The 72,089-nt window shown below is 41.9% G+C and overlaps 2 protein-coding genes across 2 annotated transcripts in view; both read left to right on the top strand.

Moving 5' to 3' along the window:
* The first annotated feature begins 31,364 nt into the window (after positions 1-31,364).
* Positions 31,365-61,337, top strand: dnai4 (dynein axonemal intermediate chain 4). The gene is made up of 17 exons (XM_061717899.1): positions 31,365-31,501; positions 35,730-35,859; positions 37,015-37,163; positions 37,807-37,913; positions 39,396-39,540; positions 41,219-41,355; positions 41,479-41,610; positions 46,677-46,850; positions 47,896-48,020; positions 50,352-50,432; positions 50,530-50,687; positions 50,766-50,926; positions 51,905-52,062; positions 54,594-54,692; positions 58,924-59,150; positions 60,402-60,549; positions 61,098-61,337. Exons 1-17 carry the CDS (start codon positions 31,365-31,367, stop codon positions 61,335-61,337), a joined length of 2,508 nt encoding a protein of 835 aa, XP_061573883.1.
* A 5,238-nt stretch (positions 61,338-66,575) lies between these two features.
* Positions 66,576-72,089, top strand: part of fam210ab (family with sequence similarity 210 member Ab) — a 9,141-nt gene continuing 3,627 nt past the window's right edge. The window contains exons 1-2 of the mRNA XM_061715995.1: positions 66,576-66,693; positions 69,822-70,288. Of these exons, the coding sequence (XP_061571979.1) occupies positions 69,876-70,288 (413 nt within the window). The 5' untranslated portion in view covers positions 66,576-66,693; positions 69,822-69,875. The remainder of the gene's footprint in view (positions 66,694-69,821; positions 70,289-72,089) is intronic.

Raw genomic sequence — 72,089 nt, 5'->3', positions numbered from 1 at the left:
AAAAGTATTCTAGGGGGCGCTGTTGAGCCGTGAGGACACGCCCATTAATGCAAACCATGAAAAAAAAAATCTGATCACTCAAATGAACGACGATCATACAGTACAGCTGTATCTCATGGTCCAGAATGTATGATATTATATTAATCTATTATACCATATTATATTACATGTTGTTATTTCATATTAGCGTACCCAGTAATATAGCATATTGTATTATTGCATTGTATGTTGCTTCATTTCATATATTTTTGACTGTATTATGTTGTAAAATTATATATCATAGCGATTGCATTATTATATAATTTCATTTATAACACTAATATACAATTCCTCACACACACACTCCTTCCAAATGTTTCTTTTTTTTCTCCATTAAGACAATTGTATGCTGTCATCCGTTATGTTTTTTGTTTTTAAGCTTGTTATGTCTGTTATTCAAATATATTAATACATTCATTAATATGCTATACTGTATTTTGTATTGTGTATATTGTGTGTGTGTGTGTGTGTGTGTGTGTGTGTATATATATATATATATATATATATATATATATATATATATATATATATATATATATATATATATATATATATATATATGTGTGTGTGTGTGTGTGTGTGTATACCTGAAGTGTGACTACCTGCAGAACGTATTTTAGCATGAAAGCTTGCATATTAAACGTACATCAAGCATCCTGTATCATAGCTACATGTCTGCCGTTTGTAACAAAGCAAACCGCGTGAAAATCGGTTGAAAATCAAGTGAGTTATAGTTATTTTACTTATGCAGACACCTCCTTCCACAATAGAAGTGAACGCTCTAGAGTTAAAGCGATACCGATCCAAGATGGCGGCCACGCCCGACGTTCTCAGGCAGTCAATGCGGCGCCTCGACCAAGATGGCGGCCGCGCTGAACATCAGCCCCTCCCCCCGCGGGAGCTGCGCGCGCAAACTCCACTCAAATTCAAAAGTTATGGCAGAAAATCGGGACAACCAATCAGAAGAAGGAGAAAGAGAAAAGTAATGTGCGTCGTCACAGGACAGAGACGAACATTTTGATGTAAAAAAACCACAAAAATTGCTGATAAAAATTTTGGCATATCAAGCCAGGCTTGAACTCTCGACCTCTGGTAGCAAAGACCGCAATAATCTGGCTGAGCTAAGTCTCAGCTATTCTTTTTATTTGACCTACTGGCTTAGGACAGACCAACATAGCGATAAAATGTCTGGAACTTTTTTTTTCCTAATTTTTTAAATATTTGTAAGTTATAAATATTAGTAAAACCCTACTATTTAAATTATTACTTTTTCTGTAACCATTCTGCCAAGGTTGTAACCGGGCTGAGCCGGGAATATTTCTGAAGTCACCACATTACAGGGAGCTGATTGGTCGGGGGGCGGGGCCGTCATCACCCTACTCGCCACTGATTGGTCGGGGGGCGGCGCCGTCATCACCCTACTCGCCACTAATTGGTCGGGGGGCGGGGCCGCCATCACCCTACTCGCCACTGATTGGTCAGGGGGCGGGGCCGGCAGACGTTTGAATCAGGAAGCGGGAGTCAGCGCGAGAGCGACTGGCGGCTCGCGGCAATTTTATTATAAAAAAAGGACAACCAATCAGAAGAAGGGGCGGGGCTAATTCAGGCCAATGAAGGTCAAGGACTCCATAAAGAATCTGATGACACCACCCACGACTTTCTATGTCAAACCATTCAAAAGTTATAGCAGAAAATCGGGACAACCAATCAGAAGAAGGGGCGGGGCTAATTAAGGCCAACGAAGCTTAAGGACTCATTACAGAGTCCCATGACACCACCCACAACTCTCTATGTGAAACCATTCAAAAGTTATGGCAGAGAAAAGTATTCTAGGGGGCGCTGTTGAGCCGTTAGGCCACGCCCATTAATGGAAACCATGAAATATCACATTTATCGCCAGGCCTGGCTTGCATGCAAATTTTGGTGACTTTTGGAGAACTATCAAATATGGACCAATCAGATGAAGGGTGGGTGCGCTTTTTCGCGTCTAGCGTCGCCACGGTAACACTTTTGAAAGAGAAAAGTAATGCGTGGTGTCGCACGATGGAGACGCACATTTTGGTGTATAACACACCTGGGTGCACGTTACGGTTCGGGCTGAATTAACTGCCGAAGGAATGGCATAAATTGCGCCAAAATTACACAATTAATTCAAAATGGCTGACTTCCTGTTCGGTTTCGGCCATGGCTCCAAGAGACTTTTCTTTAAGTTGCGACATGATACAGGTGTGTATCGATTTTCGTGCATGTACGTCAAACCGTATTGTGGGGCTTGAGGCACAAAGTTTTCCGGGGGGCGCTGTTGAGCCATTTTGCCACGCCCATTAATGCAAACCATGAAATATCAAATTTATCGCCAGGCCTGGCTTGCATGCCAAATTTGGTACTTTTTGGGGAACTATCAAATATGGACCAATCAGATGAAGGGGGGGTGCGCTTGTTGGCGTCTAGCGTCACTACGGTAACACTTTCGAAAGAGAAAAGTAATGCGTGTAGTCGCAGGATGGAGACGCACATTTTGATGTATAACACATCTGGGTTCACGATACGGTTCGGGCTGAATTAACTCTCGAAGGAATGGCATATATTGCTCCAAAATTACGCAATTAATTCAGAATGTTCAAAATGGCCGACTTCCTGTTCGGTTTCGGCCATGGCGCCAAGAGACTTTTCTTTTAGTTGCGACATGATACAGGAGTGTACCGATTTTCGTTCATGTACGTCAAACCGTATTATGGGGCTTGAGGCACAAAGTTTTTTCTGTTGAACCAATCAGATGAAGGGTGGGCGCGCTTTTTGGCGTCTAGCGCCGCCACGGTAACGCTTTTGAAAGAGAAAAGTAATGCGTGTTGTCGCAGGATGGAGACGCACATTTTGATGTATAACACACTTGGGGGCACGTTACGGTTCGGGCTGAATTAACTTTCGAAGGAATGGCATAAATTTCGCCAAAATGACACGACTAATTCAAAATGGCCGACATCCTGTTCGGTTTCGGGCATGACCCCAAGAGACTTTTGTTTAAGTTGTCCCATGATACAGGTGTGTACTGATTTTCGTGCATGTACGTCAAATCGTATCGTGGGGCTTGAGGCACAAAGTTTTCTGGGGGGCGCTGTTGAGCCATTTTGCCACGCCCATTAATGCAAACCTTTAAATATCAAATTTTTCGCCAGGCCTGACTAGGGTGCAAAATTTGGTGACTTTTTGGGGATGTTAAGGGGGGCAAAAAGGCCTTCACTTTGTCAGGAAAATAATAATAATAATAATAATAATTAAAGCTGCAAGCAGCGATGAACGGGCCCTCGCACTCATGGTCACCGCCCCCCATAAGCATCAGAAATGACACCACCCACGACTCTCTATGTGAAACCATTCAAAAGTTATAGCAGAAAATAGGGACAACCAATCAGAAGAAGGGGCGGGGCTAATTAAGGCCAAATAAGCTCAAGGACTCATTACAGAGTCCCATGACACCACCCACAAATCTCTATGTCAAACCATTCAAAAGTTATGGCAGAGAAAAGGGACAACCAATCAGAAGAAGGGGCGGGGCTAATTTTCACCAATTATGGTCAAGGACTCAATACCGAGTCCCATGACACCCCCCACGACTCTTTATGTAAAACCTTTCCAAAGTTATGGCAGAGAAAAGTATTCTAGGGGGCGCTGTTGAGCCATTTTGCCACGCCCATTAATGCAAACCATGAAATATCAAATGTATCGCCAGGCCTGGCTTGGGTGCAAAATTTGGTGACTTTTGGGGAACTATCAAATATGGACCAATCAGATGAAGGGGGGCGCGCTTTTTGGCGTCTAGCGTCGCCACGGTAACACTTTTGAAAGAGAAAAGTAATGCGCGTAGTCGCAGGATGGATACGCACATTTTGATGTATAACACATCTGGGTTCACGATACGGTTCGGGCCGTATTAATTCTCGAAGGAATGGCATATATTGCTCCAAAATTACGCGATTAATTAGGAATGTTCAAAATGGCCAACTTCCTGTTCGGTTTCGGCCATGGCGCCAAGAGACTTTTCTTTAAGTTGCGACATGATACAGGTGTGTACCGATTTTCGTTCATGTACGTCAAACCGTATTATGGGGCTTGAGGCGCAAAGTTTTTTCTGTCTGAACCAATCAGATGAAGGGTGGGCGATCTTTTTGGCGTCTAGCGTCGCCACGGTAACGCTTTTGAAAGAGAAAAGTAATGCGTGGTGTCGGAGGATGGAGACGCACATTTTGATGTATAACACACTTGGGGGCACGTTACGGTTCGGGCCGTATTAACTGCCGAAGGAATGGCATAAATTTCGCCAAAATGACAAGACTAATTCAAAATGGCCGACATCCTGTTCGGTTTCGGGCATGACGCCAAGAGACTTTTCTTTAAGTTGCGCCATGATACAGATGTGTACCGATTTTCGTGCATGTACGTCAAATCGTATCGTGGGGCTTGAGGCACAAAGTTTTCAAGGGGGCGCTGTTGAGCCATTTTGCCACGCCCATTAATATAAACCATGAAATATCAAATTTTTCGCCAGGCCTGACTTGCATGCAAAATTTGGTGACTTTTTGGGCACGTTTAGGGGGGCAAAAAGGCCCTCCTTTCGTCAGAAGAAAAAAGAAAGAAAGAAAGAAAGAAAAAAAATTCCTACAGATACAATAGGGCCTTCGCACTGAAGGTGCTCGGGCCCTAATAATAATAAAAATTCCTGCAAATACAATAGGGCCTTCGCACTGCAAGTGCTCGGGCCCTAATAATAATAAAAATTCCTGCAAATACAATAGGGCCTTCGCACTGCAAGTGCTCGGGCCCTAATAAAAATTCCTGCAAATACAATAGGGCCTTCGCACTGCAAGTGCTCGGGCCCTAATTAAAGCTGCAAGCAGCGATGAACGGGCCCTCGCACTCACGTTCACCGCCCCCATAAGCATATCAGAAATGACACCACCCACGACTCTCTATGTCAAACCATTCAAAAGTTATAGCAGAAAAAAGGAACAACCAATCAGAAGAAGGGGCGGGGCTAATTCAGGCCAATGAAGGTCAAGGACTCCATACAGAGTCTGATGACACCTCCCACGACTCTCTATGTGAAACCATTCAAAAGTTATGGCAGAAAATCGGGACAACCAATCAGAAGAAGGGGCGGGGCTAATTCAGGCCAATTATGGTCAAGGACTCAATACCGAGTCCCATGACACCACCCACGACTCTTTATGTCAAACCATTCAAAAGTTATGGCAGAGAAAAGTATTCTAGGGGGCGCTGTTGAGCCATTTTGCCACGCCCATTAATGCAAACCATGAAATATCAAATTTATCACCAAGCCTGGCTTGTATGCAAAATTTGGTGACTTTTGGAGAACTATCAAAAATGGACCAATCAGATGAAGGGGACGCGCGCTTTTTCGCGTCTAGCGTCGCCACGGTAACACTTTTGAAAGAGAAAAGTAATGTGCGTCGTCGCAGGACAGAGGACATTTTGATGTAAAAAAAACACAAAAATTGCTGACAAAAAATTTCATCATGTTGCCAGGCTCGGACTCTCAAACTCTGGCACCAAAGACCGCAATAATGTGGCTGAGCTATGTCTCAGCTATACCTTTTTCTTTGACTTACTGGTATAGGACAGACCAACATAGCTATAAAATGTCTGGGACTTTTTTTTCCTAATTTTTTTAATATTTGTAAGGTATAAATATTAGTAAAACCCTACTATTTTAATTATTACTTTTTCTGTTACCATTCTACCGAGGTTCTAACCGGGCTGAGCACGGGTCTATTTCTGACGTCACCATATTACAGGCAGCTGATTGGTCGGGGAGCGGGGCCGTCATCACCCTACTCGCCACTGATTGGTCGGGGGGCGGCGCCGTCATCACCCTACTCGCCACTGATTGGTCGGGGGGCGGGGCCGTCATCACCCTACTCGCCACTGATTGGTCGGGGGGCGGGCCGTCATCACCCTACTCGCCACTGATTGGTCGGGGGGCGGGGCCAGCAGACGTTTGAATCAGGAAGCGGGACTCTCTATGTCAAACCATTCCAAAGTTATAGCAGAAAATCGGGACAACCAATCAGAAGAAGGGGCGGGGCTAATTAAGGCCAACGAAGCTTAAGGACTCAATACAGAATCCCATGACACCATCCACGACTTCCTATGTCAAACCATTCAAAAGTTATGGCAGATAAAAGTATTCTAGGGGGGGCTGTTGAGCCGTTAGGCCACGCCCATTAATGCAAACCAAGAAATATCAAATTTATCGCCAAGTCTGTCTTGCATGCAAAATTTGGTGACTTTTGGAGAACTATCAAATATGGACCAATCACATGAAGGGGGGGGCGCGCCTTTTGGCGTCTAGCGTCGCCACGGTAACACTTTTGAAAGAGAAAAGTAATGCGTGGTGTCGCAGGATGTAGACGCACATTTTGATGTATAACACACCTGGGTGCACGTTACGGTTCGGGCTGAATTAACTGCCGAAGGAATGGCATAAATTTCGCCAAAATTACACAATTTATTCAAAATGGCCGACATCCTGTTCGGTTTCGGCCATGGCTCCAAGAGACTTTTCTTTAAGTTGTGCCATGATACAGGTGTGTAACGATTCTCGTGCATGTACGTCAAACCGTATTGTGGGGCTTGAAGCACAAAGTTTTCCGGGGGGCGCTGTTGAGCCATTTTGCCACGCCCATTAATGCAAACCATGAAATATCAAATTTATCTCCAGGCCTGGCTTGCGTGCCAAATTTGGTGCCTTTTGGGGATCTATCAAATATGGACCAATCAGATGAAGGGGGGGTGCGCTTGTTGGTGTCTAGCGTCGCCACGGTAACACTTTTCAAAGAGAAAAGTAATGCGTGTAGTCGCAGGATGGAGACGCACATTTTGATGTATAACACATCTGGATTCACGATACGGTTCGGGCTGAATTAACCCTCGAAGGAATGGCATATATTGCTCCAAAATTACGCAATTAATTCAGAATGTTCAAAATGGCCGACTTCCTGTTCGGTTTCGGCCATGGCGCCAAGAGACTTTTCTTTTAGTTGCGACATAATACAGGAGTGTACCGATTTTCGTTCATGTACGTCAAACCGTATTATGGGGCTTGAGGCACAAAGTTTTTTCTGTCTGAACCAATCAGATGAAGGGTGGGCGCGCTTTTTGGCGTCTAGCGCCGCCACGGTAACGCTTTTGAAAGAGAAAAGTAATGCGTGTTGTCGCAGCATGGAGACGCACATTTTGATGTATAACACACTTGGGGGCACGTTACGGTTCGGGCTGAATTAACTTTCGAAGGAATGGCATAAATTTCGCCAAAATGACACGACTAATTCAAAATGGCCGACTTCCTGTTCGGTTTCGGGCATGACGCCAAGAGACTTTTCTTTCAGTTGCGCCATGATACAGGTGTGTACCGATTTTCGTGCATGTACGTCAAACCGTATCGTGGGGCTTGAGGCACAAAGTTTTCAAGGGGGCGCTGTTGAGCCATTTTGCCACGCCCATTAATGCAAACCATTAAATATAAAATTTTTCGCCAGGCCTGACTAGGGTGCAAAATTTGGTGACTTTTTGGGCATGTTAAGGGGGGCAAAAAGGCCTTCACTTTGTCAGGAAAATAATAATAATAATAATAATTAAAGCTGCAAGCAGCGATGAACGGGCCCTCGCACTCAGGGCCACCGCCCCCCATTAGCATATCAGAAATGACACCACCCACGACTTCCTATGTCAAACCATTCAAAAGTTATAGCAGAAAAAAGGGACAACCAATCAGAAGAAGGGGCGGGGCTAATTCAGGCCAATGAAGGTCAAGGACTCTCTATGTCAAACCATTCCAAAGTTATAGCAGAAAATCGGGACAACCAATCAGAAGAAGGGGCGGGGCTAATTAAGGCCAACGAAGCTTAAGAGCTCATTACAGAGTCCCATGACATCACCCACAACTTCCTATGTCAAACCATTCAAAAGTTATAGGAGAAAAAAGGGACAACCAATCAGAAGAAGGGGCGGGGCAAATTAAGGCCAACGAAGCTTAAGAACTCATTACAGAGTCCCATGCCACCACCCACGACTTCCTATGTCAAACCATTCAAAAGTTATAGCAGAAAAAAGGGACAACCAATCAGAAGAAGGGGCGGGGCTAATTCAGCCCAATGAAGGTCAAGGACTCCATAAAGAATTTGATGACACCACCCACGACTCTCTATGTCAAACCATTCCAAAGTTATAGCAGAAAATCGGGACAACCAATCAGAAGAAGGGGCGGGGCTAATTAAGGCCAACGAAGCTTAAGAACTCATTACAGAGTCCCATGACACCACCCACGACTTCCTATGTCAAACCATTCAAAAGTTATAGCAGAAAAAAGGGACAACCAATCAGAAGAAGGGGTGGGGCTAATTCAGGCCAACGAAGCTTAAGAACTCATTACAGAGTCCCATGACACCACCCACAACTTCCTATGTCAAACCATTCAAAAGTTATGGCAGAGAAAAGTATTCTAGGGGGCGCTGTTGAGCCGTTAGGCCATGCCCATTAATGCAAACCGTGAAATATCAAATTTATCACCAAGTCTGTCTTGCATGCAAAATTTGGTGACTTTTGGAGAACTATCAAATATGGACCAATCAGATTTCAAAATGGCCGACTTCCTGTTCGGTTTCGGCCATGGCTCCAAGAGACTTTTCTTTAAGCTGTGCCATGATACAGGTGTATAGCGATTTTGGTGCATGTACGTCAAACCGTATTGTGGGGCTTGAGGCACAAAGTTTTCCGGGGGGCGCTGTTGAGCCATTTTGCCACGCCCATTAATGCAAACCATGAAATATCACATTTATCGCCAGTCCTGGCTTGCGTGCCAAATTTGGTGCCTTTTGGGGAACTATCAAATATGGACCAATCAGATGAAGGGGGGGTGCGCTTGTTGGCGTCTAGCGTCGCCACGGTAACACTTTTGAAAGAGAAAAGTAATGCGTGTAGTCGCAGGATGGAGACGCACATTTTGATGTATAACACATCTGGGTTCACGATACGGTTCGGGCCGTATTAATTCTCGAAGGAATGGCATATATTGCTCCAAAATTACGCGATTAATTCAGAATGTTCAAAATGGCCGACTTCCTGTTCGGTTTTGGCCGTGGCGCCAAGAGACTTTTCTTTAAGTTGCGACATGATACAGGTGTGTAGCGATTTTCGTTCATGTACGTCAAACCGTATTGAGGGGCTTGAGGCGCAAAGTTTTTTCTGTCTAAACCAATCAGATGAAGGGTGGGCGGGCTTTTCGGCGTCTAGCGTCGCCACGGTAACGCTTTTGAAAGAGAAAAGTAATGCGTGGTGTCGGAGGATGGAGACGCACATTTTGATGTATAACACACCTGGGTGCACGTTACGGTTCGGGCCGTATTAACTGCCGAAGGAAGGCATAAATTTCGCCAAAATGACACGATTAATTCAAAATGGCCGACTTCCTGTTCGGTTTCTCGACATGACGCCCAGAGACTTTTCTTTAAGTTGGGCCATGATACAGGTGTGTACCGATTTTCGTGCATGTACGACAAACCGCATTGTGGGGCTTGAGGCACAAAGTTTTCCGGGGGGCGCTGTTGAGCCATTTTGCCACGCCCATTAATGTAAACCATTAAATATCAAATTTTTCGCCAGGCCTGACTTGCATGCAAAATTTGGTGACTTTTTGGGCACGTTTAGGGGGGCAAAAAGGCCTTCCTTTTGTCAGAAAAATAATACAAAGAATTCCTACAGATACAATAGGGCCTTCGCACTGAAGGTGCTCGGGCCCTAATAATAATAATAATAAAAATTCCTGCAAATACAATAGGGCCTTCGCACTGCAAGTGCTCGGGCCCTAATAATAATAAAAATTCCTGCAAATACAATAGGGCCTTCGCACTGAAGGTGCTCGGGCCCTAATAATGCTGTGGTTTTCTTTAGCTTCCTTCAAGGCACCCAGAGCTTTACAGAGATCATTATTAATTCATACACATCCTCCCCGGTGGTGGTAAACTATGTTTGTAGCCACAGCTCAGCTGCCCTGCAGACTGACGGAAGCGTGGCTGCCATATCGTGCCAAACGGCCCCTCCGACCACCACCAACATTCATACACACTCAAACACATTCAAACGATGTTATAATCTCCTACATCATCCAATATTGTCCTGTAAACGTTTTTCTAATCTGCTACCGCTGCTGCTGCTACTACTTCTGATACTTAATATAAGTAGCTTTTCCAACTGTTGCTCTGCTTACTGCCCCCTATTGGTCACCATCGGTATGACGCGTTCTCGTCGTGTGGTACGCGAGGGTACGGTGGGAGCCGAACAGACACGTACGCAGGGTACGCAGGCACCAACGTAGAGTATATTCCCGCCTTTAGGGTGGAAGGATGGGATTTCGTACGCAGCTTACAAGAAATATTTTTTTATTGTTGAACAATATAAGCAAACGTCTTGCTATACTAAATGAGCTTTCATAATGAAGAAAGAAAAAACTCTTTAAATGGCAAAAATGCAAATGTCTTGGATCCTTTGCAGGGTCACGGGGGTCTGTTGGAGCCTATACCAGTCTATTACAGGCGAGAGGCAGGTTCACCCTGGACAGGTCAACAGTCTATTGCAGGGACACATACAGGACTGTCTCAGAAAATTAGAATATTGTGATTTTCTGTTTAAGAAAACTCAAATATCCAATCTCAAAAAATTTGAATATTCTGGGAATCTTAATCTTAAACTGTAAGCCATAATCAGCAATATTAAAATAGTAAAAGGCTTGCAATATTTCAGTTGATTTGTAATGAATCCAGAATGTATGACATTTTTGTTTTTTAATTGCATTACAGAAAATAAAGAACTTTATCACAATATTCTAATTTTCTGAGACAGTCCTGTACATGTATACTCACACCTACGGGCAATTTACCATTATCAATTTACCTAGTATGCCTGTTGTTGGACTGTGGGAGGAAGCCGGAGTAACCGGAGAGAACCCACGCAGGCACAGGGAGAACATGCAAACTCCACACTGAAAGACTCCCGTGTCTTAGATCAGTCATGTGTAATAATCTACCTAGCCAAATTCTTAAAGTGCTTCAGGCACTATTTTAGTTTCGACATATATGTCAAGTTTCACATCTCACAAAGAGGAAAGACACTGCAAAATAGAAACAGCTCAGTGATCTTAAATACATTTGTTTTGTTTTCTTTCTGTCTTGGAGGAAGGTGAGTACAGCTATCCTATAAACAAAATATGAAGCTATAGTTCAGATGGCTCTAAATACAGGTAAAACTAAGTCTATGTTCTTTTCAAATAAAAAGAAGGTGCCTGCTGTTTAACCTTGTATTATGTCTGCTCAGGGTACCCATATTGAGTGTGGCCACTTATAAATACCTTGGCATAATATTGGACGATAGCCTTTCTTTTAGATGCCATATTGACCAATTACTGAAGAAACTTAAATTAAAGCTGGGGTTTTTCTTTAGAAATAGAGCCTGTTTTTCTTTTAAAGCAAGAAAACATTGTTGCAGCCACTTTCTTGCCACTCGTGGATTATGGCGATGTTGTTTATATGAATGCCTCTGCTCACTCCCTACATCTACTCGATGCTGCATATCACGGATCTTTGAGATTCATAACAGGTTGTAAACCCCTTACACATCACTGCACATTGTACTCTCTCTCTGACTGGTCTTCACTTTCCATGTGCAGACTTTCACACATTCGATGTGTTGAACTCTAAGTATTGGGTTTCTGTTCATGTTATCTAGTGAGATTTCACCTGTGTTCCTTTGGAAACAGTATTTCCTTCAATCACTTTCTGCCAATGCTCTGACTTAGGGTGCTTTCAGATCTGTGGTCCGTTTGTTTTGTTCCGATTCAGGGGCTAAATCGATACAGTTGTTTCGTTTTTGGTTTGTGGCGTTTGTGTTCACAAGGCAACCGTCTGTAGCGGCTCAAAGCTGTTAACAAATGCCATGCATTGGTCAGAAATGAACGCGGAAGGAGTTTTTCCATAATATGGAGTCATCTTTGAAAGTACTCAACAGGTGTGTCCTTATAAATTGCTAAAAAATACAGTTTTATCTGGTTTTTTCACCAGAAAATTAAAATTTTTGATTTTGACCCACCAGTTTAAAGCCAATGCTATTAAGTCAATATTGCTGTTTTTTCTGTCTTTGTGTATGATGTAGCTGTTCACAGGGTTGTACAAAAGTTAATGGAGGCAGACTGTTTATTGTATTGTCCTTTTTATTCTTTGGATTATAACAATTAAAATATTCCAATGTTGATAAAAAAAACCAAAGCACTTTAGGTTCTGAACACAGGTCAGTTGTTTGCTTCAAGTAAAGTGCAATATATTAAAAACAACAACGAACAAAACGACCGAATAATAGCATTGTTAAAAAAATTAAATTGTATTTGAAAAGACAATGTTTGTACAGTTCACATTTTTCTTTGAAATCCAAAATAAAGTGCAAATTGCAAAACGTGTGAAGTACCGGTACACGTATCTCTTTGTCTTACAATCTAACAATTGTATAGCTGGCTTGAACATAGCCAGTTCTAACGAGGAATGTACTAGAGTAGGTTCTCTACACAGCTCAGTACTTACTCACTCTGTCAGTAAAACATTGCATAACAACAATACTGAATATATTTGTGAAGAATAACTATTGAAAAAGAAATTCTACAAGTTGAAGAACTGCTCTGCTGTGTTAACACTATGCAAAACAGAGTAGACATCAACGGAATGATGTGGTCTTTCAGCAAGTTGGCTGGGCTGCTGGTGGCTGTGGAGCACAGGGTTAGGGTTAGGGTTAGGGTTAGGGTTAACCCTAACCCTAACCCTAAGGGTGGTGGATAGGGCAGGCGCTGCTGTGGAGGCACTGGCATCATCGCTGGTCCAGGTGGAATGGGTGTAGGATTGTTGAATGTAGGAGGAATGAGACTTGGGATTGTAGGATGAATGTGGCTGTTGGTGTAAAGCACTAACAAGTGTTCCCATCAACTGCAGAAACATTTGTTGGTTTGCCTGTTGTTGAGCCTGAATGGTGTTAAATCTTCGTTCCTCAGCCTCCTGCTGCAGCCTCAGTATGTTCTCCAGGGCAGTGCTCTCTCGGGCTTGTTGGTTTTGATCAGCTTCATGTATTTGCTCCAGGTACCTTTTCTGTTCAGCCTGGTAGAGATGGAGCTGATCACACAGAGAAGATCTGGCTCTCCTCTTCCTCGATTGGGACCCAGGAATGGGCAGATGGGGTTGTGGGGTTTGGCTTCTGCTTCCTTCGGCTGTTTCCTCTGTGTCAGTGGAGTTCAATGTGTTGTCCAGTGGTTCAGCATCTGCCACTGTCAATTAAATCAGGTCATTACTTACTGCAATATCTGAACTGCAAAACAAATATGGCAGCAAATATTAGCCTTAGCAAGTTCAGAAGACAGTTAAAAATGGATTTGATTGGAACTGATCAGCACAAGAAAAGGCGTTAGGTTACTCACCATTTCCATCAGCCGATTCAGCACTGTTGGATTCAGTATCAGCAGAAGTGCTAGTGATAGGTGTAGCAGCATCAGAATAGCCAGTTCTAGATAATGTAGCATCACTGGAGTCAATGACATCCACAGGTTCAACAACTGGTTTAGTCCCTAAAATTTTATCCAGCTTGTCAAACCAGGAAAATTTGTCCTTTTCATCCCCGGAGCTTCCACTTCTGGCAAGCTGGTCTCGCACTTTGACATACTGTTGTCGCAGTTTTTTGGCTTTAGCGCAACGCTGTTCCACAGAGCGCCGGAAGCCGCTCTCATTCATTCGCTGACTCACAAGTTTGTAGACTTCTGTATTCTTGTGAGTACAAATCCGCTCATCTGCCCAGATTTCGATAAGGCATCTGACCTCCTCGTTGCTCCATGTCAGCTCACGACTCATTTTGGATTTGGTCAAACTATTACTTCTTTGCCTTCTCCTTCTTCTTCTTCATCAGTTTTGGTTGACGCTTGGCAACCGGGTGCATTACTGCCCCCTCTCTTGGAGGTTGAACCACAGTTGTGAGTGAGTTGTGTCGGTTGCTGTGTGGATTATGTTCTCACTGCAAACAAACCACTCCAGGTCTGGAATGGAAGCGAGCCGAGACCACCTCTCCTAGGTGATCTCGGCTCTCTTGTTTTGTCCCGCATCCAAGCGCGATTGCTGTCTTCACATATACCAAACGAACCTATCTTTAGGGGGAAACGCTCCCTGTTTCGGAACAACTGCTCCAAACGGGACACGTGTGAAAGCACCCTTAATTAACTTAGTTGTCATCAAAGACAACATCCCAATGCGTTTAAATGTCCTGAGATTTTAACAATCTCTTGTCAATTTAGTTCCATCAGTTACTAATGAATGAATGCTCTTGATTCAGTGCCGTAAATAATTTGTTTACAAAGTGAAGGCCCTCTCCCCATTTTTGCACCTTAGAAGCTCAGCTTGAGTGCTTTTGTACGGAATCATAATGACCGTCATCTGTCTCAACCTGTTATTGACCTGTCACATCCATCTAGCACTAATTGTTGTCTTAGTGCCAACTTTTCAGAGCTTTGCACGGCATTTTCAAACTCACCAGCCACTTAATTAGGGACACCTAATTAGTAAGGAGTGTTGGTAATGTGGGCAGTTAGGTAGTGTGTTTATTTATTATGATTTGGACTTGACATAGTGTTTTAACTGGGATATTTCTAACTAAGGAAGTTGGGAGAAAATGGAGAACTGACTGGATATAGTCTGCAGGTGGATCCAGCAACTCATACACCAGGACTGCATATAACCTTTTAGCTAGAACTAAAAGGCCACAGTTCTTTACTTAGTTAGCATTCCAGTGGTTTCACGTCTCACCCACTCACCTTTCTGTCAATGTGTAGCTCTTGAATTACTTACTGCCTCCAGGAGTAGCTAGGCATTTATTTATTTATTTTTTTTTTAAAGTCTGTTTATTAAATTTTTCAAAAATTTTTGCAATTGAAAAAGTGGAAAATACAAGTCATATGTCAACAATAAAAGAGAAACGTTCAGGAGTGGTTACAGTAGTGGTATTCAAACAGATTAAAATAAAAGAAAGCAAAAGAAAGAAACACACCTAACATACATACACGTAAGACCACGATCAGACCAGGACAGAGACAAAGACAAAGACACGCTCACTAAGACAAAGACAGAGACAAAGACGAAGATATTGACAAAGACGAAGACAAGGACAAAGCCGAAGACAGAGACAAAAACATAGACAACTGGCTGGAGGGAGCATGTACCCGCCTAGGTCAGACGGACGGCACCAGGAGCGGACGCAGCCCCCAACTGTACAAGTCAAATCATATAACAACCGAGCCAGCGGAGAAAAGTAGCGAGACAGACTATTTCAACCCTGCGATCGTAGAAAGTAAAGGGGCCCATATTTTCTCAAACTGTGGCACCCTGTCGGAGAGAACAAATCTGATACTTTCTAGATGAATAACATTCCCTAGCTCCCTTATCCACATTTCAACAGTGGGAGGGCTCTCCGATTTCCAGAATTGGAGTATTAACTTCCTGGCCACTAGAGTAGCAAGCTTAACTGCCTGGCGTTCAAACTTGTTCCGTGCCCAGCCCCGCTCCACAACGCCAAACAGCGCTGTCAGCGGTTCAGGGGGGAAATCTCTCCGAAATGCTTTAGACATGAAATCAAAAATGCCGCTCCAGAAGGCCTGCAGTTTACGACAGTGAATAAATAAGTGAGCCAAAGTGCCTTCCTCAGTGATACACTTGCAGCACATAGGAGAACCATTGTGAATTTTGTGCAATTTAACCGGAGAGAAGTGTAGCCTGTGGATTATTTTAAATTGGATTAAAGAATGCCTAATGTTAATGGAGCTCCTATGAACATTGTCAATGCATTCTTCCCAAATATCTTCCGGAATGTCTACACCTAAGTCTGCTTGCCACAGCTGCTGGAGGTGAGATGATGATGGGCTAGAGATATTCTGCAGGGTATCATAAACTCGGGAGACCGCACCCTCACTAAAGGGTAGGATATCCATAAGGCAGTTTAAAACAGGATGACGTGTTTTCTGTTCAAAATTATCAAGATGAGATCTAAAAAAGTCTCTGATCTGAAAGAACCTGAAATGATGCGTGATCGGCAGCTGGTACATTTCACTAAGCTGTTGAAAGGAAACAAACTGATCCTTGACATAAAGATTATTTAACGAGTCGATGCCCTTGTCTCTCCATGTTCTGAACACAGAGTCAGTCAAACCCGGTTTAAAGGCGTGGTTGCCGCATATGGGCGTGTGTAAATACATTTTAGGGGCTTTCATAAATGAAAGTAATTGAGACCAAACCTTTAGGGAGTTTTGAATGATCGGGTTACAATTAAATACGGTTTTGTTAAATTTGACGGGGGCATTTAACAATGCAGGAAGACTAGTGTTTACGCATGATAGGTGTTCCAGACGCAGCCAAGAAGGCATATTCTCTATGCTATTGCCGACATAACAGTCATACCAGTGAGCCAGAAAGTTCCAGTGAGCCGCAAAGTAATATTGTCTAAAATGAGGGAGGCCAAAGCCCCCTTCATCCTTACGCTTGATAAGATGCGACAACTTTATTCTTGGAGCTTTATCGAACCAGATGAAGGCAGAGATCACAGAGTCCAAATTCTTAAAGTAGTATTGCGGAATACTGACTGGGAGTGACTGAAAAATATACAGGAATCTTGGTAATGTAACCATTTTGATTGCGTTTATGCGCCCTGCCATGGAAATGGGCAAAGTTTTCCAAAATTCAATATTGCTTTTCAGTTGCTTCATCTTGTCCGCCCAGTTTAACTTCAGCAGCTGATCTAGTTTAGACGTCACTATAATACCCAAACTTTTAAATTTGTGCAAAACTATTTTGAAGGGAGTGGACTCCAAGTGAGACATGTCTACGACCTCAGATAAAGGCATCAATTCGCTCTTGGACCAGTTGATACGGTAACCGGAGAAGGCACCAAACTCATTAATGAGGTTCAGTAAGGGTGGAATGGAGGTTTTTGGGTCGGAAATATATAGAACCACGTCGTCAGCGTACGCTGATATTTTGTGTACAGTGCCATTTTGCACTATTGGATGTATAGCCTCGCTAGAACGTATGCGGGAGGCCAGGGGTTCCAGCGCAAGAGCGAAAATGTATGGAGATATCGGGTCCCCCTGCCTAGTCCCCCGAAATAGTCTGAAGGGGGCCGATTCGGTTCGATTGGTGACTACTGTAGCCGCTGGTTCCCGATATATAATACGCATCCAGTTAATGAACGCTTCGCCGAAACCAAACCTGGACAAAACAGACAACATATACGGGTGCAACTGAATATGTCTGTCCGGCATGAAACCAGTCTGGGCCGGATGAATGATTTTGGTAATATGTTCTTTTAGGCGCGACGCCAGTATTTTACTCAAGATCTTAGATTCAACTGGCAGAAGGGAGATAGGTCTGTATGAGGAGGCTAGCGAAGGATCTCGATCCTTCTTAAGTATAAGTGAAATCCTCCCGAGGTACGCCCCTCTAGGCATAGATCCCTGCTCTCTGGAGTTATTGAACATACGAAGCATTAAAGGCGCTAAGGAGCTCTTAAAAGCCTTATAGTATTCGGCTCCAAAGCCGTCCGGGCCAGGAGCCTTATTGTTGGGCGATTGTGCAATAGCCGTTTCGACTTCCCCTATTGTGATGTCCGCATCCAAGGCCGCTACAGCTTCCTCATCTAAGGAGGGAAGATCACAGTCATCCAGGAAGTCGTCAATCGTTCCCTGACTGCTCGAAGTCTTTGAGCTATATAGATCTCGATCAAATTCCTCAAAGCATTTATTAATGTCCTTCGGTGTGGTTACTAGTCTTCCGCTTTTATTTTTGACTGAATGAATGGACTGAGAGGCTTGTGAATGTTTCAGCAGTCTGGCTAGTAATTTATGTGGTTTATCACCAATCTCAAAGATTTGCTGCCTATAATTTAACAGTTGAGAACAGACTTTTTTTGTTAAGATCGTATTAAAGTCATACCGTAGTTTTGTGATTTTACCCAATAATTCGGACGACGGATTATCTATATATTCCTTATTTAATCGTAATAAGGTGGCTTCAATATCTCTCAGAGAAGCTTCTTGCAATTTTCGTTTGGCGGCCGCATGAGCAATAATATGTCCTCTCATGACAGCTTTACATGACTCCCACAGAACCGAGTCATCAACCTCACCATTATCATTTGCGTCCAAGAAATGGGAAATGTTACTCGCCATTTCTTTCTGGAAGACTTCGTCTTTAAGGAGAAGAGGATCAAACCGCCAAGACCTATTAGTTCTGTTATCTAGTTCCTCAAAATGTAGATCCAGAGTCACTGGACTGTGATCCGATACTAAAATTGGACGATAAGTGCTGTCCGTGACCGCCGGCAAAAATTTCGAATCAATAAAAAAGTAGTCAATACGGCTTGATGATTTATGTACAGGACTATAGAACGAGTATTCTCTGCCCGTGGGGTTAAGTAAACGCCAGATATCTACAATATTTGAGCTTTCCAACAAGACTTTTAGTCGGCCGCTAGCTTTTGATTGAGAATACGGGAGAGCTGAGCTCCTGTCCAATATTGGGTCCATCAGACAGTTAGCGTCGCCTGCTATCAGGATATGAGTGGAGTGAGCATCTGGAATACGATTAAAAAGTTTTTGAAAGAACTCAGGGCTGTCAAAATTAGGACCATAAATATTCACTAGTGTAACATGCGTAGATGCCAACTGACCTTGAAGTATTAGATACCTACCTTCATTATCGGATATAGTTACAGAGTGAGTGAATGGTACATTTTTCCGAAACAGTATGGCCACACCCCTGGCTTTTGCTCCAAAACTAGCATGATATGCCTGGCCTAACCAATTGGCTCTAAGAACTGAAGGAGTGTTACGTTTAGCATGCGTCTCCTGCAAAAATATGACATCTGGTTGTATTGATTTTAAATGCGCCAGAACCTTAGCTCTCTTAACTGGATTTCCCAACCCTCTAACGTTCCAACTTATGAACCTTAGGGCTCCGCTGGTCGGACTGTTTACATTTTTATGTGTCATTGACACAGTTAACGGCCACGCCGCTCCACGGCACCGCACTCACCCTCCCCCGGAAGGCACACAAACCCCGCCAGCCAGCAACACAGAACAAGAAACACAAAACACACCACCACCCCGTCCACCACCCCCCACCCCTAACAGAGGGACTAACCCTTACGGAGCCCAACTCTACTCTCCCTAGTACTATACAGGGCATAGTAACCTCCCCCTACTACCGCGCTCTATAATAATGCAGTGTGAGGAATATTAACCGAAAGTATATGTGGTGTTGCCTCAAAATAGCCACAAGTAACCAAAGTCCACAGTAACGGATATACAGAGCCCTTTAAGTGGGGCACCCTATTCCACAATTGCCTCAGAAACAAAGACAAATGCGGTTTAAATAAAGAGTGATAATAGAAACAGTTGTAAAAGCGGTAAAACAACGAGAGAACCTATAACAGCACGATAGGTGCAGGTTCTGGCCTTCTGGACAGTAAGCACATGTTGGCCTCCAGGAACAGAAAGTGAAGTGCAAGCCACCGACTCCCAACGCGAGATGACATCAGCCTTGGGCTAATGGAACCTACAGCATAAACTGCACTAAGCTAGCCCGAACGTAGGTCCCTCTGAGTTCCCCAGCCAAATCCCAACATCCACACGTATACAAGACAAAGACAACAACCAGCACAATAGCAGACAGCCCTTTGTAACCACGTTAGCTTAAAAAAAAATAAATAAAAAATAAATAAATAAATAAATAAATAAATAAATAAAAAAAAATTAAACAAAAAATAAATAAATAAAATAAAATAAAAAAAAATAATATTAAAAATCACAGTAGCAGTAGTGACACAAATCACAAGTCGAATTATTACGAAACGGGCGATAGGAAGGAACAGGTTTAGAGTTGTAAATACCGTTAAAATATGCTATATATGTTAATAAAGTTAAATCAAGACTGGTTGTGCTTAAGGAACGAAGGTATAAAGGAAGATAAATAAAATAAAACAAATAAATAAACAATAAAAATGAAATAATTAATCAAAAATTAACGGTAATAATAATAAAATATATATTTAAAAAAAAAAAAAAAAAAAAAAAAAAAAAAAAAGCAAAAGAAGTAGAATGAACTAAACCATTTGCAGAGTTTGAACGTAAAGAAAACGTATAGCAAAAAATAAATAGCACTAATCAAAGTAAATAGCAAGGAGTGCACGCGTAACCTTACATTCACATTCTCCCACAGGCTGGCATACACCATTAACAATAACAGTCCAGTGTTCAGGCACAAACAGGTTCACCCACACACACAGTCACGCACACTCACGCCCCCACTCTCAGCAACCTTCCACACTGAAGCCAATACAGTGCAAGCATACTCAAATAAACAGGGGGCCACTGGGTGCCCAATGGCCAGCCAAACACAAGCCCAGGGCAAGACCAGAGACCCTCAGTAGGCTATGCTTCACAGAGCAAGAAGCAAAACAGCATTATAATTAGGCATTTAAAGTAAAGGAATTAAATCAGACAGTGCACCGGTAGCTTAGCATGAAAACCCAAGCTCTGCTGTGATCAGAAAGGACATAGACAGCCACATGCACTACTACACAGGCATTCCAAAGTAAACCATATAGTTATAACAACATTGCTGCACAAGCACACACACACACTCTAGTTGCACACACATTCAGCCGCACAGACATCCGCGCACGCGCACAAGCAAACGCACGCACACACACGCACACGCACACACACACTTGGAAATGGCGGAGAAACATGAGAAACCACATAACAGTCCAGCCTACTCAAAGATGAATAAAATAACATGGTAGCGATGCTAAAGGCTAAACCAATGTCCAATATAATCCAAGAGAAAAAAAAAAAAAAAACGTAGAGGCATCCCGCAGCCCGGCTATGTTTTGAAACTAGGAACCGCAACGGCAGTAAGATCAGCCGGGCTACCGTGCCTGTAAAGTCATTAAGCGCGTAGGATAAAAGTCAGTGGAGAAAAAAAAGTAAAAACAGAGTCTTGAAGAGGCACTTCACTCACAGTTGGTCGGAGCACAAATGGTTCTGTAAACTAATTGCACATACCTTTAGTCTTCAGCCACAGCCAGAAAGCACAAAAAAAAAAAAAAAGAAAAACAAGAATAAAACCCGTATTCACTGGTCCTCTTCATTGTCAGCGTCTTCAACGATAACGTTACCGTCTCCAGCTGCAGAAACCGCCATAGATCCAATATCACCTACATCCAAGTCGCCGCCCGCGGGCGCGCCGCCAGCGGGCGCGCCGCCAGCGGGCGCGCCGCCAGCGGGCGCGCCGCCAGCGGGCGCGCCGCCAGCGGGCGCGCCGCCAACGGCCCCGTCACCCCCCCGGACCCCCACGCCGTCCTCAATGACCCGCGCCGCGTCCAGGAAGGCGTCTGCCGCCCCGGGGGTGTCGAAGTACCGTGTGGTTCCATTCCGAGTGATGCGAAGCCGGGTCTCGCGCGTCCCCACGAAGCCAGACTGCAGCCCCGCAGCCTTGCACCTTCCCCGAACCTCGTAGAACTTCTTGCGTTGTTGGAACGTTGACGTCGGTAGATCCGGGAATATAGACACCCTTGTGCCGTTGTAGCTAAGGGGGGCCTGCTTGGCAGCCAGCTTGATTATCAGCTGTTTCACATCAAGATAATGTATCCTAGCGATGATGGCCCTGATGCGACCTCCTCTCTCAGGTTTCGGGCCAACTCTGTGTGCTACGTCGACGCGCACTCCATCAGGAAAATGCTCGGGCCCAAGTAGGCTAGGAATTAGCCTGGAGACGAAGCCCGTGGCGTCTAGTTTTTCTTTTCCCTCAGCGATTGGCCCGAGCCTAACGTTGAAACGTCTCGATCTTAGCTCGTTAGCAAGCATGGTCTTGCGTGTGTCGTCGTGGGCGGCTTGAAGTGCTTTGATCTTGGCGTCCTGGGCTGCTAGCCGCGCGTCGTGGCTAGCTACAGTTACCTCGATGTCCCGTACCTTGTCGATCACCGTGGACAGTGTAGTCTGCACGGAGCACAGGTTGTTGGAAACCACGGTGATTTTGGTTTCCAGTGAGCCCTGTAGCCTATGAATAGCGTCCAACAGGTCGGCATTAGTGGGGCTAGTCACCACGTTAGCTGCCTCTGCCTGGCTAGCAGCCATATTAGCATCCGTTGTTTGGCTAGCTAGTTTTCCACTCGGCAAACTTCTGACTTCGACAGACTCACTATTTTGGGCAGCGATAGGCGTTCTAGTGGGATATCTGCGGTTTGTGTGGTCCTTAGACATACTTTAGGGCATGTGGCATATGGAATTATTGCGGTTAAGTTCCTCAAAGTATCAATTATATACCATTAAGAGCGGAGCTGCTCGAAAGTACGACTCACTCCATTGCCAGTCGACCACGCCCCTCAGGCATTTATTTTTAAACATAGCCACACCAAGTAAAGGTTCCTCCGGTATACAAACATGACAAATGTGCAACCATTAGTTTAGGATATGTTCAGACATTTTAATTTTAATGGATAGGATCTATTGATAACTTTCAGTGCTTTTACATGGGAAGTTCAATTCAGAATTAAAATTAAATCCGATTTAAAATGAGTAAAAATGACCATGTAAACACCTAATTCCCAATGAAAATGGCCATTCAGAATTAAACTTAATTCCGGAGTAAGTGGCTGGTTTATTCCGATTTTAAATCCGAATAGAATAATTCCGCGATCATGTATACACTCATTCTTCTTTAAATTAATTCCGGCAGTGACGTTCAATAAACGAGACAGCCCACTACAGTTCGGTTTCCTCAGAGCGATGGATAAAACAGAGTGGCGACATTTCCATAGGACTCCGTTGTAAACCGCACTTCCGGGTTATGGAGCCCTCTGTAGTTCCAAAAGTCGCGTTAATCCCGTTGGATCCCGTTGATTTCAGTGGCCGCAAGTCGAGAAACTCTTGAGGTAAGGCGATGAAATACCGACCAATTTTAAGTCATTATGTGTAGTTATTATATCGGAGACGCTTTTATGTTAGATATGATTTTTTTTTATTTTTAAATTCATACATTTAATAGGCCAAAACATTGCACAGTGGTTTAAACACTGCGGCAGTAGATCACCGGTTACCTCTGAATTAATTATATTGTTAACCTCTGATTTAAAAAAAAATATTACATGTTTGTAAGGAATGTTGAGTTTATTATATTAAAGGTAATCATGAACGAGTCTTGTGAAGTTTCTGGTGTCAATAGACTCCACAAGTGGGGTAGCTATACATCCATGAGTAGCAAAATAATTTTGTAGCTGTTCCTTTTCTTTGTTGTGTATGTGAGTCATGTTTTCTTCTTGCAGGGTTTGCTGTTCCTAAAGCTATGTTGTCTCCACCTCCAGGAATGGGGACAAAGGGACCACCCTTTGCTACAGTAAGTCACTTTTTGATTTAGAAGCATATGTCATCATCTGCTTGTTTTGCTTTTCTTTTATCAGAATACATGTATTTGAATGTGTGTCTCCCTCACAGGTCCCAGGTTCTCCAGTCCAAGATTTTCTAGTCATTTCAATTAAATTAAATTTATTTGAACAGACAAAAATCAACAGATTATTAAAGTCAGTTTCGCAGATACTCCTTGTAGACGAAGACGAGGATCCTGCTCCCCCTCATCCTTGACCTGCAAATGGAAATATAATTTATTTTCCTGCTTCACTAACATAACTAACATGAATAATGTTTTTGGCAGAATTTGGCTGAACACGTGGTGCACCACCTGCTGCTGCCTGTGACGACTGCTGCTGGTGTTGGCTGGTAATGTTGGCTGGCAAGAGCAACTGATGGTGGCTCCTGTTGGTGGCGGATGCAGCTGGTGGTGGCTGCTGGATGTGGCTGAGAGCTGGCTGCAGCAAGAGACCACTGGAAGCTGCTGGTGGTAGCTGCTGGATGCGGCTGAGAGCTGGCTGCAGCAAGAGACCACTGGAGGCTGCTGGTGGTAGCTGCTGGATGCGGCTGAGAGCTGGCTGCAGCAAGAGACCACTGGAGGCTGCTGGTGGTAGCTGCTGGATGCGGCTGAGAGCTGGCTGCAGCAAGAGACCACTGGAGGCTGCTGGTGGTAGCTGCTGGATGCGGCTGACAGCTGGCTGCAGCAAGAGACCACTGGAGGCTGCTGGTGGTAGCTGCTGGATGCGGCTGACAGCTGGCTGCAGCAAGACACCACTGGAGGCTGCAGGTGGTAGCTGCTGGATGCGGCTGAGAGTTGGCTGCAGCAAGATACCACTGGAAGCTGCTGGTGGTGGCTGCTGGATACGGCTGAGAGCTGGCTGTAGCAAGAGACCACTGGAGGCTGCTGGTGGTGGCTGCTGGATGCGGCTGCAGCTGAGAGCTGGCTGCAGCTGCTGGGATAAGGGACCACTGGAGGCTGCTGGTGCTGGCTGCTGGATGCGGCTGCGGCTGAGAGCTGGCTGCAGCAAGAGACCACTGGAGGCTGATGGTGGTGGCTTCTGGATGCGGCTGAGAGCTGGCTGCAGCTGCTGGGATAAGGGACCACTGGAGGCTGCTGGTGGTGGAAATGGGGTGGAAAGTCCAAAGACATCCATGGCAACAAGTACGGTGTTTGGCAGGGGTCTCGGTGTTGTGACCTTTGGTGCAGAGGTTTTTTTTTTTTTTTTTTGCACTTTTACTCTGGATCTTGCTGCCAAAGTACCCTTTCCCTTGTTTGTCCTTCTTCGCAGCCCAGATGCACTTGGATGCAATCCTCAACCTCAGCTGGATGTACCTGGTGAGAATTTTTTTCTTCAGCTCATGGCATGAGGGGAGGTTGCTGTCAATTTCCATGGCCTTTTCTTCAAACATTGCCATGGCATTGGTGGACTCCATGAGGGAATCACCTGTCCTCACACGGAACAGTTGCTCCACACTCTGAATGAGAGTAAAAACTCATCAGATGGCCGGTATAGTGCACCTCTTTTGTATTCTTTCAATCTTAAAAGAAGATCTCTCTCATTTGCATCTTCTTTTTCTATTAGTGCACCCTGGCATTTCTCACAAAGTGAGCAGCTGATGACCCTCTTTACAATGTATCCTGCAAGGTGATATAGGACACAAGACTCCGTTTTGGTGAAGTCAGGTGCTGCTGATGGTTGGTCCTACAGCTGCTCCACTCACAGAACCGCAGGAGGACTGTAGCTGCTGCTCTTCTTGCTCAGGAAGTCTGCCAAATGGTCAGATCCATCAACCAGGTAACTGCCAGTGTCCACTGTTGAGAGGAACTGTCCCACAGTGACAGCTCGCAGTGCATAGTGGAACTCCGCAGGAGAAGGTGTTCTCCAAGCAGTCCTGGGTAAAGCGGCTTGTGAGAACAAATTTGTGTCCTTTCGCTTAACAGGTCTTGCTGGATCTCCAGGATCGCTGTGGTGGACATCACCAGTCCTGTCTGGACTGGTTTCCAGCTGCCCTGGTGACCGATCTTCAGGCTCCGAAAAAGGTGAATGCTATCCTGGAGGAAGCAGATGGCCTTCTCATACTCCTCCATTTTGAAATGGCTGAGTGCTGTCACGACATTACGAGATGACATGAGGTCAAACCAGTGGTCCACCTTCTCCAAAAACCATGATCTCACAAGGTATGATTGTGGTCGTTGCTCCTCCTCCGCTAGGTACCTCAGGGCAGCACTCGTTGCCTTGCTTAAAACATGCATGGCAGAACTAACCTTCATTTTTTCAAAATGGGTAGGCTCCAGGATGCCTCGGCACAGATTTGGTGCCAACTTAAGTGCCATGCTCTCCTGGAAGGAAACAAGATCCTTCAAGGGATCAACAGACACCATGCTGGACCCCAGCTGCTCCTTGTCCACCACGTCTTGTGGAATGGTGATGGTGTGCCCACGGACAAGGGCACTCTTCAAATTCTTCACAAGATGTGGAACATCAGCCATGAAATAGAGCCGCTTGTGTTGCTCAACAGGATGGGGTATGTGTGGTTTGAAGCAGGTTACCCCAAAGGACTTCCACATTGCTTGGTTGGGACTCCCCATGTCAGAGGTGACGTTGGTCACATGAAGCCCTACAGATGCTGCAGCTTCTACGATGGCAATGATGATGGGCTGGTAAACTGTGCCATCAGGAGAATTACTGCTGTAGTGGTAAGCAACAATTTGCTTCCAGCGTGTAGTTATTCCAGCCAGCATAAACAGGCAGGCATGAGTTGCCTGCCCTGTGTGACCAGGCAGTGTCACATTGCCGAACAGTCTCCCTGTTCCCATGTGCAGCTCCACGCCTGGGCTGATGGCCATCTCATCCAGTGTGAGTACACATTGTCTCTCCATACTATTCATGCCACTGACCTTAAGCTTCAGCATGTTGAATACCTTCCCCAACACTCCAGGCTCCATTTTAACATGCTACATTCTTCGTTGTAATGTCCTGATGTCAGGCAGTGGAATTTGCAGTTTTTGTAAAGTTTTGTAACCCGTTGTGCCAGCAGTAAACCGAATTTGGATTGCTTTTTTCAGGGTGTCATTGCTCCAGTGTATCCCACCTTTCTTCTCTCTTTCTAATTGTTGAATTTGGTCTCTGTTAAAAATTGATTTGAACTTTTTTTGAATTCTTTCTTAGGAGTGTATCCATCCTAAGTCTCTTTCTTAGGTCCTCCACACTCGCTCTGTCATGACTGGCCCCTAGCACACTGGTCCCTGGATCACCTGGTCCCTGGATCACCTGGCCCTGTCACAGTGGCTTCTACAGTGGCAGCCTCTGCCTGACTGGCCTCTGGAAGTCCGCTGACCTCTCCTTCATCCTCAATCTGCAGACTGCATCCTGGTACTTCCCTATCATCTTTGTCATCTGCCTCAATTTCTCCCTCATTCTCTGTAATAATAATAATAATAATGATAATCATCATTATCAGGTGTTGTTGCAGTTAATATGCATTTATCCTTCATTTACATTAGCACCTACTCTCATCTCCTGTTTAAGGGTACACTACACTCCAATTAAACAAAATTGTATACTCATGTGAAACAAATAATCCGCCACACTCCAGGACTAACAACATACGTAAAAGTTTTTTTAAATTTTTTTTTTATTAGCAATAGATGAAGAATGATTTGTTTTGTTCCCTCCACTGCAAATCAATGTCCTTGTGGGGACAAATAAAATGTCCGTCTGTCACATAGATTCACCCACCCCTGTTGTTTTTATGCTGTATCTAATAATCTGAAGGCTGCATTAGAGTGTAGTCTATCTTTGCATTGCAGAAATGGGATATGTTGTTAACTGTGTGTCATACCCAAATGTGATCTTTTTTTGTAGTAGGTGTGGTCATCGCTCCCTTCATTCACCACTGCTGAAGGCCGGCCCCGTGTGGGGACTTTCATCCTCTTGGGCTTTGGGCCATGAATGAATAAGGTAGGCACAGCATCAGGTCGTAACATGAATTGGCCTTTTTTGTTTTTTTGTGAACTGGTTGTCCTCAAAATGTACCTGCAGGGAGATTTGTAAGATCTGTTTACACTGTATACTTTAAATATAATTTGAAATGTCATTATTGTGTTTGCTCATTAATGTGATGGCCTTAGAAATGTAATAAGCAACTGTCTTGTCACCATGTCAACATTATTTACCTGACAAAGTTTTCTGCTGTTATAATTTCCTTTAACTTCAAAATTTTCTCTGCTGACCATAACCAGCCATCTTTTACGTCGTCCGTGTCCTTGGGGAAACCATACATTCGATGGCCTCCCTCTGACCGATTGGTGCACCCAAATGCTGCACGGCCGACCATGATATGATCACTGTTCTAAATACAATAATAAATGTAAAAAAAAAGATTGTCAGATGTCACCTTGATTATTATTAACATTTCTGATTGACTGAGAGCACTGTAGTTGTTAAATAATAAAATGAAACCTTAAAAGTACAACTTGCCTAATAAAGTGCACACAGTGTTGATGAATACTTTGTAGTGGTGTGTATATTTAATTGACACTTTTATTTTGTTTCCATTGATGAATATATAGACATTGAGATAGTGAATTTAGTGAATGCTCGGATGCTAGATTACTTTTTCTCACTCTTCTTTCTGTATCCCACAGGTTTGGTTGATGTGCACCGATGACATTGCTAGTGGATATTGTAATAAAGCCAACTTTTACACCAGATACGCCTCTTTTTTCAAATTGTTCCCCTTTGGAGAAGTCAGAGTGGGTCAAACACTACATTGGACACCTTTTAAAAAGTGGCTTAAAACCTTTTTGTTCAGGGAGGCTTTCCCTGGTCTTTTATAGATGGTTTTTATGCTTTTTACTCCTGGTCTTTTATGTGTCTTGATTTTATTCCCTTTGTTTATGTTAGCACTTTAAGATTTTATGAAAAGTGCTTTACAAATAAAATGTATTATTATTATAACACTGATTACATATTAATCTATTAAAGCAGTCCATCCTGCCCCTTGAGGTGGCATCAGGCACTTTTCAGAGTATTCTAATAAAATATATGCTCATATTCTCTGTAAGTGTGTAAAAGCAGCTTGTGTTCCACTGTAAGAAATGTAAGACATTTTGTAGCCCCACCTTTGTTCTGCTGCCCTAATGCTGGAATACAGTCTCTGTTAAATCAAATTGTTCTTCCGTAATGCCAAACATATTGTAGGGTCCAACCCCAAAACCTGAGGTGAACCCGAGTAGCCAACCACAAACAGGCAGGAGACCAAACAATTGAAATAAAGAGCCAGATGGCTGTTTATTAAGGTGAAAAAACTGACTCAGGGGTTGATCCGGAGGGGAAGGCAGAGGAAACGGGGGAGCGATGGTTGGGGGTCCAGGAGACCAGGGTCAGTCGTGAGTTGGCAGCTGGGGGGGGGTCACGGAGATCCACGAGAATGGCTGTGAGGGGAACAGAGGCGTCGAGGAGGGGTCCAGGGAGGCAACATAGACACAGGAACAAAAAAGCCTTGGGACAAAAAACAAAGAGGGATTAATGTAAGCACGACACAAAGGTTCAAACTCGAGGGCTGAAAAAAGCTAGAGAAAGTTTCTCGAAGGGCCTGATTTAGTTACCGCATGGGTTCAGTACAATCAAGCACTGAGTGAAGGTCCAGGTCTTCTTTTAAGCCTGGGCTGGCGATTAGTGGCAGCTGAGGTAGATGGCTGATCAGCAGCACCTGTGCTGCTGGCTCTCCCAGCCAGAGGAGGAGGACTCCTAACACATATTTTTCTGTGATGTAAGAGCCTTCATACATTGTCTTTTAATTATTCTACTTGTTCTCACAGACAGACACTTGCTCTTAATAAATCGCTTACATTAATCTCATGTAGCTACACAAGAGATGAATTGCACCAGATTACAGTTCAATTCCTAATTTATCCACAATCCATGAAGCGAAGTTTTCTCTCCCCCCCAAAATAACACAGAAAAGCTTGTCTAATTACGCTTTTAGTTGTCATCCAGCCATTCAATACACGTAACTGACATTGATGTATTCCCAGTGATTCATTATCAGCTGTAAATGTACTTGTGTACGGATTATTATTATTTATTTACTGTTCAAAAGCGAGCTCACAGCTGTCTGTCCCATAGACTAACATGACAGCCCGAGCTTTGTTTTGGAACTCGCGGGGCTGACATGAACCACGTGACCGCTCTGGCGGCGAGAACAAAAGTTGTCTCCACTCTGTTTTATCCATCGCTCTGGGTTTCCTGTCTCTGTGTCACATGACTGCCACGCCCCTTTAGGAGACCGGAAGTAGGTCCTGAGTTTATTGAGTCCTATGGGAAAAGTGAACGTGAGCACAGATTATTACCAATTCCTTCTCCCCATAGTAACCTAAGTAAATATGGGACCCATTTTTCAAAAGCCACAAACCTTCTGAACATTCTGACACCAAAATAGCAATTTTCAGACCGACAGATTAGGAGAAAATGAACTTTGTTTGAGACCTGTCTCTGTCTGAGCAACACACTCTCGCGAGATTTGGCTCTCATCGTTTTCCCATCGGATAAAAGGAAGTTTAAAACTAAAATAAAACTTGCTTCTTTGCTTAATAATAGTGTTATTTTTATTATTGAAGTCTTTTTGGAAGAAAGTTGTACTGTATCTAGTGTTGTATGTTCCAAAACGATGTGGGGAGAGGGGCGACCACGCCCACTTAGGAGACCGGAAGTGTATACCATTTCATACCATTGGCAGTAACGGTAATGCGCTATCTTCTGTATAGAGGATCTTTGATTCCGGTCTTTCTGCTCGTTCCCTCGCCCGTCTGTCTCCATGACGCTTATATTCCGCGCAGGGCTTGTTTTCAAACAAAGTTTCAAGATGGTAGCACGCAGTAAACAGTCTTTGAATATTCATCTGATTAATCATCAGCTGCATTTGTCTTCTGTTGACTATTTTCCAACAGTGGTAGCGGCACTCGCAATAATTTGTCTAAAACTTAAGGTGTTTCCCTCCATCTTCTTTGAAGTTAAGATCTTCTTTGTGTTGAAGATAAGTCTGGCAGAGATTCTAGGAAAGTTACGATCATAAAAAGAATTAAAGCTGCAAGCAGCGATGAACGGGCCCTCGCACTCACGGCCACCGCCCCCCATAAGCATATCAGACATGACACCACCCACAAATTTCTATGTCAAACCATTCAAAACTTATGGCAGAAAATAGGAACTATGAAATATCGACCAATAAGAAGAAGGGGCGGGGCTAATTTGCACCAATTATGGTCAAGGACTCAAAACCATGTCCGATGACACCACCCACGAGTCTTTATGTCAAACCATTCAACAGTTATTGCAGAAAATCAGAAGTATCACATATCGACCAATCAGAAGAAGGGGCGGGGCTTATTCAGGCCAATGAAGGTCAAGTACTCAATACTGAGTCCGATGACACCACCTACGAGTCTTTATGTCAAACCATTCAAAAGTTATGGCAGATAAAAGTTTTCTAGGGGGCGCTGTTGAGCCGTTAGGCCACGCCCATTAATGCAAACCATTAAATATCAAATTTATCACCAGGCCTGGCTTGCATGCAAAATTTGGGGAACTATCAAATATGGACCAATCAGATGAAGGGGGGGGGGGGCGCGCTTTTTGGCGTCTAGCGTCACCACGGTAACACTTTTGAAAGAGAAAAGTAATGCGCGTAGTCGCAGGATGGAGACGCACATTTTGATGAATAACACACCTGAGTGCACTTTACGGTTCGGGCCGTATTAACTGCCGAAGGAATGGCATAAATGGCGCCGGTGGGGGCTGGGTTGGACAGCGTTGGGGAAAAACTGGCGGCCATGTTGGCCAATCCCTCCCATCCACTGCTCATGGAGCTGACGGGGATGAGGAGCAAATTCAGCGATAGATTTGTCCTCCCCTGTTTGTAACTTTTGGCCACCTGCTATAATGAGCTTTAAAACACCAACAGGGATCATTTCTTCCGGCAGGAAACGTTGGTTCTGATCTGTACCAGCAGATGGCGACATTTCTACATAAAGATACCAAATGACACCATATCATAGTGAGTCTTTTAGTTCAAAGCTCACCAGAAATAAACCAGTAACTCACTTTATATGACGTTAGTTTTAGCATGCTTACCTTTAACCAAGTTTTCTTGTTGCCGGTGATGGTCGCTCCAATCGGTTTACAAAGAGTCTTGATTCCCTGAAGATCAGATGTGTCCATGTGACCTCTTTACCCAAAAAAAAGCAATGAGTTCAGAAATTTCTTCCCAACTTGTCCCACCCCAAAACTAAATAGTGCTGACAGGATCTTGTCTCAGCCTAATATCCTCATCTTGTTATCTATAAACAAACATATCATTATATTTCATCATCACCGTCATCCTTCATTTAAAAAAAATGTATCGGTCTGTTTTCATCAGTGACAAAAGACGGTCAATGAATTTGTCACCAAAATCAAAACTGCCAAGGAGACGCAAAAGAAAACAACCTTAATTGCAATAATGACGATATATACATACAGGACTGTCTCAGAAAATTTGAATATTGTGATTTTCTGTAATGCAATTACAAAAACCAAAATGTCATACATTCTAGATTAATTACAAATCAACTGAAATATTGCAAGCCTTTTATTATTTTAATATTGCTGATCATGGTTTACAGCTTAAGAAAACTCAAATATCCTATCTCAAAAAATTTGAATATTCTGGGAATATTAATCTTAAACCGTGAACCATAATCAGCAATATTAAAATAATAAAAGGCTTGCAATATTTAAGTTGATTTGTAATGAATCCAGAATGTATGACATTTTTGTTTTTTTAATTGCATTACAGAACATAAAGAACTTTATCACAATATTCTAATTTTCTGAGACAGTCCATGAAGAGTAAAATGAAGAGAACAGACTGGTGACAGAGCCCAGTGCATCATGGGAAGTCCCAGCAGTCTCAGGTGACAGCAGCATAACTAATGAGATGGTCCACGGCACCCAAGCCAGCCCCTTTTTAAAAGCCAGATCAAAATAAAACGTGGGCCTGATCTTGAAGGTGAAGACGGTGTCTGTGTCCCAAACACTAAATGGGAGGTGGTTCCACAAGAGAGGAGTCTTGATAGCCAACGTACAAGATTTTTTCCCAAGATCTTTAGAAATAAAAGGTGGGTTGGATAATGGTTTATTATTAGCTAGCACTCCTTGGTCAAGACCAGCACTTTTAAGTAAAGGTTTAATTTCAGTAAAAGCCCAAATTACATAGGCCATCAATAAAGATGAATTCAGAGAACATTAATTAAGGGAAAACCCTCCTTAAACCGTCAGGTTGGGATGGGAGACCTATTGAGGGTTTAGAGGAACCTTTTATTACTACGAGAGTTCAGCAGGACAGAAACATATATTTTGTTATTTGCTAACCAGACCTTTTCTCATCATCATTCACTACTTTATAAAAAAAAAAAGATAAAAAAGCATTCAGTAAAAAAGCTCACACTCTTCATTATACATTTCTTAACTGGAAATTTTGTCCTTTTAGGAGTAGTTTTAAATCACTATACTTTATACGTATATTTATACGTTATTTTATTTATTAAAGTACTTGAATTTACTTTAAGATTATTTTAATTTAAGCTATTTTTTATTAATTTTAATTTATTTTATTATTTTATTGATTTAATTTGCCTGAAGATGATTATTTTGTACTTTTGTCTGTTTGAATGGTTGAGTTAAGAAAAAAAAAAAAAAAAATCAGACGTTACTCAACAGTTACTCAGTACTTGAGTAGGTTTTTCACTAAGTACTTTTTTACTTTTACTCAAGTAATTATTTGGATGACTACTTTTTACTTCTACTTGAGTCATATTATTCTGAAGTAACATTACTTTTACTTGAGTACAATTTTGGCTACTCTACCCAGCTCTGTTCATCTCCTCTTTTAAAAAGAGCTGCTTCTGGAACTTGTGACCTCTTTAGAACATGTAATGCATATTTTTTTTGTTTAATTTTCACTTTCTTCATACTTTGTTTCTTTACACAGTTCTTTTCTTGCTGTATGTTGCCAATGTTTTGTATCCTTGTATCCTTTTGTATCCAACTGTTATTTATCAAATATATTTCTTATTAATTTCCCCTGCGTCCCCGTTGTCTCAAATGTCTTTATTTTAATATACAGACATGCTGTTGTCATTTAAGTAATCATCCATTCTGCAACAAAATGTTTATTGTGATAACTGACGGTCGATCTGCTGATGTTGTGCAGGAGTGTTGCAGGATCTGCTTACGTGCTGCTGACTGAATAACTTTTGAAAGCTTTGAGTTTCGCAAGGTATGAAAACATTGCTCCTGAAGCATGCAGCTTTGTTGCAGTAAAATGAAGTTTTAGTAAACATTATATACTGATAGGCACACCTGTAGGACTATGACAGCAGATCATAGCCTGCTTCTTTTGTTGTAGATTGATTTTATTTTAACATCCTTTGTTGATTTGTTTCTCTTGATTTCTCTGTGTAGATTTAACATCTGAAGCAAATCCTCAGTAATGTGGAAAATGAATAAAGTTAAAACCATCAGTCATGTCATCATTAATTCACTTGAGTTCTGAGCAACAAAAGAAATGAGACACCAGAAAACTTATGGCTCAGTCAGTCAGTGTTCTTGAACAATGCCACTGGTGTCTCTATTGGAAACCATAGACCGTAGAAAAACGACAAAGCATCATATATTATGTGACACATAGGTTTTCTGGTTTTGAAGCATTTCTCTTCTGATCAGTGGCGGCTGGTGATAAAAATTTTTCGGGGGGCGGTCTGGCGATTGGGGATTACAACACAACTATAAACTCTACTTGAACATACATTTTTTTTGTTATTTTTTATTACATATCACTACATATACTACATAAACATATACTACATATACATGTAGCATATTTTACATAAACATATTTAAAAATTTTCAAGTAACAAAATAAGTTACTATATACTATACTATACTTTCATTTATTATATAGAGATATTGACAGATATTGTCTGAAAAATGGTTCAAATGTTATTTTGTTATTTGAAAATTTTTTAATTTGTTTTGTTGATGAGAAAATATGTTTCTCTGTTTTTCTTATTTTTGTGAGGGGGGATATATATTGTTTTTCCGCACTACCTTGTTCTCTATAGCTGATATAACATGAATTACTCCTTTGAGGGATCAATAAAGTTCTTATTTTTGCCATCTCAGAAAATGAAATATATTATATTTGGTGCCTAGCTGTTTCCCAAGTATATCAGTGCATGTGTGAATGGATAAATGAGACGTAAAACGTAAATTTCTTTGTCAAAAGGCGCTTTATGCAAATAAGTCCATTTACTTGTATTAGTTTACAGCGCAGTCTTGCCACATCCAATATGGCGGCGACGATGACGTATCGCAGCAGCTCCGTGTGGCGGATACGGAGAGATGTCTATGGCTGTTCTGATACTGTGTAGTCATGTTGCCCTGAAAGCTTATCGGAACGAAATACATCCATGTCAGCCAAAGTTGGCTGTCTATCAACTTTAGATGAATTGCCCTGACGTGGTATAAAAATACCCGCCTCCACGTTGTGATGGATGTGAACTGAAACAACACACACGGAAACAGGCTGGCCCGGCGCATGCGCATACGTTGGTCAGGACCGTATGAGCGCTGTGGCGCGTCACGTGAATTAGATTTAGACATGTGTATATTAGACATATTTTAAATGTGTAATGTGTATATTTTTATTTATTGGTAATTTCCTAACATTCTTTTCTAAGAGAATGGTGTATATCAACCCGTTGTGAAAACCCCAAGAAGCTCGAGTGTTAACTGTTGTCATAGCAACGCTTGAGCCTCAGCGTTAACTGTTGTCATAGCAACGCTTGAGCCTCAGTGGCTTCCGAGGAGAAACTTAAAGAAAAGTTTAAGAAACGACTTAAAACAACGGGATGAAGAAAGCAGGCAGTATTCATTCGTGAGTTGAACTATGTTCACATCATGTTACTGATTTTAACCGAGTAGTTTTGGCTGAACTTTAGTAAGGTAAAAAGGTTGGGGTTTTTTTGTTCCATAAAGGGTGTTAGAATAACTTGTGAATTTCCAAATGATATTGATATATATGGTTTGTTTGTTTGTTTTCTCAGATCTCTCTCCGGTTCTGGGAGCTTTAGACGGGGACCGAGCTCCAGGTTTGGCAGTTATCTGGACCGGAGAGGAGACCGCAAACGGAGCGAGCTCAAGCAGACGGAGCATGCGCAGAAGACACCAGCCCGGGTGGGTGTAACGGAGCTGGGTAGACGTGGTGGGGAAATAATTTAAAAGCAGAATTAAAGAGCAACATATAAAGGTTGTATATATGTACTTGTATTCCTCACAAGGCTTTTATTTAGCTCCAACGGTTAACGGAAAAAACAAACAACATCCCCAGCCTAACTGCTGTAAACGTTCATAAGGTGAGATCTCACAACAGTAGATTACTGAAATACAGAGGTGGGTACATTGTACTCAAGTAAAAGTACTGTTACTTCAGAATAATATCACTCAAGTAGAAGTAAAACGTAGTCATCCAAATAATTACTCAAGTAAAAGTAAAAAAGTACTTTGTGAAAAAACTACTCAAGTGCTGAGTAACTGTTGAGTAACGTCTGATTTATTTTTTTAACACAACCATTCAAACAGACAAAAGTACAAAATAAACATCTTCAGTCAAATTAAATCAATAAAATAATAAAATTAATAAAAAATAAAAAATAGCTTAAATTAAAATAATCTTAAAGTAAATTCAAGTATTATATAATAAATAATAAGATAAATGAAATAATAACAGAATAAAAAAAATAAAGCACAAGTAGCACAAAATTTCAAGCCTTTGTACTTTTCTTTTTTAACCAGGCAGAACTATAACAAGCCCATGATCTCATATAGATCTACAGCTTAAGAAAACTCAAATATCTCTCTCTCTCTCTCTATATATATATATATATATATATGTATGTATGTATGTATGTATGTATGTATGTATGTATGTATGTATGTATGTATGTGTGTGTCTGTGTGTGTGTATGTATGTATGTGTGTGTCTGTGTGTGTGTATATATATATATATATATATATATATATATATATATATATATATATATATATATATATATATATATATATATATATATATATATATATATATATATATATATATATTAGGCCTTGTCTCTATTACAGGTTGGGTCTTGTGTGGTGTGGTAGACCTGGTTTCTGTTGTACAATACATTTATTTCACTCTGAAAGCAAGGAATAAACAACATAAACAAATGATTAACAAAAGAACTGCAGCACAATTTCTACTGGCCTTAAAGTTCCCAGTACTGTTTGATCAAGTTGATCATACGTTCCTGTGTGTCCGATCATGTGACGTGGCTGTCTGTGTTCCAGGTGCTGGATGATGGAGAGGACGTCACTCCTCTGCCTCTGCTTTCTTCAGAGCCAGGAGAGGTACCGTCCAGCCTGCCTACTCTGGATGAAATCTTCTCTGGATCAGACTTCTTAAAATCCACATGTAGCTCCAACCTGCAGTCTTCCAGGTACTTAGACCGTATAACTGAAACGGATGATTTCCATGTTTGCAGCTGTGTTTACATAGAGACTGGTTTATAAAAATGGGTGGGTTATAAATGTCTTCAGTTGTTGGTTGTAACCGATACACCTCTGCCACTGATCACAATTAGAAATGTAATATACAGGACTGTCTCAGAAAATTAGAATATTGTGATAAAGTTCTTTATTTTCTGTAATGCAATTAAAATAATTAAAATGTCATACATTCTGGATTCATTACAAATCAAATGAAATTTTGCAAGCCTTTTATTATTTTAATATTACTGATTATGGCTTGCAGTTTAAGATTAAGATTCCCAGAATATTCTAATTTTTTGAGATAGGATATTTTAGTTTTCTTAAACTGTAAGCCATGATCAGCAATATTAAAATAATAAAAGGCTTGCAATATTTCAATTGATTTGTAATGAATCCAGAATGTATGACATTTTTGTTTTTTTTAATTGCATTACAGAAAATCACAATATTCTAATTTTTTGAGACAGTCCTGTAGACAGGAATCAGGCTGCAGGTGTGCTACTCATCAGGGTTAGTGCAGGTTCTGACAGGAGGAGGAAACCTGCACTGATGCTTCTCTACCACACTTCTCTGCATGTTGTTGTTTTCCAGATTGTTCTCCTTCATGGACAGTTCCTACCATCCCACCCTGTCTTCCAAGAACACGGAGGACAGTCTTCTGTTCCAGGACGCCGTCCGAAACCTCCCTGCTCCTCTCAGTCTGTCACTTTTATTATCCATCGTGTTTGTCATCCACACCAGTTTCTTATCTATTTAAAGAATAGACACAAATTATTTAAATGATTGTATTATCTAAAAATGATAAACATCCTAAAAATTTGTAAAAAAAAAAAAATCAGTAAACAATAATTTACAAATGTCACAAATCCATATTCATATGGAGCATATGAAATATATCAGTTGTTGAAATGACCATTTCTATTTTACGTTACATGAAAATAAGAGCTTGTTTTGAATTTGATGGCAGCAGCACGTTTCCATCCAAAGGCTGAAAAAAGTTTTTTTTTTCCCCCTTAAAGCAGCACAACGTAACTTTCAGCTTTTCTGAGTTTGGCGGCATCTTTTGGACAAAAGCGGTAGTGCTTTACCAGAAAGAACACTACGTTTCCCATGAGCACCAGCGCGTACTTCCGGAAAACTCCTGTCCCGTGAGGCGGAGTCTCTCAGAGGTCAAGACACATAGGAATCTCTGTATGCCGGGGACAAGGCAAAAATCAATACTGGGTGATCTAAAGGCCGGGACACAGCAACCCGATAATCGGCCGTCAAGCCGTTGGGCGAAGTCGGTGACTCCAGTCGGGTTGATGTGTCCAATGCTGTCGTCGTCGGCATCAGTATCTGCGCTCATTTCGGCCGATTCAACATGTAGAATCGGCCACTAGCTGTCGGCCGTTATGACCAATCTGATTGGTGGAGTGCTCAGCCTTGATTAGGCAATCAGAGTTAACTGGAAATGACGATTGTAAATTTACTAGCTAAACAGCGATGGTATAAACGTCAAATTACATTCTTATCATCGCATTGTTTGAATTAGTGGAAAATAGAAACATTTTCTTGGACATATGCACCCTGTGTCCTCCTCAATTGTTCAGCACTCGCTTCAGAAGTCTGCATCTGTGGTGGGATGACACTTCAGTTTGAGCATTTAATATGTTTTCTATGTTCTATTTTGAACAGACTATGGGTCTCTGACATGACAAAATCATTTTATTAAATGTATTTACACTTTTTACTATGCAAATATTTTACAAAAATTATGATTGGAATCTTATTGTACAAACCTCAATTCCAGTGAAGTTTGGACGTTATGTCAAACATAAATAAAAACTGAATACAATGATTTGCAAACCCATGCTCAAGCCATAGGCCATAGGGAGTACTGGGAGTTTTCCCGCTGGGCCGGTCCGTAATGGGCCGGCAGTGGCAGGACTTTTGTTTTTAGGCCCAGTAGTCCTGCACACGCATTTTCAAGACCAGTCCCGGATTCCAATCACTTTAATGATGAGCAATCTGTGAGAGAGACGAGAAAGCAATCACATCATTTATCCTGTTTTTAAATTAACATTTTACACAATGTCCAAACTTCATTGGAATTTTCAAGGATGTTTTCCTGTAAAATCTATCTTTTGTAGTTCATGTGCTTTAACACTGACTTGTGTCTGTCTTGTGTTTCCTGTCAGACCTGCCGGTGAAAAGAGAGCGTGTGGAAGACGAGGTGTCAGACAAAGTGCCTTACATCATCATTTCTGAGACGGACACCATTTCACTGCTTGACATCCCCAGCACCTTCGTCTCTGAGGATGATGAGGATGCAGAAGCATTGAAGTGAGTGTGGGGGTTCGCCATAGTCTGTATTAAGACCACTGAACACACTCTGTGACATCATCAACTGGAAAGTTTATGGAGACCAAAGTCGCTGCAGCAATGTTAGACGCTCAACTGACCAACCACCCTCATGTTAGAGGTTGTTTCACTACAGAGACAGAAATGAGGTTGGATGGAAAGATTTGACCAGAATAAATTTAAGTATTTAATAAGTCAGGTAAGTTTCTGAAAGCTGCCAAAGTCACATGACTTTACCAGCTCATGAGCTCCATACTCCTCACCAGTTTTAGCTGACAAAGCTTTCATTTTCTGTTGATTCAAGGGTTTGATTAACAATAACTGGATGTCTGACAGCCTATAGGCACGGTGCGCTGTAAGCTCTAGAGCTATGGAGTAGGCTACGGCTACGGCTACGGCTACGGCTACGGCTACGGCTACGGCGTAGGCTACGGCTACGGCGTAGGCTACGGCTACGGCGTAGCTGTGGCAACAGAGCCTGCACGGCACTGCAGCGCTCCGCCAGCCGCACCGGCGCTCTCCGCTCTCGCTGGGATGGAGGCGCCTCCATCCCCACGGACCCCCATACAGCTTCCGAGCCGGAGCTGCTGCGGCTCTTCACGTGTCCCCGCGGGCTGCTGCTGCTGGGCAGAGGGTCCTGCAGCAGCAGCCCGGACTAACGGCTCTGCTCCCCGCTCTCACACACAGCGGGGACCGAGCTGCTCTGGAAATAAATACATAATAACTACATACTGGGGGTCCGTGGCAGAGGGGAGGGAGGGGGGTTACACTGGGACACTGTGAGCCCAGGAGGACCCGTGGGACGTGGACACGGGGGGCTGGAAGCGAGTGCGCGCATGGGACAGGGCGGGGGGGCATGGTTTAAAATGAAGGCATCTGATTGGTTCTTTCCCTTCCTGCCAAGCCTCTGGTCCTGGACCGATCCGTTTCATTCGGACCGAATGGGCGGGGCTTAGAGGTGCCTCTTTCAAATCTTGCTAGCTTTCCAAAATCAGGGATTTGTTGCATAGAATACCTTTAAGTAAGGTTACTCACTTGTGGTGACTGGGCCCAGAGAGGGTTTCTACAAGGAGGTTGTTACTCACCAAGCAGCCATCTGGAGCCCATGAGTTGAATCTCCCAGGCAGACAGGAGGATTGGCTGTTTCAAGAATTATGGACGTGGAATTTCTAATCTCATTCTGTGATATTATGCTATTGCAACACCTGCACCAGCGAGCTCAGAGGGATTAATGGAGCAACTGTTTAATATCTTCTAATAAATGTACTATTATGAAATGACAAAGTAAAACTGAACCTTGGAACTGTTAGATGGATTGCTAGTTCAGTTAACAAGAAAATGCAGCTAACATTCAAGACCACTAAATATACCTAAATTAGTGGTTTAATATAATTTTACCTGATGTTATACTCAAAAAGTCACCTCTCTATAATGTGAAATCTAACTTTTGTTAGTTACTCACTTTTGGAACCAGCCCCTACTGGTCACTAGAGGAACTGCATGTTCTTCTGCTCGTGGACCCTTGGGTTCAGCACATGGGTTTTTTGAAACAAATGACAGCCATCAGAAAAAACGGTCACCTCTGTCTGTAATAAAAGCGTACTACATTGAATTAAGCATTCTTTGATAGAGGTGTTTTTCTATTTCTTTATTTCTATAGGGAGAGAGACATCCTTTACGCTGATCTAAAGAAGGAAACGGGGAACAAAACATATGCAGATCACTCAGTCCAGACTTTTAATGGAGCGCTGAAAAACAAACAGACCCAGACCAGCGAGATCGTCATGGTTGATACCGGTGAGGCTTCATCTACGACTCAGATATTCTGTCATTTCTAGCATCTTCAGCTGCTTCACACCTGGACATCCATGATTCTCACTGTAGACAAGATCAGCCCTGAAATTCTGTTATTTCTAACAGCCGCTGCTGCTTCAGTCCAGGACATCTACAACTCTTATTGTGGTCAGGAGGAAATCTCTGAAAAGGAAAACGTTGCTGAGAGCACCAAGAGAGGAACCGAGAGGACAGACGGGAACAGTAGCAGCACCGCAGGTGAGATTTATATCCTCATTCATTCATTGGTGTTACCAGTACTCGAGTTGTAAAAGTGCTGGTGGATTTTATCATATGGGGACAGATAATTGGGGGCGGCAGTAGCTCAGGTGGCAGAGCGGGTCGTCCAATGATCGGAAGGTCGGCGGTTCGAATCCCGCTCTGTCCCAGTTTGCTGTCGTAGTGTCCTTGGGCAAGACACCTTACCCACCTTGCCCCGTGTGAATGTGTATGAATGTGTATGAATGTTGGTGGTGGTCGGAGGGGCCGTTAGGCGCGATATGGCAGCCACGCTTCCGTCAGTCTGCCCCAGGGCAGCTGTGGCTACAAATGTAGCTTACCACCACCGGAGAGAATGTGTATGAATGAATAATGATCTCTGTAAAGCAGGCACGGCGCCAGGATTTTTTCTCTCCCGGTGCTAAGGGGGAGCTTGACCGATACGTGGGGGTGCTAAGAAAAATATTGATTTTCATGACTTCAGTTACTTTATAAGAAGCTTCTCGTTTTTTCAATAAAAGCAGCTATGATACACAGCACGAGCATGTTTGATATAAAAGTAGTTTTATTTAGCCAAAGAACATTCAACAAAATAACTAAGCCTAATACAGCGACTACAAGGCAATGGCAAAAATGTTTCACGTGCAAAGGTGACAGATTCAGCACCGGACAGCACCCATGCGCCTGCCAATAACCAGACATCCAAAATGCGACAAGTGTAGCCTATTTATCCCATATGCATAATTAATGAAAACAAACAACTATGCATTGGCAATATTGTTTCGGATCACAACATCATGACTTAAGAAATTTAATTATTAGTGAAATTAATAACATAGGCTACAAAGTGCAGCCGCAACGAGAAGTGCAAACAGCTTGTGTCTAATTATTCGGATCACAACATCGTAACTTCAGAAATTAAATTAATAATGAAATCAATAACATAGGCTGTAAAGATTCGGACCACAACATCATAAGGTCAATCAAAAATTGAATTAATAATTAATAATATACAAAGCCACAGCGAGAAGTGCAAACATCCTGTGCCTGTTAACTGCGCACACACTTAAAGAGCGCAAAAGAAACTGGCTCATCACAATCTTGGTGATTATATTTCTACTGCAAACAAAAATACATGCCACGTCCTGCTGTGTATTCGTTACAGTGTAACAGATTAAATGTCACATCACATCAAATGTATCGCAACCAGTGATCGCAACATCAGGAAAAAACTCACCAGTTATTTTAGAGGAGAACGATGCGTCTGTTTTTGTGGTTGAGTGCAAATGAGTCTATAATCTTCTGGACATCCAGGGCCTTGGTTCTTTCTGCGTGTATGGATAGGCAGGCAAGGTTGCTGAGTCGAGGATTTGCCATTCTGTTTCTCAGGTAGGTTTTTACGCGCCGCATGCAGGAAAAACTGCGCTCGCATGAAGCGGAGGTTACAGGCAGTGTAACAGATATGCGTAAAAGTTTATAGATGTCCTGAAAGGAGTCTTTGTAAGGTTTGAGCATGGACAGAAATTCCAGTGTGCTGCTGACTGTTTCACCATGTTCTTTTTTTTTTTCTAAGAGCCGTCGCATTTGGTGCACCTCGGCCAGCAGATCGTCCTTTTTGATCTCATACAACTGCGCCATGGGCTCAAGGCTCTCCTTTTCAAGGAATGAGGCATTTTTGGGGTTGAGGGCTGACGTGCCCATGAGAACTGCACCTGCTTCTGTTGAAAACCGTCGTGTCATTTCATTCACTAGTCGGTCAATAACAGGGTAGAATGAGGATGTTCGGAGTTCATCCGGAGAGGACATGGATGGATGTTCTGTTTGAATTGGAGCTTCAACTACATATTCCTGCAGATGGCGAGGCTTTTGGGATTGTCTCTTCTCTTGTTGGAGCTGCGGTGGTTTTGCGACACCGACTTTTGCGCACAGGGCCTCTGCCTTGCTCCATATGGCTCTCCAAGAGTCCTCTGTGCGCTTTTCTTTTAGGCCCGTGATGACAGAGTGCGCAAGGTCGGTGGCAGTCTCCAGCAAAAGATTGGGGGACTGTAGAGTGTCAGACATGAACTTTGCTGTACGAAAAAGATCCTCAAACAGAATAAGGTGGAGGATGAATTCAGCATCAATGAGTGAGAGTAACGACCGTGCATCAGTGGACCTGCGTGGATTTGGTTGCGCCTTAATGTCATTTAAGGTTGCAATGATGGCGGGCAAGGTTTTTTGCACTGCCCACAGCGAGTAGTACTGGCAGGACCAGCGTGTATCAGACAGTTTCTTAAGTTCAATGGGCTGCTGAGAAGGCTCAAGTTCCCTTTGCTTCTTAATGAAATGGGCATGGACAAATGAGCCTGAGAAAAACTTGTACATATCTTGCACAATAACAAAAAAATCCCCCGCTGGCTTCACGTTTCTGACACAGTCCACCAAAACAAGATTGAGGCGGTGTGCATGGCAGTGAATGTAGATTGCCTGAGGGACCTCCTGTCTGAATTTTTCTTGGACCCCGTTGTGCACACCGGACATTACTGCAGCGCCGTCATAACACTGAGCAATACAGGCAGTGTGATCAATGTTACATTTACTGAGAGTGTCTTTGATCATAGCGAAAAGTGACTCTGCATCTAAACCGTCAGCTGGTGTGAAATGGAGAAATTCTTCCACAACGTCATCATTTTTCAAGTAGCGCACCACTACAGACACTTGTTCCGTTTTACTCAGGTCCTTACTTTCATCTACCATCAAAGCAAATAGTTCAGCATCTTGTATTTCACCACTTATCTGATCCCTAATCATATTTGCCATAATATCCAGCATTTCATTCTGTATATCATGATGCGTGTACTTCGCATTTCTTGGATTATCTGATATTTTCTGTGCAACTGTTTTGTCAAATTTGCCTATAATCTGTAAAAGTTCAAGGAAGTTTCCCTGGTTGACAGCCGTGTCATTCTCTGTATCTCCTCTCTGTGAAAGTCCCTGGTATGCAGTGAAACGCAATGACTCCACGACTGCTCTCATATACTCTCTGTTCTCACGGACTATTTTTGCATGTCCATCACTCAGAGCATTACATATTGTTGAGCCAGACTCTTTCTGAACAGTCCACTCATTCCACGCTGCCATAGCATATTTATGCTCCACACTAGCATTGTGTGTCTTGAATGAACTTGTCGCCTTCTTCCAGTTCTGGTAGCCATTGTGGGTAAATGCTGCCTTCTCTCCATGGTTTCCTGGACGTTGAAAGTGGCGGCATGCAAAGCAGAAAACACGATCCTTTGAAATAGAATATTCCAGCCATTTGTAATCCTCATACCATCTACGATTGAAGTAGCGATCCTGCTGTCCAACTTTCGTGGCTGGATAACGTCGGAGAAGAGGCCGCCTTGGTTCATCAACAGGTGACTGGCTCACATCAGGGGGCGCGGTGTCTGTGTCACTGTCAGCAGCAGCGCAGCTAACGGGGGCTGATGAGCAGCTATCAGCGATGGACTGCTGTGGTGCTCCTTCAGGTCCTGGCTCACGAGTTCCCCTCTCAGATTCATTTTTCGAATCTCCCTCTTCTTCTTTGTCCCTCTGGTCTTCATTTTCTACCTGCACTCTTTTTTTCTTGATCACAAAACGATCCATTGCATGGACTGTGCTTAAACGCGGGAGTATAAACAAAAGACTCCCCCCGCATCTCCCCTGCCCTCACCTCACACACGCACGCACGCACGCACGCACGCACGCACACACACACACACACACACACGCACACACACACACACACAGGTTATAGGGTACACCAATGGGGTACAGCACAAACACGAAGCGGGAACTGGATTGGAACAGAATGGCTACTTGTGAACTTTTTAATGTTTTTAACTTAAAAATAAATATAAAATAAAATGCTGGAGGGGCTTAACTGGGGCTACACAGATTTTTGACGGGTCTATAGCACCCCCTAGCCCCGGTGTAGCGCCGTCCCTGCTGTAAAGCGCTCTGGGTGCCTTGAAGGGCGCTATATAAATCCAAGTCATTATTATTATTATTATAATTTGTGCTGATTACAAATAATATATTACAAATAATAGCACTGACCAAAACACCTGCAGAAATACTGCAGGAATGACATAGCAGCAGTTAAATGCAGCCTTCTGTAAGCTTTAAATATCCACTGGGCTTACATCAAATACATCAAAACACAACAATAAAAAACACTTTTCTGAACTTATCAATATGACTCTGTCCTTCACAGGATAAGTAAAATGGATCACTGCAAAAACTCACAATCTTAACAAGAATATTTGTCTTATTTCGAGTTAAAACGTCTAATTTTAGTGAAAAAAATCTCATTACACTTAAAACAAGACTCATCACTGGAAAAAACAACAATTTTCACCTGTTTCAAGTAGATTTTCACTTAAAATAAGTAGAAAAATCTGCCAGTGGAATAAGATTTTTTTGCTTGTAATGAGAAGATAAATCTTGTCCCGCTGGCAGATTTTTCTACTTATTTCAAGTGAAAATTTACTTGAAACAGGTGAAAATTGTCAAACAAGTTATTTTTCTGGTGTTATTTTTCTGGTGATGACTCTAAATGTTGAAATAGCAGTAAAACCACATTCATTGATGAAATGACATAAGGGATGGAAAGGGGGGATGGCAGTTTTACAGGGGGGATGATTTGGACTGTTTTTATTTCAGGGGGGGATGCCATATAACCTCATGACCTCATATAACTGTCCAAATCATCTACAATCTGTCAGAAAAGAAAGGGAAAAAAGGTAGACATAGAGAGCAGATAGTCACAGATTAGATTGATTCAGATCAAATCTGATTTTTACAGCTTTTTTCTCTGAGTATATGACTCTATGAACTGAAAAAAGAACATTCTGTGAAGTCAGCCAGAGGTTTCTGAAGAGCAGCTTTGAAGGTTTTTTTTTTTTTTGGCAGATGCTATCTTGGAGGAGATGACTCCCCCAACCCATGAAGCCAAATGATATGAGCTTACATTCATTCTGAATAAATCTGCCCACTCATGCTTGTTTTACATATTGCTATCTCAGTGCTGTGTTTGATGTCCACAGGCAGCAGCACCGTCAGCCAGCTGCAGGACGTACAAGTATACGCTGACCCGGACCCAGATAAAGTCCTCCTGTCAGAGTCCTTTCAGAAGACCTCCATGTTCATGGAGAGAACCATCATGGTCCAAAAATATCAGTCCAAACTGGCTGCTTACAGGAACCGGCCCATCCTTCCAGGTGAGCTCAGGTTTGCAGATGCAGAGAAAGGGGACAAAGATGTCCAACAAGAAAGGGGAAACCTTACTCTGAAACCACTGTAGTAAGTCTCTCCGGTCCTCAGTTCTCTAATGTCTTAAAAGAAGGAGGAGTTGATGACAGGAGTAAACATTTTTAAATCTCACACTAACTACGTTTACATGCAGTCAAAATTCAGGTTATTGCTAATATTCCGGTTACTGAAACATTCAGAATATTCCGTTTACATGGTAATTAATCACTCGGGATATCTGGATCAAACCAGCGACGCGCGGAGAACGTGATGACGTAATTCCCGTCATTTCCGCTTCTTCTTCCTGTATCCAAATTCAAAACAAATGCTGCTTCGCGCAACTTTTCTCTCACCTTCTTGTAAATCTGTCTATCCCGGTACTTTCTACCGTCTACAAATGCAGAAATGTTCATATCCTTCATTACATTTATGAAGTGATTAGTCTCCTCCTGGTCTTGGTTTCTCCGTGTTTATAAGAACTTCCTGGACTCAAAAGACCAGGATTCCTTGTGAACAGAGCATGTGCAGAAAACAAATTCCTGTTCCGTTTGATGGGGATATTCCGTTTGGTGTTTACATGACCCAATATTCAGGTTTTAAAAGGAGTAACCCAGGGGTCATATTCAGGTTTTTAAAAACCCGAATATGAGCAAATTCCGGTTATTCAAAGGGGTTATTAGTGTTTACATGGCCGTTCAAATTCGGGTTATTGCCAATATTCGGGTTTTAAAAGGGTTATTGAGTGCATGGAAACGCAATTACTGGCACGCTATTTAAAAACTCACATCTATGGAATAAAAAATCTAAACTGTTATGTGTATCATCAATCTACAAAAAAAGGAATTTCAGGAAACTTTACACACAGTGCAAACAGATTAAATCTATTTGAATTAAGTATAGTACAGTTCTGTCAAATTATATTCCAATTTGTTTTAATCCATTTCTAATCCAGCTCAGTCCAATTCAACTTAATTTGTGCTGCCAGTTTGAGACTGATGATGTTGTTTTTTTCAGACCCTTACAGCACAGAGGAGGGTCAGGACTCCTTCACTCCGACCCTGGAGCGGCTCTGGGCTTTTACGTGCAAGCTCACCACGGGATACGCCGTTAGAAGCATAGCCAGGAACAAGAAGAACCCGGTACCAGTTTTCAGAACCACAAAGACATCAGCCAATATTACTGGTGCTGTTTAAGAACAAAACATTTCTGCATCAGTGCTTTCAAGTTGCCTCATTTTCTGTTAACTCCTTATTTTGTAAGAAACTGAGTAGACTGGAACACTGTAGTGTCTTTACGAAGCAGTTAAAAGAGGATTTGTTAATGTGAAGAAGCAGTCTGCTTCACACACTGGAGTGGGTTATGGTGTTCCACACAGTTCTCTACTTGGACTGTTACATACGCTTTCATTAAGTAAGAAATATATTTTCATGGAGCACTTTTCACAGACAGCAGCTACAAAGTGCTTTGCAATAAAATAAACAGACAAAGGTACGGCGGCCGAGACCCGCCATTGCTGAAAATAAAAGTAACCCTGCAAACAAAAACAAACGCTGCTGCAAATAAAAGAAACGCTGCAAATATAAAGAAACCCCGCTGAATAAATGAAAATGGCCTCAAAACAACATGGCTGTATCTGAAAGTGTTTTTCTAGCCCACTGGTCCACAGCCACACTTAATTGTTTCAGATCCTCAAACAAATGTGGCTGAAGTGGATGTCTGTGGATGTCTTTTTTTTAGTGGACTATATTGTGACTAAAGGGTGTTTTCAGACTCAGCCCATGCTTAAAGGGGACCTATTATGAAAAACATGTTTTTTCTTGTTTTAACATATATAAAGTGGTCTCCCCTCACCCTGCCAACACAGGGGAGACAAAATACCATGGAATTCTGCAGGGTCTGCTCCCCCCCCTGACTGAGTCTTCCAGTGTCACGTGACCTTTTTTTGAGCCATTCTGAATCTGCGCCTATGGTGACGTCACCATAGGCGCTCATTTCCAGAGGTTCAGCCTCCGCTGCTGAAACCACGCCCACAACCAGCTCTCTCCGCTGCTGGAGCGGTGCTTCCTTCAGCCAGTCGGACGCGGCGCCGCGGCGGAGCGGATCCGGGTTAAATCATCCAGGTTCCCGGGTGGTTTGGGAGCTGGGTCCTCGGGGGTCTGTCCCAGGTCGTACCAGCTTCACCCTCCGAGATTTTCAGCCAAATCTGTCGGTTTGATCACCGGTAACGGGCGATGCGCCGCGGATGCGCTCCGGAGCCGATCCGTGCGCCATGCGCCCGCCGTGGGGTTGCGGCGCTCGTCGCGCAGCATCCGCGGGCAGATCCGGCTGAAATTCCGCTGGTCGGTCCCCGGGAGTCCCTGCTACCAGTCCAGGCGGGTTCCTGCGGTCCCGGCCGGTCGGAACCGGTCAGATTTCCCGGTTAAAGCCGCGGTGATGCGCGATGCGCCCCGGAGCCACGCCGGGCGCCCGGCGTGGCTCCGGGGCGCATCAGCGTTCAGCATCCGCCGGGCAGATCCGGCTGAAATAGTGCATAAATGTTATTTAATATACAACTCATATTTTATTTTTTTAACAATAAAGTTGCCATTTGTGAAAATTCAGTGTTGATTTATTTACAGGCTCGGGCTGCTCTGGCGGAGCGAGGTTTATGCTCCTCCCCTGCTACACGTCATTCAGGGAGCCAATCAGCACAGAGCCTCATTATCATACCCCCCCCTTCCCTTAGAATGAGGCGCAGAAAAAGAGGTTAGAAGCGGTAAAACTAGTGACAGGGCCCACGGGCTGGATTTCTGATTTATGTAGAAAAAACAAGCTTTAGATTGTTTTTAAGACATTCAAGGCCTGTTTAAAATATACATTAAATGCCATAATAGGTCTCCTTTAAACTAAATTTTGCAAAAAAAAGCCAAAGCCTCTGTGAGGTTGGAGCGGTCATTAAAACAGACAGAGCAGAGAAGCTGGATGTCATCATCATGAAGGTAGCACAAAATGTTGCTAAACTTTGCAATTAAGTGTCCAAGAGGCAACAAAGTACACAGTAAACAAAACAGGTCCAAGAACAGATCCCTGTGGAACACCTCAGAACAGGGGAACTTTATCTATTTTAACTCTATTTTAACAAGTGTTTGATGGACACAGAAAATTATCTGTCACTAATGGTAGCTGTTAATGTTAGCCAGTCCTTCCTTCCGTCCTTCCTTCCTTCCTTCCTTCCTTCCTTCCTTCCTTCCTTCCTTCCTTCCTTCCTTCCTTCCTTCCTTCCTTTCTCCCTTCCTTCCTTCCTTCCTTCCTTCCTTCCTTCCTTCCTTCCTTCCTTCCTTCCTTCCTTCCTTCCTTCCTTTCTTCCTTTCTTCCTTTCTTCCTTCCTTCCTTCTTCCCTTCCTCCTTCCTTGACCTGAGACAGCCCAAGGGTTAAGAGCACTGCAGGCCCTTTAGTTGTTCTGATGACTGTTCTCTGGATGTTCCGTCAGCACATCCTGGCTGTCGGCTACAGTGACTCCAAGAGCCAGAAACCAGGTCTCATCTGCGGCTGGTCCATCAAAAACCCTGAGGTTTGTTTCTGTTTCGGTCCTGTATATTTCTGGAGCCGTGATCAAAAATAGTCCCCAGCAACTCCAAATGAAAGCATTCTCCTGTTCTCCCGAGCAGTGGCCTGAGCGAGTGTTCTCCACCCCCAGCGGGGTCACCTCCCTGGACTTCTCTGCCAACAACCCCGGTCAGCTGGCTGCAGGGATGCACGACGGCTCCATCGCCTTCTACAACGTCTTCTTCAAGGACAACAGGGCGTTCATGGACACCAGCACTCTGTGAGTGGAGGAACGCTGATGGAATCTCTTCCATCAGATCTGGACCATAGCATTTCCCTTATTTCCCTTGTTCTGCAGCGAGTTTCCTAGAAGGCATCTGGAACCGGTGTGGCAGGTGACCTGGACCAAAATTGGGCCGGCATCGGCAGAGGGGGACAGAGACGAGGCTCTGCTGTCGGCGTCACAAGACGGCAGGATCACCAAGTGGTTCTTCTGCCCCACTGGACTGGACTGCCTTGGTACAATGCTGTGGTGTCAGTTTTATCACGAGAAAACCAGTCCGGATGTTTAAAAACTGGTTATTATTTTATTTATCTGGAGTTTTAAAGGGAGGGTTTAAAATTAGACTCTGTCATTCTTGTTTAGATTCATATATAACCAGTACTGGAGTTGAGGGGGGATGAGGGGGATGGCATCCCCCCTGAAATAAAAACGGTCAAAATCATCCCCCCTGTAAAACTGCCATCCCCCCTTTCCATCCCTTATGTCATTTCATCAATGAATGTGGTTTTACTGCTATTTTAACATTTAGAGTCATCACCAGAAAAATAACACCAGAAAAATGACTTTTTCACCTTTTTCACCAATAATTTTCACCTGTTTCAAGTAAATTTTCACTTGAAATGAGTAAGAAAATCTGCCAGTGGGACAAGATTTATCTTCTTATTAGAAGCAAAAAAAAATTGCAGATTTTTCTACTCATTTCAAGTGAAAATCTACTTGAAACAGGTGGAAATTGTTGTTTTTTCCAGTGATGAGTCTTGTTTTAAGTGTAATGAGATTTTTTTTTACTAAAATGAGACATTTGAACTAGAAATAAGACAACAATTCTTGTTAAGATTTTGAGTTTTTCCAGTGATCCATTTTACTTATCCTGTGAAGGACAGAGTCATATTGATGTTCAGAAGTTCAGAAAGTTCAGAAAAGTGTTTTTTATTGTTGTGTTTTGATGTATTTGATGTAAGCCCAGTGGATATTTAAAGCTTACAGAAGGCTGCATTTAACTGCTGCTATGTCATTCCTGCAGTATTTCTGCAGGTGTTTTGGTCACTGCTATTATTTGTAATATATTATATTATTTGTAATCAGCACAAATTATCCGTCCCCTTATGATAAAATCCACCACCCCCCTGATTGTTTTTTACAACTCGAGTACTGCATAAGCCCCTCTCACACTGATCATACCTCCATCAGTTTCTACCTTTTTTTTCCCCCAGACCTGATGAACATGAAGAGGCTTCCTCGGATGAGTGTATCGAAGAAAGAGAAGGACAATATGTTAGATCTCTTAGATGCCCCTGCTCGCTGCATCCACTTCCATCCAACAGTAAGTCTGTCCGACAGAAACTTAGCAGAAACCTCCAGCTCCAGACAAGTGAGTAGAGAATCATGGAGGTCATCTCTGATTTATCTTTGATCGAGTGCTGGGGGAAAAAAAGAGAAACTTTGTCATTTGTTTACACATATGCACAAATGCACTTCAGACATAACTGAGCTCTGATGGAGTTTTAAGTACTTATGAATCACTTTTGGAGCTGGCCCCCAGTGGGCTGTGGAGGAACTGCAGGTTGTGTCCTCAACATGGTGGTAAGATTTTTGGCGCTTGCACAAGGCCCGCCATGGACCAGGTTCTTCAATGTCCGGTGTAACAGCAATCACTTCACAATCTTCTCTTTCATCTGATGATGATAATTATGATCAAGTTGAAGATTTTAAACCACAAAAAAAACATTGTTTCTATGTCCCAACCGATTGCTGCCTGAAACTAAAACTACGACCCAAACGTACAAGTTTATAACAGCACAAATGACGGAGTTAAAAACAAAAGGGAACCTGTCAAGGCTGTGACTGCACATTCTGAGTCGGCCCTAAACAAGGTCCAAGCATGTTGACATGAGTTCATAATACATTCTGTGTTCAAAAGAAGTTTAGCTTCACGCAGTTTTAAGAGCAAACTTAAACTTGTTGTAAGTGTAAGACTACGTTCACACTGTAGTTTCCAAGTGACCCAAATCCGATTTTTTGCTCATATGTGACTCAGATCTGATTTGTTTATGACAGTGTGAACAGCAAGTCACATGCAATCTGATCTTATCACATCAGATTCAGGTCACTTCCATATGTGGATCTAAATCGGATACAGGTCTGATGTTTTGCAATGCGACCTCAGTGTGAACAGCCAGGTCGGAATTAATGTGACTTTGACGTCACTTGAGAGCGACCGTTGTCATAATACTGCGCTGGCGGGGACGGGAGTCACTCGGAAGCGATCGGAAAAGGTCAAGACAAACATGGAGGATAGCGGCGACGGAGCTAATCAGTGGAGGGACAGTGAGGTCTTGGACCTTATAAGTATTTGGGGGGACACTACTATACAAGCTAAATTAGAGGGGTCTTATCGTAACCGGTCTGTATTTGAGAGAATATCAAAAGAAATGTGCGAGCGCAGGTCTTGTGGAGAGGGGCTGACAGATGTATTGGAAGGTAGCCCTCGACATCCTGGAATTCTGGATTAAAATCTGTCTCTGTAAAGATGTTCATCACATCATGATCCCACCACTCCTGACTCCAAGTCTGCATCCACACACACCTCTCTACAGACGAGGCAGCCATCGCTCCACAAAAGCCATTATTAAAAATGCGGCTTTCTTTCTCCTCCTTCTCCTCTTCATTAACACTTGCTCACAGTTTCGTCGGCTTCCACCACACAACAACTTCAAAATATACCCATGTACGCTCACTTCTGTTGCCTCCATGTTTACTGCCGTATGACGGCGTGCTGCGTGTGACGTCTTTGTTATTGTTCCTCTGCGCATGTGGGTCAGTTCAGGCCGCGATGCGTTCACACTTGAGTCTGATATAGGACACATTTTAAAAGATAATGTGAACAGCCACACAAAAAAATCGGATATGGGAAAAAATCGGAATTGAGCATTAAGGCCTGCAGTGTGAACGTAGTCTAAGTGTTCTAATAAGTTTTAAGTCACTCCTTGCTGGGTGACTAGCGTGTGAGGATGAAACTCTTACAGAAGATCCAGAATGTGGATATGGTTTTAATGAACCGAAAAAGATTCAAATCATAAACGTTTTAGTAAGTTGCAAGCAAGCAAGAGCGTTCTCCTTTCTGGATTGAAGCCCCCCAGTGGTAGGATAAGCTGCAGTTCCTCTACTGACCAATAGGGGCTGGATCTAAAAGTGGATCAATCTCCATCTTAAAATGTCCAATGTTACAGCAGAAATAAACATATCTACAGTCACATCCATGACAACTGTTCAGGGGTCAATCTCTATGTACTTCATCAGGTAAAATGATGTGAAGCATTAATTTAAGTATAAAGGGGTGTAGCGTTTTGACTGGTGAGCTCCGTCACTTTGATAGTTTACAGTTACCCCTGTATTGACTTCTGAGGTGTGCAGAAAATCTTAACAGAGCATAATTATTCATATTTTAAAGACAGCCATTCCACGTTTTTTGTGATTTCACACAAATTGATGCAAAATCAACATTTCCTTCCATTTTTTCGCGCTAATGCATAATTCATAGTTTATTGCAAAATGTCTTCAAAAATTGTCACAAACCTTGAGTTTATATATACATAATCCCGGAGTTCTAGTTTTTAATGTTTTTTTAGTAACAACACTTTAAATGAGGGTGTTTGCACAGATCTGAGCCTGCAGAACACCTGTAGGTAGGTCAGAGAGGGTTTGTCCAGTGTTATTCACTCTACGTACATTTCAAGTCCCAAGCACATTCTAGTGAGTTCCAGGTACATTTGAAGTGAAGACTAAGCAAGTTCTAAGTCACTATCAGTGTTTGCAGATTATCTCCAGCAGCGCTTGTACCTGATGTTGTCAGATTGTGAGTAAAAAGTGACTTTCATTGCACCTACTGCTCTGATTTTCCAGTGTCCTGGTATCTACTTGGTTGGGGCCTGGGACGGCCTCATCCACAAGTGTTCCCTCTCTGAGAGCGAGCGAGGCCTGGACACGTACGCAAAACACTTGGTAAGTGGGAATTACACCTTTCATGTTTGAGAGGAGACTAAAGCAGTTTTCAGGTGAGTTTTCAGCAGCAAGACATACAATACAATACAATACAATACAACTTTATTTATAAAGCACTTTAAAAACACCAACATGGTCCAAAGTGCTGGACAGGCAAATGAAAGACAACACACCATAAGGCACAGGGAACATAAATAAAACAATCATGATAAGTTAAGTGAATAAAAAGGATAAAATAGAAGATAAAAGAATAAAATACTAATAAAAGGATAAAATAAGCACAACTGTCTTGCTAGGTGTTAAAGGCCAAGGAGAAAAGGTGGGTTTTAAGAAGAGATTTAAAAACAGACAGAGAGGAGGCCTGTTTTATTTGCTGAGGCAGGTTGTTCCAAAGTTTTGGAGCTGCAACAGCGAAGGCGCCGTCCCCTCTGAGCTTTCTATTAGTTTTAGGCTCTCTCAGGAGCAGCTGATCAGCTGATCTGAGAGAGCGACTGGGGGAATAAGGGTGTAGGAGCTCACAGAGGTACGGCAGGGCAAGACCATTCAAGGATTTAAAAGCAAATAAAATAATTTTAAAATGAATCCGGGACTGTATGGGCAGCCAGTGGAGGGAAGCTAAAATGGGGGAAATGTGCTCAAATTTGCGAGTGCCGGTTAAAAGGCGTGCTGCAGCATTTTGGACCATCTGGAGACGGGAGATGGAAGAAGCACTAACCCCCACATAAAGGGCGTTGCAGTAGTCCAGCCTAGTGTTGACAAAGGCATGTATTACTATTTCAAGCTGCCATCTTGAAAGAATTGGCTTTATTTTAGCCAGCTGCCGCAAGTGATAAAAACTAGATTTGACAACCGCCCTGATCTGGCTGTCAAGCTTTAGAGCTGCATCCACTTTGACCCCTAGGTTGGTGATGGTTGGCTTTACATGCTGGGCCAAGGGCCCCAGATCTGGAATGGGTGTTCCGGTGGTGCCACCAAAAACCATCACTTCAGTCTTTTTCTCATTGAAGTTTAAAAAGTTCAGAGACATCCAGGCCTTTATGTCGTCAAGACACTTAAGTAGGGCAGTAATTGAGTAATTGTCTTTCTTCTTAAGTGGGACATAAATCTGACTGTCATCTGCATAAAAATGATGCGGGAGCAAACAGGTTCAATTCAATTCAAAATACTGTATTAATCCCCAAAGGGAAATTGATTTTCCAGTACATCCCATCCAAAAAACAAACGAACAACATAAACAGGTGCTTGAGGCGTTGCAGCCGCGGGTCGGCGCTGACCTCTCATTAGATCAGAAAAAGATGACACGAGGAAAGATAAACCCACCTCGGCACAAAGAGCAACATGCCCAGACAACACACACAGGAGGCAGAAAAGGCGTTGAGCAGCGGGAAGTGGGATATAGTTTTGTGCATGTTTGTGTGTGTGTGTGTGCAAGTTTGTGTGAATAGTAAGTCTGTGAACTCTGTTCCAGTTTATTTCAACCATAGTCCTTGATAGTTTGTTAGTTTGTTTGGCTTCAGTATAAATTTTGGTGAAGTTCCACAGTTGCCGTGGGGACAGGGGAGGGGGTAGCGGGGCAGAGCATCTTGTTAGCATAACATCCAGGACGGATTTGAAATAAGCCAGCCATACCAAGGCCAAGCAGCCGGGAACACAATTTCCATAACAATAACGTTGTTATTCAGCATCTGGAGCAGAAGTAGGAGGTTGGAGTGAAGCTGCTGTGACGTATTTGATTGTGTGATATAAACGTAGAAGACAACAACACTAAAGATGTAGAACCTGGAGGAGATGATAGATGTGCTTTTTTTGTTAGTTTGTCTCTGTGCTGCTGAAAAGTCATCTGGAGCCGTGAGCAGCTATGAAGTGGTCGTTCCTTATCTCCATCTAGATCCTTTTTAATTCTCTCCTCAGCACCAGGTTTATGAACATCTGCACCTCAGAGTTGGATCATGAAACAGACTTTTGCTGCCATTGCTGGTTGAATAAAATGAACAAGAATCCGTCAGAGTCTCTTTCTCTGATTTCCTCCTCCTGACTCAGACGTCTGACTCCAACCCCCCGACCAATCGGTGGCCTGTAGTGTGATGATGTCAGATACAGCCGACTCAGCCGCTTATGGTCCTTTTCCACTAGTATCTACTCAGCGCGCTTCTACCCGCCACGCCCCCGTCTTGCGCTTTTCCACTACGGGCCAAGGCGGGTTGAGCCGTGCCAAACCGATACTATTTCTGTAACCATTCTGCCGAGGTTCTAACCGGGCTGAGCCGCTACTATTTCTGACGTCATCACCCTCCGCGCCACTGATTGGTCAGGGGGCCGGACCGTCAGACGTTTGAATCAGGAAGCGGGAGTCAGCGCAAGAGCGACTCGCGGCTCGCAGCGATTTTATTATAAAGCGCAAAACATCTGTTTGGTGATCCAACTCTGAGGTGCAGATGTTCATAAACCTGGTGCTGAGGAGAGAATTAAAAAGGGATCTAGACGGGTGATAAGGAACGATCAGATCCACCGGGCGCTCTGTTTTACTCTCAGCCGCTCGCGGCTCCAGCTGATTTCTCATCAGCACCGACACAAACAAAGCGGTTGCGCAATCGAGTACGTCACAGCAGCTTCACCCCAACCTGCCCACTTCTCACCTGGTGGAAAAACAAACGGGGACCAAAACGAGTAGAGGCGTGACGAGCCGAGTCTGGCTGAGTAAGTACTAGTGGGAAAAGCGCCATTAGAACCTCGGCAGAATAGTTACAGAAAAGTATCTACTCTGCACGTTAGACCCCTGGTGGAAAAGAACCAAACCGAGATGAGTCGAGTCGGGCTGAGTAGGTACTAGTGGAAAAGCGCCATAATTGTCCGTCTGCCATAAAGTCTCTCTGGTTCATCATGGCCAGAGCTGAGTAGAGTAGCCAAAAATTGTACTCAAGTAAAAGTACTGTTACTTCAGAATAATATGACTCAAGTAGAAGTAAAAAGTAGTCATCCAAATAATTACTTGAGTAAAAGTAAAAAAGTACTTGGTGAAAAAACTACTCAAGTACTGAGTAACTGTTGAGTAACGTCGGATTTATTTTTTTAACACAACCATTCAAACAGACAAAAGTACAAAATAATCCTCTTCAGGCAAATTAAATCAATAAAATAATAAAATTAATTAGAATTAATAAAAAATAAAAAATAGCTTAAATTAAAATAATCTTAAAGTAAATTCAAGTACTTTAATTAATAATAAAATAAATAAAATAACAGAATAAAAAAATAAATTAAGCACAAGTAGCACAACATTTTTTACTTTTATAAAGTGCAGATGCATAGGAGGTCGCAGCCAGTTAACAGTACATAAGTGCAGATGTTGAGGAAGACACAACTACCATCAGGTACAGAGACACTGTCTAATTACAAAGTTTGTTCGTTTTTATTTATTTTGAACATGTATAAAAAAAAAAACAAGAAAAAAAGATAAGAAAAACAAATACAGGTGGGCATTCCACCACATAAAGAAAAAAAAACATAAAAAAACAGCAAAAAACATATTTCAGTTAATGTTCGAAAAGGAGTCGGAGGAAGTATAAACTTATTTAATCCCACCCCTTTTCCACAACTAAACATAAATTATATGCCTGTATTTACTTTTTATACTATACACTAATTTGTATAAATAAATAAATATAATTTTTACAAAAATAACCTATTTAATACCAAATGTAGGCTCTATCATAAATATAATATAACTATTATATAAATATAAAATGACTATGATATAAATTTAAATATGATATAAATAAAATCTGTATATCTATACAAACATACAAAGACAACATGACGAAATAGCAAAACACACACAGCTGCTGATCTTTAAACACAGTCTTCACTTTTATACCTCAAATAAACTATGTCTTTATATTTCTTCTTAGATTGTTTTATGTTTGTACATTCTTTTAACTCCAAATTCAAACCATTCCACTGTTTAATTCCACAAACTAATACACAAAAACTTCCTTTTTGTTGTACGCACAAATAAAGATTTGAAGTTTAGGTTTCCCCTTAAGTTTAGGTTTCCCCTTAAATTATAGTTATAAGTAATTATAAGTAGTAAATTACAATGAAGTCACAGGATTAGGTTGTGCTAACTTTTGCATGGACTGGTGAAAGGCAGATCTGAAGAGATTATAAAACTTCTTTTACGGCTGTTGTTGTTTGAGTGTAGTAACACCGTGGTTGTTCCCGTCTCTCCTAGCGTCCGGTGAATGCCATCGAGTGGTCACCATTCAGCCCAGATGTGTTTCTGAGCTGCTCCTCAGACTGGACCATCCGTCTGTGGAAGCAGGGCACCTTCAGGCCTCTGATGACCTTCAGATCCGTCATGAGCGACGTGGTCGCCGCCAGGTGGTCCCCCGACTGCTCCACTGTGTTTGCAGCCATTAACAGAGAGCAGTTGGAAGTCTGGGACCTGAACTCCAGCATGTAAGTCCAACTGACCCGTCCACACCAGTAGTCACGTTTACATGCAGTCAAAATTCAGGTTATTGCTAATATTCCGGTTATTGAAACATTCGGAATATTCCGTTTACATGGTAATTAATCATTTGGGATATCTGGATCAAACCAGCGACGCACGGAGAACGTGATGACGCAATTACCGTCATTTCTGCTTCTTCTTCCTGTATCCAAATTCAAAACAAAAGCTGCTTCACGCAACTTTTCGCTCACCTTCTTTTAAATCTGGCTATCCCGGTACTTTTTACCGTCTACAAATGCAGAAATGTTCATATCCATCAATACATTTATGAAATGATTAGTCTCCTCGTCACACCAAAAGTGTGGCGTGGTCTTGCGTTTCTCCGTGTTTATAAGAACTTCCTAGACTCAAAAGACCAACAGTGCGCCCGAAATGCCATACTAAAAAGTATATACTCAAAAAGCATACTTAAGTTCGGCACACTTTTGAGTAAATATCAGTAGTATGCATTAATTCGGACGTACTATTAAGAGCGCACACGACACTTCCTGCCGTTGGGAGGGGGGGTTGTTACCATGGTAACCTGTCACAGCAGCAGTAGCAGCACCGCTCCGTTCTTTCCCGTTTATTCTGGCCAAAACAAGATTACATTATATGATATTATTATTTACGAATATTATAATATTAATATTATATAATAATATTATTATACTTAATATTATACTTATGACATATACGTATCACTTAGCAACCAAACACCGCTGCATTGCATTGTGGGACGTTTCTGCTCGGCTAATGTCCATCAATCCATATATTTCTCCAGAATGAGTATGGATATATACTATTGAGTACGTACTAATGTTTCGCACTAGAAAATCTCACATACTCATTTTGCATACTCATTAGGGTGGAAGTATGTGATTTCGGACGCAGCCCAGGATTCCTTGTGAACAGAGCATGAGCAGAAAACAAATTCCTGTTCCGTTTGATGGGGATATTCCGTTAGGCGTTTACATGACCCAATATTCGGGTTTTAAAAGGAGTAACCCAGGGCTCATATTCGGGTTTTTAAAAACCGGAATATGAGCAAATTCCAGTTATTCAAAGGGGTTATTGGTGTTTACATGGCCGTGCAAATTCGGGTTATTGCCAATATTCGGGTTTTAAAAGGGTTATTGATGCATGTAAATGCAGTCACTGTTTTCAGCTCTGTCTCTGTGAAAGCAGCCAGTAACAACAGAAGCGTTTATTTACAGTGAGAAACCAACCATCGTACACCGCACTGCCACCGGAGTCGCACCGACATCCCTGCTGTTTGGCTCTGGACACGTCCTGGTGGGAGACTCGGAGGGACAGGTGACGGTCTTCAAAATACAGAACCTCCAAGCTGTAGAGGGCAAGCAGGTAACTCCTGAACACCTGGAATACTCACACAGGTGTAAGAGTACAGCAGGACAATGTTTTTTCATAATTTAGCTTCCTGGAGGTTAATCTTTGTTCTTTCTCAACAAAGTCTACCCCAGAATAAATTCTGTTTCTGTGCATTTCTATAGAAACATTAATAGTTTGCTTTATTCGATTAATGATGGATGAAAGAAGGAAAACTTTTGATTTCCTTCCCTCTGACTTTAACAAAGAAAAAAGCCGGATCAAATACTTTAAGGACATCGGATGGAGGAAAGGAACTAACCATCGTTTATTTTCTTTTTACAGGAGAAAAGTCTGGAGGAGATAATCCAGTCTGCTTCCATTTGTTTTTAAAGTTGTTAAAAGTTGTTGTTGTTGTTTTTGTTATTATTTGGTGTTAAAGTTATTGTTCTTTTAAATCGTTCTAAAGTGTGATTGTTAAAAATAAAAGTGTGCTGGCGTGGGGGGCAGCCCTCAATCATGACGGAGTCTGGGTGCTTCTTGTTCCTCTTGTAAGTCACTCTGACGGGATTCCTGATGCTCAGGCCTCCCCACACTTCCTGTTGAACATCCTGGATCTGGATCAGCGTGTTGTCCAGGTCCATCCTGGAGAGTCTGGACTCCAGGAGATCTGGAGACGCCAGACAGGACGTCCTAAAAATCTCACCATTATAAATTTCCACTTTTCAGCTACTTCCACTGTGTTTAGTTTGGAAAGTTGGGGGGATGAATGTCAGGACGCAGAGCTGATTTCTGCTGAGATGGAGCACAGCTGGAAGAGCTGAGTGCAGGTGGAACCTGGATGTACAGTGGGGAGAACAAGTATTTGATACACTGCCGATTTTGCAGGTTTTCCCACTTGCAAAGCATGTAGAAGTCTGTAATTTTTATCATAGGTACTCTTCAACTGTGAGTGATGGAATCTAAAAAAAAATTCAGAAAATCACATTGTATGATTTTTAAGTAATTCATTTGCATTTTATTGCATGACATAAGTATTTGATCACCTGTCAACCAGTAAGACTTCCGGCTCTCACAGACCTGTTAGTTCTTCTTTAAGAAGCCCTCCTGTTCTCCACTCATTACCTGTATTAACTGCACCTGTTTAAACTCGTTACCTGTATAAAAGACACCTGTCCACACACTCAATCAAACAAACTCCAACCTCTCCACAATGGCCAAGACCAGAGAGCTGTGTAAGGACATCAGGGATAAAATTGTAGACCTGCACAAGGCTGGGATGGGCTACAGGACAATAGGCAAGCAGCTTGGTGAGAAGGCAACAACTGTTGGCGCAATTATTAGAAAATGGAAGAAGTTCAAGATGACGGTCAATCTCCCTCGGTCTGGGGCTCCATGCAAAATCTTACCTGGTGGGGCATCAATGATCATGAGGAAGGTGAGGGATCAGCCCAGAACTACACGGCAGGACCTGGTCAATGACCTGAAGAGAGCTGGGACCACAGTCTCAAAGAAAACCATTAGTAACACACTACGCCGTCATGGATTAAAATCCTGCAGCGCACGCAAGGTCCCCCTGCTCAAGCCAGTGCATGTCCAGGCCCGTCTGAAGTTTGCCAATGACCATCTGGATGATCCAGAGGAGGAATGGGAGAAGGTCATGTGGTCTGATGAGACTAAAATAGAGCTTTTTGGTCTAAACTCCATTTGCCGTGTTTGGAGGAAAAAGAAGGATGAGTACAACCCCAAGAACACCATCCCAACCGTGAAGCATGGAGGTGGAAACATCATTCTTTGGGGATGCTTTTCTGCAAAGGGGACAGGACGACTGCACCGTATTGAGGGGAGGATGGATGGGGCCATGTATCGTGAGATCTTGGCCAACAACCTCCTTCCCTCAGTAAGAGCATTGAAGATGGGTCGTGGCTGGGTCTTCCAGCATGACAACGATCCGAAACACACAGCCAGGGCAACTAAGGAGTGGCTCCGTAAGAAGCATTTCAAGGTCCTGGAGTGGCCTAGCCAGTCTCCAGACCTGAACCCAATAGAAAATCTTTGGAGGGAGCTGAAAGTCCGTATTGCCCAGCGACAGCCCCGAAACCTGAAGGATCTGGAGAAGATCTGTATGGAGGAAAGGGCCAAAATCCCTGCTGCAGTGTGTGCAAACCTGGTCAAGAACTACAGGAAACGTCTGAGCTCTGGAATTGCAAACAAAGGTTTCTGTACCAAATATTAAGTTCTGTTTTTCTGATGTATCAAATACTCATGTCATGCAATAAAATGCAAATTAATTACTTAAAAATCATACAATGTGATTTTCTGGATTTTTTTTTTTAGATTCCATCACTCACAGTTGAAGAGTACCTATGATAAAAATGACAGACTTCTACATGCTTTTCAAGTGGGAAAACCTGCAAAATCGGCAGTGTATCAAATACTTGTTCTCCCCACTGTATATACATATATATATGTATATGTGTGTGTATGTGTTATATATGTCTATATAGACATATATAGACATATATAGATATCTTTTGTTTTTTGTATAGAAATTAAATTAATTTGATTATAATGAAATTGAGTTTAGGGGGTAGGATTAATGTTTTTACTTCTTCCTACTCATTTTTCAAGCATGTTAATTATGATGGATGTTTTTATTTATATTTTTGTTTATTTTGTTTTCTTATTTACATTTATTTATTATTGATTATTATTGTTTTGTTTTATATTCACTTCTGTTTCATGTTCGAAATACAATTTCAATTCAATTCAATAACTTTTTTTCTTCTAATCAATGAAAGTTATTATTTTTGACCAAAACTCACCTTTCCACTATTTGCATCTTCGTACATCTGAAGATTAGCTTTCTTCAATGAAAGAAGAAGCATTTTCAAAACGATGCAACTGTCCCTATTTCCGGTTTGAAATAATAATAGTATTGTTTGTTGTATTGTATTATTAGCTGCATGCCATACTGCAGGTCCCATCAATTATTTTGCTAACTGGATTGTAAAATATTTCAGAACAGGGTTGATTATATGTTATAAAATACTATTACTGTTTAATTAAGGAGCAAAGGCCCCGCTTGATGTGGTTGATAAAATCCAATTCAAAATATTTTTTGATCTCCAAAGGAAATTTTAAATTGAGAGCTATGAAATCTGAAAGGTATGGAAGAGTATTAGGGCCAGGCAGGAGAAAAATAAAAATAATATTTTAGAGGAGGAAGATTTTTTTTTCATTATGCATTTCGAGAAAAAAGTCAAAATGTTGAGGAAAAAGTCAAAATTTCGTGAATAAAGTTGAAATGTTGAGAAAAAGGGCGAAATTTCAACTTTATTCCCGAAATATCAACTTTATTCTTGAAATTGTATTTCAACATTAATCTTGACATTTCGACTTTTTTCTCGAAGTGCACAATAAAAAGAAATCTTCCCCTCTCAAATATTTTTTCTCCTGCATGGCCCTAATACTCTTCCGTAGAATGAAGTCTGCAGTGATGTGGCTTTACTGTTTTTTTATCTGTCTGTTTCTAAAAGTTATTATTTTTCTGCTGCTGTGGGCTGATATTTCATCTGATGTTCGACTTCTGTTATATAAAGTATATCTATATCAAAACATATATTTGAAACTGAACATATATTGAAATTATATGGTGGATTTCCAGCAGTCAGTGACATTTATAGAACAAGTTAAGTGTCTGTCAATCACTTGCACCCTCTTCAGTCTTCTTCAGGGTCTTGAGGGGAAGGTGACTCCGATCTGTGAAATGAGATTGATGTGATTTATCGTTTGGCTGGATTAACCGGTCGTCACAAATCATAAAAGAGCTAATGATTTATGGAGCTCAATCTCAGGTGCATAATCACATAAATGTCCTGCAACCTGCAACACTTCAGGGACACCGAATTCTCAGACATAAATACATAGAAATTAAATCAAATAAAACACCTTCATAAACAATACCTGCCTGAAATGACCTTATCTTAGAATTTTTGACCACTTTTCACCTTTATTGTGAAAGGGTTTACACTACCTGTAATTCTATTAAAACTTCATTCTATTCCTTCCAAATGTCAAATCATGATTCATTACATTTTAAAAGATATTGTTTCAACTGAGTCTTAAACCAATCTTTGCTACCTACATGAGAAATATGAACTGGTATAGAGTTCCAGCCAACCATGGCTCTGTAAAACAGTTCTCTGTATCAAACCTGTTCTCACCCTTGGTATGAACCTCCTTTGTGATGTGATTCTTGTACTGTAACCATGGTGATAAAATTATATTAAATTAAAATAAACCAGTCTAGATTCTTATGCATGCTGGACACATTAGACCTATAAGGACACAATAGAGCACAACGTGCAGCTTTATTTTGTGCCACTTGTAATTTCTTCACATTCTTAACTGAAGTATTTGACCAAACTACAAAATTATAATCCAGTTGCGACAAAACCAAAGCATTCAAAACCTGTCTCCTAACATCTAGAGATAAAAATGTAGAAATTCTTCTCACTAGTGACACACCTCTTCCCATTTTGCAAACCACAGAAACTAGACCATCTCCACTTTAATTGTACGTAAAGGTTCTTAGGTGAGGTTAGTTTAGAGTAGTCCCTTTGCCTACTTTGTGTGAGGGTCATATCCACTTCAGTGGTGGGGACGCAGCGCATTCTAGTGGTAAACTTTATATTTACCACTCTGTCCAAACTTCAGCTTTGTGTGGTTTTGGACAGAGTTGTGTTTTGTTAAAAAGGGAAAAAAAACACTATCTACATTACATGACAGCCATACTATTACCTTGTGTATGTGTATGTATGCATGTGTATGTATACTGTATATGTATGTATGGGTATATCAGTATGTATATGTAGATATACAGTATGTGTGTATGTAGATATATAGAGCAGATGGAGTTAATATAGAGATAGTATGGTGTAACTAAGTATATTTATATAAATATTTATATTGGCGTGTGTACAAATATATAGAAATACTCAACTATGTGTGTGTATGTATGTATGTATAGGTAAGTGTGTGAGTACAGTGTGTGAGTATAAATATAGTATAGTTAATATAAATACGTGTTAATAAAGGATTAGTGAATGGGGGTACGATTAAATAGGTTTATACTTCTTCCTACTCCTTTTTGCACATGTAAATCAAGATATTAAGTGTTAAAGTATGGCATTTTTTTTCTTTTTTTGCTTGCTTTGTTTTGTTTTCTTATCTTCTCTTTTAATTGTTGTCTTTATGTAAAAAAATTAAAATCAAATAAAAAATAAATAAAAAAAACTTACGTGTTGATTTCTTTTGTGCTGGTATGAACCATATAATTTAATTGCGATAAATTATTTCAAACGGTTTTTCACACAATATTAGCTGATGTGTTGTTGCGTGTTATATAGTTTTTATGTCATCAGAGGTGTATAGTAACGAAGTAGATGTTCTCCGTTACACTACTTAAGTAGTTTTTTCGAGGATTTGTACTTTACTTGCATTTTTTTTTAATCAGAACTTTTACTTTTACTTCACTACATTTAAAAGTTAAAAAATATACTCGTTACAAATTAAAATAATCGAAGAATTATATTTTGCAAGAAATATAATGTTGTATTCTATACCACATTTCATTCACCTGAAAGTCAAATAAAAAAAAAACAAGGGAAGGATAATTTTTGGTTGTGTTGCTTCTTTTCATGCGTACTATAAAATACTTTTATTTTTGATACTTGAGTATATTTTTTCACAAGATACTTTTGATACTTAAGTACATTTAATGTGAGCTACTTTAAGACTTTTACTCAAGTAATTTTGTTATGGGTGACTTTAACTTTTACCAGAGTCTTTTTCAGTTACGATATTTCTACTTTTACTTTGTTACTTTTTTCACCTCTGGATGTCATATTGATGTATTGATGTAGTGAGTGTAAAAACAATCCTCTCCACCCCGCCCCCACCCACTACCACCACCTTGGCGCTAGGCACCATGGGATATGAGTTTCTTGACCGTCGCGTCTCTGCGTGGAGTGAGTCACGTGGACTCCATTTCCCAGGTGTCTTTGCGGCGGGGTTACACGCCGTCTCCGCGCTGCTGCAGCACTAACTCCACTCAGTCCGGGCCTCCAAGACTGAGAAGTGCTGCGTAATCCTGACCTCAACAAACAACTCCCCAGTGTAAGTGTCGCGTTGCTATTTGCTATTTTTGTGTCTTGTTCTCAGGTCATAATGGTTTAATGTACTGCCTGCCAAAGTTAGCAGTGTGTGTGTGGCTACCAGCTAACTGGCTGACGGCAGGTGTCAGAAAGCTGAAGTTGGCAGCTGCTCAAAGGCCTTGTTTAATGTAAATATCTCGGCAGGTTGGTCTTTAACGGAGGCTTGCTGTGGGAGACGGTATGACCACATGTTTTTTGTCCCGTGCATGAGAATTAAAAGTCTCCTCCTTGTCCTCCACACATATCAGCCCAAAGTCAAGCAGCCTGGCAGGGCAGCGAGGAGGCGTGGGGACCGGACACTACACTTCCGGTTGAGATGTGTAAATTAAGACGACTAACGTATAGCTGCTGCTTTAGTTTTAACAGACCCAAACGTTTGGGGCTTTTATTTTGAAGGTCACTGTTAGTATTTCCGATTTGGGTGCAGTACATTTTCCGCTCGAAGTTTTAATCAGCAAACTTTGCTCCATTTTTCTTTAACAATGGTTGTTAGTCCTCTTTATACTAAATTAAATATGTAACATCGGTGAAGAAAATTTGGATCACTTAACTAATTCGTTCAGCTCACTTAGTTTAGTTTTTAGTCAAAGTACAAAGTAAGTGTTTTACAAAAAATATTTTTTTTGATATTTATATATATATATATATATATATATATATATATATAAAACCAAGGACCAAAAGGATTAGACTGAAACCTAAGCTTATGACACCTACCCTTTTCACAAGAAAAAGTCAGCTTTTATAAACTAGTGCAATGTCATTAATAAATATCATTCCATACAGTATTTATATAAGCAATAATATATATATACATACATACACACACACACATATATGTATGTATATATATTAGGGGTGTAACGGTACACACAAGTCACGGTTCGGTACGTACCTCGGTTTAGGGGTTCGGTACGGGTTCGGTACAACGGAAAAAAATACAAAAAGTCCCAAATGTAAAAGACGAGTTTTTTCTTCCTTTATTTTGATCATAGCATTTGAAAGTTAAAGTTTGTTCAATTGGCTACAAAACTAAAAAGCATCTCTTATTAAAGTGTAAAATAAATAGAATAAAACATTTAACTTGTGCATTAGTGTCTTTAATTTTACCACGGACTGGTTTATGTGAGCGCGGGATGGGACATTGTAACGAGGCTCGAGCACTTTTAATAAATACTTGAACCCGGGCTCCTCTACTGCTGCATATGGGCAGAGCCGTCTGGGGGCGGAGCATTCTCCATGGGCCTTATGATAGTCATTTTAACGTTCAACAACATCATCCTACCCATCAAACTACATTTATTCTCACTTTTATTGAGCCAAGCCTATAGGCCTATGCTGCAGAAAGCAGAGTAAAGTCACAAACTTGTTCAGAAGAACACACACACACACACACACACACACACACACACACACACACACACACAGAGAACATTTTATCGTTATTATAGCCTACAATTTATGATGATATATGAATTGCACATATATTTATTGATATGCACAGACTAGCACACATTTAGGTCTGTAATGGAACGTGACTGTTGATATTTATAAGGGAAAAAAAAACGATGATTGATTTTTTTTTTTTTTTAACTCAGTCAGACGTATTCGCCGTATGACTGCGTGTACCGAACCGTGACGCCCGTACCGTGACGGGACGGGACGAATACAAATACCGTTACACCCCTAATAAATAAATATATATATATATATATATATATATATATATATATATATATATACATACATACATACATACACATGTCCATAGGTCCATGCCTGTGTATTAAACCTTTGTTTTATATGTATTAATCATTTTGTATTTATAGGCGCTTTTGAATTGTAATAACCTGCTCCACATTTTCATTTCTGTATCTAAGCTATTCCACAGATTAACTCCTGTCACTTACGTGAATAGTTTCCAGTACTTTATAAAACATTCACATCACTGAAACGATGAAGCCACTCGTGGATACCGTCACAACTGGATTACATAGGAATTATGACTGTTTGGTAACTTGGTCAAATTAATTATCTTAGTTTTCACAAAATTTAAATCTAATATGACTGAAATGGACGTTGAAGTGTTGAGCTGTGGAGGCTGATTTGGTCTGGACTGTCTCCTCCTGCTGAGCTGTCTGAGCTGGCAGTAATGACAGCTTTGTCTGAACTGTCGGCCTGTTTTTACCTTAATTAAAACTTCTATTTGGATTTAATCAATCTTTATTGACATTGATGTGGCACTGGTTGCTGTAATCAAACCACTGCTTAGGAAATAAAAAAACTAGTCTTGATCCAAGAGTGCTTACTTATTAAAAACCTGTATCCAAACGTATTTTTATTGCTAAGGTTCTTTGTAAATCAACTAATTGAATATTTACATAGAAATAATTAGTTTGATGGTTTTCAGTTGTTGGTAGGGACACAGCAGTGGTGAAGGTCACTGCTTCAGATAGTGGACTTGTGCCTCAACTTGTCATCTTCGATTTCACTGCTTTGATAATAATGAAAATTAAATTAGATACAGGGAACTTTTTTTTACAGAGCCATGGTTGGCTGGAACTCTATACCAGTTCATATTTCTCATGTAGGTAGCAAAGATTGTTTTAAGACTCAGTTGAAACAATATCTTTTAAAATGTAATTATGATTTGACATTTTGAAAGGAATAGAATAAAGTTTGAATAGAATTACAGGTAGTGTAAACCCTATCAGAATAAAGGTGAAAAGTGGTCAAGAATTCTAAGATAAGATCATTTCTGGCAGGTATTGTTTATGAAGGTGTTTTATTTGACTTCATTTCTATGTATTTATGTCTGAGAATGATGGTGATTTAGTTCCTCTGTGTTGTTTGTGACTAAGGGAGTTGTGTCTATTATTGTTTTGTTTATCATGTATAATGTATGTCTGTTATGTATTAAGTGTTAATTTGTGTGTTGTGTTTATATCTGACCCCAGGAAGAATAGTTAATTCTGTTGCTAATGCTGACCCTAAATAAAACAAACATAACAAACAAATCAGCAGATTAGTTGAAATTAAAATAAGAACTATTGAAACAACTTAATTTTTTTTCTTTCTTTGCCTGTACAGTCTGTGGTTGAACATCGGCCCAGCAGGAAGGAGGAGGAATAGGAGAAGAAGAGGATGATAATGCAGCGCGTCCTAAGTCCTGGGACGCTGCGGTGGACGGCAGCGGCGCGCTCTCTGGCGGCAGACGCCGCCGTCCCTGCGTATCCAGCGGCGCTCAGCTGCTGCAGACTCCGCCTGCCGCCGCCCAGGCCCGCGGGTCAGCGGTGGCTCCTGACATCGGCCTCCAGCAGAGCAGCACATCAGCCCAAGCACCAGCCGCCGCAGGAGGATCCCCAGCCCACCCCCCCACCTGCAGATGTCAAGAAAGAGGAGGCTGAGCCCGTAGAGCTGGACCCTCTGCAGGACAAGTCCATCAGCCTGATCCAGAGGTTCAAGAGGACTTTCAAACAGTACGGGAAGGTGATGATCCCGGTGCACCTCCTCACGTCGTCGGTGTGGTTTGGAACCTTCTATTACGCTGCTATGAAGTGAGTCGTGGCGCCGCATCGGAGACCAGACTAATGTGTATCTAAAGTCATTTATTTAGTCTTGTCAAGAGTCCTTAATGATGTTTTTAGAGATGCACCGATCGATCGGCAACTGATCGGTATCGGCCGATAATGCACCTATTGGTTTTGATCAGCGTTCTCAAAATAATAGTCCAAATCAGGCTGATCTGATGACGTTTACAACAACAACAACCCGCCCCCCGTGCTGCGTTCCAACATCTCAGACCCAGGTCTCCCAAGTAGGGCTGGGGATCCATTCAAATGTCAAGAATCGATTCGATTCTTAAGATTCAGAATCAATTATCACCATTTGATTCGATTTGATATTGATTTGTGTTAGGGTTATTAAAAATGGTTTTTGAGCTGTGAATATGAGTGTGAAATAATAATTTCACAATAATTATTGTGAAATAACTAAGAAATAAATATCCATGTAAAGTGCAAAAAAAGAAACAAATTGCACAGCTCATGCAGTAAACAAATCATTTTAGCTTGTCTAATTTATTCTGTCACCAGACACACAGCTGGCCATGAAGCACCAGGCATTTTTCAGGTGTGTCATGACAAACTGTGTCCAATAACAGAGAAACCAAACAAGCTATAGTAGATATAGATAATATGAAATTCATTGAACTAATATAACATTTTTAAATGTAAGCTGAAATATCCAGAATTTTATTTAAAGAAAAGTTCATCTAGTTCAGGAGTTTTAAAAACCAGCTCTTTGTTAACGCTGTAGCTACTCTTCGGCACCATGTGTTAATTGTTTGATAGTTTCACACCACACGCATGTGTGAATTAAAGGACGTGACTACTGGGATTAAAGTTCACCGGGCGAACATCTAATGATGAAAAATAATCGATATTTAGACATCCGAAACGATATTTAGGAATTAATATGAGAATAGATTTAGAATCGGAAAATGTATTTATTTATTTATTTTTTTCAACACAGGCCTACTCCCAAGGGGGGCGTGGCCAGCGTCGCCGGTATGGGAGTTTTACAATGTCCGAAAAGGACAGCACATTTGCAGTTTGTGCAAAGGAGACACCCTGAGAATGAATGTTACAAAAGAATTTCAACACAACAAAGCTGATAAGACATTTGAAAGTTTCTTATATAAAGATCAGGAGCGTTCAGCAACGCTGCTAACTCACCTGTAACGGAGACCTATAAACGACAACAGCAACAGCAAGAAAAACAAAGAACTACATCGTAAGATAATGGATTCATACGCCTTGATCATCAGCCGCTTGTCATTGTGGAAGACATCAGGTTTAAACGCGTCGTTAGCAGCTTAGATCCATGGTACGCGCTGCTGCGTTGTAATTATTTCACTGATGCAATCCCGAGTTTTACCAAACTATATACAGTTACATCCAACACTAACCCTCACGCAGGACGACAGTCGTGTCAGTCGCTTCATGAGTGACAGTTGGAGTTCTAGTGCGAAGAGTTTTGCTTCACTACTAGAGTTTCCTCACACACAGTGGATGCTATTGCTAAAGCTTTAGCAAGCAATAATAATTCATAATACATTTTTTTATTTTAAGATTTATTCATTTTTCCACAGGAAAACTAAGGTTTATAGTTTACAACTTGTATCAACTCTAAGAGAGTGACATGTCTGTTGTCTGTGTTGGTGCACATATTGTGTTGTACACACATTTATTACCACAGGAAAGCTTAAGTTAATAAGCTATATGACTCTAAATCGTCTCTTATGTGAAATATTGCACATTGCCTCAGCCTGCAATAAAACAGTCAATTCATGATACT

Source organism: Cololabis saira, chromosome 3 (genome assembly GCF_033807715.1).
Source record: "Cololabis saira isolate AMF1-May2022 chromosome 3, fColSai1.1, whole genome shotgun sequence".
NCBI lineage: Eukaryota > Metazoa > Chordata > Actinopteri > Beloniformes > Belonidae > Cololabis > Cololabis saira.
The sequence above is the reverse complement of the archived record's forward strand: the minus strand, read 5'-3'. Positions and strand labels throughout refer to the sequence as shown.

Bases quoted from the DNA above. Each gene is read 5' to 3' on its own strand.
- dnai4 (XM_061717899.1), top strand. From the start codon at position 31,365: ATGGCGCCGGTGGGGGCTGGGTTGGACAGCGTTGGGGAAAAACTGGCG. The intron at 37,164-37,806 runs GTACTTAGACCG...GTTGTTTTCCAG, and splicing joins TCCAACCTGCAGTCTTCCAG to ATTGTTCTCCTTCATGGACA. The intron at 48,021-50,351 runs GTACCAGTTTTC...ATGTTCCGTCAG, and splicing joins CCAGGAACAAGAAGAACCCG to CACATCCTGGCTGTCGGCTA.